Consider the following 72,089-nt stretch of genomic DNA (forward strand, 5'->3'; position numbering starts at 1 on the left):
CAGGAGTGAAATTGTTGAATTTATGGCAAATGCTGCAGTGAAGGATGGACGGGTTACCAGTTTGGTGAAAGGGGTGCAAATCTCTTTCAATGTGAAGGAGTTGGGTGAAATTCTAGGTGTACCTGATGAGGGGTACAATGACTACACAAAGCTTAAGTGGCCAAGCCTAGAAAAACTTCCTACTGCCCTGTCCATTACTCGAAAATTCAGTGACAATGAAGAGAACTTGAGCCCAAGGCTGTGTACAAGAGTGAGATGAAGCCATCCCACAAGGTGCTGTTCGAATTTGTCAACAAGTGTGTTCTTCCTAAGCAGGAAAGTAGGCACATTGCCAACTTCATGAACTTGGTTCCGATGGAGTGTTTGGATAGTGGGAGGCAGATCAATTGGCATGGATTTATAATCCAGCTTCTTGATAGGGTTATAAATGGCTCCAAGACTCATGCCATTCCCTATGGCTTCATTCTCACAGCTGTGCTTGCACATTTTAAGGTGCCTCTAAAGAAGTGGGAGGTGGCTACAATCAAAGATCACTTTGGGGCAAATACTCTGATTGCTTGTGACTATGAGGTCCATGCCACTCCTAATGAACCTGGTTCATCCAAGAAGGTACCAGTCAATAGCAAGGTCAGAGCCTTTGTGCAGGAGAGTGGGGCAAAGGATGATGAGATTGATAGGCTGAAGAAAAGGTTGGGTGAGGTGGAGATTGAGAGAGATGGTCTCAGAACTGATCTGTCAAGAGAAAAGGAGAAGAATGATGGCATTCTTCAAGATATGCTGAAACTTCTCCAAGCCAAAAACCAAGCACCTAATTCTTCCCAGCCTTAAGCTCTTAGCCTAGTGTAGATCCTTCAGTGACCTAGTTTGGGATGTTTTTTTTGCTCATGTTTTAAGTATTTTTATTTCTTTTTATGCTTTGTTGAAGAATCATATCAAGCATCAATGAAATTTGCTGGTTTTTGCTCTAACTGTTTGTTTATATTTCTTTGATGGTTAAAATTCTTAGCTTGATCGATGATGATTAATCTATGATTGCATTTGAAATAGCCCCAGTGGCCATAAGTAAGTGTTAAAATCTGGGTATCGAACATTTTTTATGCAAACTTTTCGATGATGCCAAAAGGGGAAAAAAGTTTGTGCTTTACACTTTGAACAGTGATGTTTATAATCTAAAGAACCTGGTCCTTGATGATAAGTGATAAAAAGAAAAAATATTTCTAACATTGTGTTGATGTTGAGCTAAGTTGAAACAGAGCCTAAGCTTATGAAAAGCACATAATTTGTCATTATCAAAAAGGGGGAATTTGTTGGCCTAAGTGAATGTTAGTTTTGAAGATTGACAAAGGAAGCTCAGACATGAACCAAGTCCATCCCTTGTGTGTATAGACACAGGCAGATTCGAGCATGTGGGATGCACGTGAAGGAGATAAGCTTATCTTGGTAAAATTGATATCTCCTGATTGAAAAGGTTGCATAATTGATAAGGAGAAGGACTCCTTAATCAAAGAGAACACTATCCAAGATAAGGGATGAGTTAGAAGTTGAGATCAACTAGAGCTCTTCCACCAAGAAAGAGTAGCATTAGAACTCTAGTTATTTCTTCATCTAATAACTCTATATATTGCAGGATGTTCTTATTCTACAGGGATGCACAAAAGCAGAAGTTAAACGTGAATTGAGAGCAAAATAGCAAAGCATTTTGCAAGCAATTCGCGTGTGATTCAAGTGTGCAAACCTGAAGCTACATGAACCAGATAGAAGAACCAGCTCCAAGTGTCTGTCTTTTATTCTAGTTCAATTGTAGTAGGTATTTTCATATTGTACCTTTCAGCTTTATCTAGAGGCAATTGTACTAGGTTCTCAGAGTATTCAAGTTAGAGTTAACTTGAAGTTGTCGCAAAAGTTAGAGGTTGTTTGCCACAACGGGATTAGAGTTAATCCTAGGTTTACAAAACTGTTTTGTAAATGCAGTTTTTGGCTTAGTGATTTAGTGGAAGAGTTTGGGAAAATACTAATGGGAAGTAGGTCGTGGTTTTTTCACCTTTTGATCCAGGTGTTTTTCACGTAAAATACTTGTGTTCTTTACTTTACGCATTTACTATTTCAGCAATAGTAGGTTAAGGAACACATAGAAGAACCCGGTCCTTCTATAATCAGTTTAGGCAAACTTTAGGGTACCATACAAATCACCCCCCCTCTTGTGTGGTATTGAAGTTAAAAACATCAATTGGTATCAGAGCGGGTTATCCTTGAAGAGGCTAACACCTTAGGAGAAGATCAAGATGAGTGTACTACTTGGAAACTAGGAAGGGAAATCCACTGCTAGGCCCCCACTTTTCAACGACCAGTATTACTCTTGGTGGAAAAACATGATGAGAGATCACATCATAGGAGAAGACTATGAGCTATGGTACATTGTCACAGATGGCCCACTGGCTACGAAGAAGATAAATGCCGAAGGAGAAGAGGTGGCAAAGACAAGAGCTGACTGCACTACTGACGACTTGAGAAAATGGGAGAAGAATGCTAAAGCCAAGAAATGGCTTGTTTGTGGACTCGGTCCAGATGAGTACAGTAGAATCCAAAGATATACCAATGCTAAGGAAATCTGGGACACTTTGCAGGTGGCCCATGAAGGAACACCTCAAGTGAAGAGGTCCAGAGGAACACTACTATATTCTTAATATGAGAATTTCACCATGAAGGAAGGGGAAACCATCCAAGAGATGTATACAAGGTTCACCACACTGATAAATGAACTTAAGTATCTTGGAAGGATTATTTCTGAAGAAGACAGAGTTGAGAAGATTTTGACAAGGGTTCTACCAGTTACTTAGGAGAGCAAAATCACTGCCATTCAGGAATCAAAGAACATTGCCACTCTTAAGTTGGATGAGCTAATTGGAAATATCACTGCTTATGAACTTAGAATGCAAACCATAAAGATGGATGTACTCAATAAGGAAAGGAGCCTGGCACTTAGAATCACTGAAGGTTCTGATCTAAAAGATGACGAAATGGCTATGATCACAAAGGACTTCAAGAAGTACCTAAAGAAAGGAAAGAGTCCTTCAAGAAGTGGAAGCTACAACAAACCAAAGGCTCCTGAAAGGCAAACCAATGAGTGATGCTACAAGTGTCGTAAGACTGATCACCACATCAAGAACTGCCCTCAATGGGAAATTGAATGGAAGAAGGAAAGAGCTGAACAAAGAAACATGAATAAGGAATAGGTTGAACCCAAGAAGAACAAAGTATCAATAAAGGCTATGGTTGCTGCTTGAGGAGAAAGCTCAGATGAAAGCTCAGATGATGAAGATTGAGATGAACAAGCACTTATGGCCATTGGAGAATCTGAGGATGTAAACAATGAAAAGAACAGCTGGCTAAGGAATGTGTGATTTTAAAAGAAAAGTGTAAGAATCTGGGACTTAGGGTTAGTGAGACTATAAGTGAAAATATTGCATTAAAGAACCAGGTTCATGCATTTGAATCAAATGTCCTAAAACTTAGATATGAAAACCTAAAACTGAAATTAGGAACAAGTAAGAAGACAACTGATTGCACACAACTCACTCTAGAAGAAAATGTAGGTAAACTAAAAGATGAGTTGTATAAGAAGGATGAGCAGGTTAGAATTTTGAGAGAGGACCTAGGTAAAGTCAAGCATGAACTAGACAGAACTTGTAAATGGAACAGGTCCTCCGATGCACTTTCATGGCTACAGGAACATCATATTAGCAATAGAAGAGGACTTGGCTTTGGGAATATGCCACCTAAATGGGATCCCAAAAGTAAGTACCTTACACTTCCTGAGAACAAGATTTGTATTCACTGTGGTAAAACAGGTCACTATAAAAGTGAATGCAATGCAAAAGAAAAGGCAAGCCAAAAGAACAAAGAATTGGTTCAAGGGAAGAATAGGCTACCAAGTTGGGCTAAAAAGAATCTGATTCATCCTTTTGCCTATAGAAAGGGACTCAAACTAGTTTGGGTTCCTAAGACTAACCCCTGATTTCCTTTTGTAGGTCCATGTGAAAGGGAGTAGCCAAATATGGTACATGGATAGTGGCTGCTCAAAGCACATGACAGGAAGCAAGAACCAGTTCCTTTCAATTGAGGACCTCAAAGGCGGTAATGTCTCCTTTGGAAATGGGAAGAAAGGTGAGATCATTGGGGTGGAAAGGTAGGTAAGACTGATTCTCACTCTATTGAGAATGTCTACTTGATAGATGGCTTAAAATACAGTCTAATCAGTGTATCACAACTGTGTGATAGAGGTAACTTGGTAGCATTCACCTCTACCAAATGTTTTGTGATTAATCTTACCACTGACAAGATTGTTTTGCAGGGAAAAAGAGTGAACAATATATATATTGTAGATCTGTCCACACTTTCAGAAAATGAACTCACTTGCTTAAGTGTGTTGGACAATGATCCCCTCCTTTGGCATAAGAGACTTAGACATGTAAGTCTGAGTCAACTTAACAAATTAGTTTCCAAGGACCTAGTGATAGGGTTGCCTAACATCAAGTTCAAGGAAGACAAAGTTTGTGAGGCTTGTGCAAGGGGGAAGTAGGTAAGATCCTTTTTTAAATGCAAGAAAGTGGTAAGCACCACCAAGATAATGGAACTGTTCCATATGGTTCTCTCTGGTCCAATGAGAACATTAAGAAGAGGTGGTAAAAAATATGTGATGGTGCTTGTTGATGATTACTCTAGGTATACTTGGACATTATTTTTAACATCTAAAGATGAAGCATTTGACATGTTCACTTCTTTTGTTAGAAAAACTCAGAAACAACTAGGTAATCAACTTGCATTAATTAGGTCTGATCATGGCACTGAATTTGAAAATGCTAAATTTGCTGAATTTTTTGATGAGCATGGCATAGATCATAATTTTTCTGCTCCTAGGACTCTAAAACAAAATGGAGTAGTTGAAGGAAAGAATAGGACACTTGAAGATATGGCCAGGACTATGCTTCTTTCTAGTAAACTGCCCCATAGCTTCTGGGCAGAAGCTATAAATACTGCATGCTACGTCATAAATAGGTGCATGACTAGACCTCTTGTACAGAAGACTCCTTATGAGTTACTTAAAGGGAGAAAACAAAATATATCCCATCTTAGGGCATTTGGATGCAAGTGCTTTGTGCACAATAATGGTAAAGACTCCCTAGGTAAGTTTGATCCCAAAAGTGATGAGGGAGTATTCTTGGGATATTCGTCACATAGCAAACCTTATAAGGTCTATAACAAAAGAACTATGTGTGTAGAAGAAAATGTTCATGTGATTTTTGATGGACTAATTGGGCTGGTAAGAAACTCAAATAAAACGACAACCCAGACTGAAGCTGCACTAAAGGAAGGAATAGGTGATGGAACAAGTTCTTCCACCCAAGGCAACATGACAGGGGGAATAGAACAAAGAGGAAAGGATTCTCAAACCTCAAGGGAACCTGTCCATGAACCTGTTCCACAACAACAAAGCATTGAAGGAACATCAAGGGGAAACCAGTTGGTTGTAAAATCTTACAAGTATCGAAGTTCTCATCCCATTTAGGACCTAATCACTGATCTAACCTCTGGAATCAAAACCAGATCTTCATTAAAAAATCTTTGTGCTTTTGATGCCTTCTTATCCCTTATTGAACCTAAAAATGTTACTGAGGCTTTGCAGGATGCAGACTGGGTAAATACAATGCAAGATGAACTCAACCAATTTGAAATGAGTCAAGTTTGGCATCTAGTACCAAGACCCAAGGACAGATCAGTAATTGACACAAAATGGGTCTTCAGAAACAAACTTGATGAAGATGGAATAGTTACAAGGAACAAGGAAATATTGGTGGTTCAAGGATACAGCCAAGAGGAGGGCATAGACTATGATGAAACCTTTGCTCCAGTTGCAAGGTTGGAAGCAATAAGACTCCTCATAGCCTTTGCTGCTTACATGGAATTCACCCTTCACCAGATGGATGTCAAGAGTGCCTTCCACAATGGATATCTAAAGGAAGAAGTTTTTGTCAAGCAACCTCCGGGGTTTAAAAGTAAGGAAAGTCCTGATCATGTGTACAAACTTAATAAAGCACTTTATGGGCTCAAGCAGGCTCCAAGAGCATTTTATGAAAGATTATCAAAGTTTTTGCTTTAGCATGACTACAAGAGAAGTAAAATTGACAATACTTTGTTCTTGAAAGAAAAAGGTAAAGATCTCTTGGTAGTTCAGATATATATTGATGATATAATCTTTGGAGCAACTACTGATAAGTTAAGTAAAGAATTTGCTAAACTAATGGGGAGTGAATTTGAAATGAGTATGATGGGTGAGCTTAATTTCTTTTTAGGCTTACAAATTAAACAAAATTCAAATGGAACTATGATCCATCAGCAGAAGTATGTAAAAGAGTTACTTAAAAGGTTTAAATTGGAAGATTCCAAAGAAAGTGACACTCCTATTGCAACAGCTACAAAGTTGGATATAGATGAACCTGGTTCATCTGTTGATCAGAAGTTGTATAGGGGAATGATTGGCTCATTGTTGTATCTCACTGCTTGTAGACCTGACATTATTTTCGGTGTAGGCCTTTGTGCAAGATTTCAGGCAAATCCAAATGAGTCTCACTTGACTGCTGTCAAGAGAATTTTGAGATATCTAAAAGGCACGACTAATCTCTGTCTATGGTATCCAAAAGGTAGTAATTTCAATCTAGTGGGATATGCTAATGCTGATTTTGCAAGTTTTCTAATGGATAGAAAGAGCACCTCAGGTATGGCACACTTTCTTGGCTCATGTCTCGTGTCTTGGGCTACCAAAAAGCAAAATTTAGTGGCCTTATCTACTGCTGAAGCTGAGTATGTTGTTGCTGCTTCATGTTGTGCTCAATTGTTATGGATCAAACAGTAATTAATGGACTTTGGAATTGATATTGGTTGTATCCCCATTTTTTGTGATAAAACTAGTGCTATTAGTATGACCAAGAACCCGATTCATCATAAGAGAACTAAGCACACAGATGTTAGACATCACTTTTTGAGGGATAACTATGAAAAATGGTTGATCACTGGTATTTTGTGCTACTGACAAGCAAATATCTGACATCTTCACAAAAGCCCTAAGTAGAAATCACTTTGAAAGGAACAAGTTAGAATTAGGGATGATTAAGATCACCTAAAAGGACCAGTTTAGAATTCACAACGAAAACAAAACATCAATTTGTTTTTGGTTAGAAAATCTGAAGATGTGTATATAATTAGATTAATTTTTGCTCAGACTCCTACTTTCAATAGTATACTCTTGTGCCATGTGTTAAAATGACTCATTAATCTCTAATGATATTTTCTCTATTTGGGCAAATTTAGACTTATACAAGAGAATTATCAGTGAAGAAGCTGGTTCATCAAGATAACACGGTATATTTTCTACACTCTGCATAATTTGAAATAAAAATATTTGGATCATGAGCAGAGTCATACCTAAGTCCAAATTCATTTTAAACTTCTCCAATATAAGTGAACCAGTTCCGTTCAAAAGAATCATAACCAAATTAAACCACCTAGTTCCTAGGGAAAGTCTTCACCATCTCTTCAAAACTGACAATTCAGTTTGATTAGACTTCTAAAAGTCTGAAAAGCCTTTCGTTACCCATTAATCCCCCCCACCCCTTTAAATTGATCATCATCATCTCTGTCTTCATTCCAAAATTTTCAAGTCGTCGAAATACTCTCCATCTTCTCTCATCCTCCAAATTTCAATCTACATCTCTTTTTCTTCCAGAACCAAGCATAGCAATGACTAACCCTTCTGAAAACCCTGGCACACCCCTACCATGCTACTCATCTTCAACCATTTCTCAGCCTAAGAAAAGAAGAGTTAAGATGCTTGCTCGCAAGACAGTGGCTGGGAGTGAATTATCAAAGAAATTAGACGCTCAATTGAAAGCTATCCAAGCCTAAGAACCCCAAAACTCTGAAGAATCCTTTATGTCTGCTACTGAGGGGGAAGAAACCGGGTCTTCTGATACAGAACAGGTAACCTCTGGTCCAAATACTACTAGTAAAGTCATTTATGAGTTAGTTGAGAATTTGGAGAACATGTTTATTCTGGTTGGATCTGTGGTTGATGTAGAATCTTCTGAGTCCAGAAGTATTGTTGATAAAAATAAAAAGGAAAATGAAAAGGAGAGTGAGGGTGCTCGGAGTGAAGAAAGGGGAATGGGTAAATGAGCGGTTGATTCTTCACCCACTCCTGATACAGGTATAATGGCTGTGTGTGGAGCAGAATCAGGTAAAATAGAGGAAAGTGTGAAGAAAACAGGGGGACGTGGGTCTGGCGAAGCCGCTGAAGGGCTGGTTAAAATTGGGCAAAATGTAGATGAACCTGGTTCAACAGTAGAAGAACCCCTCGCAGACCTATTGAAGAAAGTGAGTGAGAGTTACAACCCAAAGAATAAGAGAACTTCCAAGGCTAAGATCCCTGGCACTGCTAGGGCTAACAAGAAAAGGAAGGCTTCTTCTTCTGATTCTGCCGAAAATCCTCCCACAAGAGGAAGAGCCATAAGAAGCCAGCTAAAGCAAAATGAGGCAGATTTGCAAAAAGCCTTAGAAGAAAGCAAAAGAAAAGCAGGTTGCAAAAAGGAAGAAAAAGATGGCTGAGCCTGTTTGAGGCTGTTGATGTTGATGAAATAGATCTGGTCCATCAAGATAAAGACGTGATTGAAGAAGTGGAGGTCCAGACTCCCAAACCCAAGAAAGCCAAGACTTCCACTAAGAAGTCTATCTCTGTGTCAAAGTCTGGTGAACCATCCACCCTAGCAAAAAGGACCAGGTCTGTTGTTAAGACAAAACAATTGAAAATTATTGAGGAAGAAGAATAGAGTGGAGAGGAAGAGGAAGAAGAAGATGATTCAGATACTGAGAAGGACAAGATGGCCAAGTTTGGCAAGAGGACAATTTTGAAGGGTAGACTCCTCAGGGATTTGGAAGAGGAAGGGATGGTGCTACTATTAGAGAAATTGGGATTGCAAGGCTGGAAAGACATGGTCCTTCAGATGGATGGAATATTGGCCAGGAGTGAAATTGTTGAATTTATGGCAAATGCTGCAGTGAAGGATGGACGGGTTACCAGTTTGGTGAAAGGGGTGCAAATCTCTTTCAATGTGAAGGAGTTGGGTGAAATTCTAGGTGTACCTGATGAGGGGTACAATGACTACACAAAGCTTAAGTGGCCAAGCCTAGAAAAACTTCCTACTGCCCTGTCCATTACTCGAAAATTCAGTGACAATGAAGAGAACTTGAGCCCAAGGCTGTGTACAAGAGTGAGATGAAGCCATCCCACAAGGTGCTGTTCGAATTTGTCAACAAGTGTGTTCTTCCTAAGCAGGAAAGTAGGCACATTGCCAACTTCATGAACTTGGTTCCGATGGAGTGTTTGGATAGTGGGAGGCAGATCAATTGGCATGGATTTATAATCCAGCTTCTTGATAGCGTTATAAATGGCTCCAAGACTCATGCCATTCCCTATGGCTTCATTCTCACAGCTGTGCTTTCACATTTTAAGGTGCCTCTAAAGAAGTGGGAGGTTGCTACAATCAAAGATCACTTTGGGGCAAATACTCTGATTGCTTGTGACTATGAGGTCCATGCCACTCCTAATGAACCTGGTTCATCCAAGAAGGTACCAGTCAATAGCAAGGTCAGAGCCTTTGTGCAGGAGAGTGGGGCAAAGGATGATGAGATTGAGAGGCTGAAGAAAAGGTTGGGTGAGGTGGAGATTGAGAGAGATGGTCTCAGAACTGATCTGTCAAGAGAAAAGGAGAAGAATGATGGCATTCTTCAAGATATGCTGAAACTTCTCCAAGCCAAAAACCAAGCACCTAATTCTTCCCAGCCTTAAGCTCTTAGCCTAGTGTAGATCCTTCAGTGACCTAGTTTGGGATGTTTTTTTTGCTCATGTTTTAAGTATTTTTATTTCTTTTTATGCTTTGTTGAAGAATCATATCAAGCATCAATGAAATTTGCTGGTTTTTGCTCTAACTGTTTGTTTATATTTCTTTGATGGTTAAAATTCTTAGCTTGATCGATGATGATTAATCTATGATTGCATTTGAAATAGTCCCAGTGGCCATAAGTAAGTGTTAAAATCTGGGTATCGAACATTTTTTATGCAAACTTTTCGATGATGCCAAAAGGGGAAAAAAGTTTGTGCTTTACACTTTGAACAGTGATGTTTATAATCTAAAGAACCTGGTCCTTGATGATAAGTGATAAAAAGAAAAAATATTTCTAACATTGTGTTGATGTTGAGCTAAGTTGAAACAGAGCCTAAGCTTATGAAAAGCACATAATTTGTCATTATCAAAAAGGGGGAATTTGTTGGCCTAAGTGAATGTTAGTTTTGAAGATTGACAAAGGAAGCTCAGACATGAACCAAGTCCATCCCTTGTGTGTATAGACACAGGCAGATTCGAGCATGTGGGATGCACGTGAAGGAGATAAGCTTATCTTGGTAAAATTGATATCTCCTGATTGAAAAGGTTGCATAATTGATAAGGAGAAGGACTCCTTAATCAAAGAGAACACTATCCAAGATAAGGGATGAGTTAGAAGTTGAGATCAACTAGAGCTCTTCCACCAAGAAAGAGCAGCATTAGAACTCTAGTTATTTCTTCATCTAATAACTCTATATATTGCAGGATGTTCTTATTCTACAGGGATGCACAAAAGCAGAAGTTAAACGTGAATTGAGAGCAAAATAGCAAAGCATTTTGCAAGCAATTCGCGTGTGATTCAAGTGTGCAAACCTGAAGCTACATGAACCAGATAGAAGAACCAGCTCCAAGTGTCTGTCTTTTATTCTAGTTCAATTGTAGTAGGTATTTTCATATTGTACCTTTCAGCTTTATCTAGAGGCAATTGTACTAGGTTCTCAGAGTATTCAAGTTAGAGTTAACTTGAAGTTGTCGCAAAAGTTAGAGGTTGTTTGCCACAACGGGATTAGAGTTAATCCTAGGTTTACAAAACTGTTTTGTAAATGCAGTTTTTGGCTTAGTGATTTAGTGGAAGAGTTTGGGAAAATACTAATGGGAAGTAGGTCGTGGTTTTTTCACCTTTTGATCCAGGTGTTTTTCACGTAAAATACTTGTGTTCTTTACTTTACGCATTTACTATTTCAGCAATAGTAGGTTAAGGAACACATAGAAGAACCCGGTCCTTCTATAATCAGTTTAGGCAAACTTTAGGGTACCATACAAATCACCCCCCCTCTTGTGTGGTATTGAAGTTAAAAACATCAATTGGTATCAGAGCGGGTTATCCTTGAAGAGGCTAACACCTTAGGAGAAGATCAAGATGAGTGTACTACTTGGAAACTAGGAAGGGAAATCCACTGCTAGGCCCCCACTTTTCAACGACCAGTATTACTCTTGGTGGAAAAACATGATGAGAGATCACATCATAGGAGAAGACTATGAGCTATGGGACATTGTCACAGATGGCCCACTGGCTACGAAGAAGATAAATGCCGAAGGAGAAGAGGTGGCAAAGACAAGAGCTGACTGCACTGCTGACGACTTGAGAAAATGGGAGAAGAATGCTAAAGCCAAGAAATGGCTTGTTTGTGGACTCGGTCCAGATGAGTACAGTAGAATCCAAAGATATACCAATGCTAAGGAAATCTGGGACACTTTGCAGGTGGCCCATGAAGGAACACCTCAAGTGAAGAGGTCCAGAGGAACACTACTATATTCTTAATATGAGAATTTCACCATGAAGGAAGGGGAAACCATCCAAGAGATGTATACAAGGTTCACCACACTGATAAATGAACTTAAGTATCTTGGAAGGATTATTTCTGAAGAAGACAGAGTTGAGAAGATTTTGACAAGGGTTCTACCAGTTACTTAGGAGAGCAAAATCACTGCCATTCAGGAATCAAAGAACATTGCCACTCTTAAGTTGGATGAGCTAATTGGAAATATCACTGCTTATGAACTTAGAATGCAAACCATAAAGATGGATGTACTCAATAAGGAAAGGAGCCTGGCACTTAGAATCACTGAAGGTTCTGATCTAAAAGATGACGAAATGGCTATGATCACAAAGGACTTCAAGAAGTACCTAAAGAAAGGAAAGAGTCCTTCAAGAAGTGGAAGCTACAACAAACCAAAGGCTCCTGAAAGGCAAACCAATGAGTGATGCTACAAGTGTCGTAAGACTGATCACCACATCAAGAACTGCCCTCAATGGGAAATTGAATGGAAGAAGGAAAGAGCTGAACAAAGAAACATGAATAAGGAATAGGTTGAACCCAAGAAGAACAAAGTATCAACAAAGGCTATGGTTGCTGCTTGAGGAGAAAGCTCAGATGAAAGCTCAGATGATGAAGATTGAGATGAACAAGCACTTATGGCCATTGGAGAATCTGAGGATGTAAACAATGAAAAGAACAGCTGTCTAAGGAATGTGTGATTTTAAAAGAAAAGTGTAAGAATCTGGGACTTAGGGTTAGTGAGACTATAAGTGAAAATATTGCATTAAAGAACCAGGTTCATGCATTTGAATCAAATGTCCTAAAACTTAGATATGAAAACCTAAAACTGAAATTAGGAACAAGTAAGAAGACAACTGATTGAACACAACTCACTCTAGAAGAAAATGTAGGTAAACTAAAAGATGAGTTGTATAAGAAGGATGAGCAGGTTAGAATTTTGAGAGAGGACCTAGGTAAAGTCAAGCATGAACTAGACAGAACTTGTAAATGGAACAGGTCCTCCGATGCACTTTCATGGCTACAGGAACATCATATTAGCAATAGAAGAGGACTTGGCTTTGGGAATATGCCACCTAAATGGGATCCCAAAAGTAAGTACCTTACACTTCCTGAGAACAAGATTTGTATTCACTGTGGTAAAACAGGTCACTATAAAAGTGAATGCAATGCAAAAGAAAAGGCAAGCCAAAAGAACAAAGAATTGGTTCAAGGGAAGAATAGGCTACCAAGTTGGGCTAAAAAGAATCTGATTCATCCTTTTGCCTATAGAAAGGGACTCAAACTAGTTTGGGTTCCTAAGACTAACCCCTGATTTCCTTTTGTAGGTCCATGTGAAAGGGAGTAGCCAAATATGGTACATGGATAGTGGCTGCTCAAAGCACATGACAGGAAGCAAGAACCAGTTCCTTTCAATTGAGGACCTCAAAGGCGGTAATGTCTCCTTTGGAAATGGGAAGAAAGGTGAGATCATTGGGGTGGAAAGGTAGGTAAGACTGATTCTCACTCTATTGAGAATGTCTACTTGATAGATGGCTTAAAATACAGTCTAATCAGTGTATCACAACTGTGTGATAGAGGTAACTTGGTAGCATTCACCTCTACCAAATGTTTTGTGATTAATCTTACCACTGACAAGATTGTTTTGCAGGGAAAAAGAGTGAACAATATATATATTGTAGATCTGTCCACACTTTCAGAAAATGAACTCACTTGCTTAAGTGTGTTGGACAATGATCCCCTCCTTTGGCATAAGAGACTTAGACATGTAAGTCTGAGTCAACTTAACAAATTAGTTTCCAAGGACCTAGTGATAGGGTTGCCTAACATCAAGTTCAAGGAAGACAAAGTTTGTGAGGCTTGTGCAAGGGGGAAGTAGGTAAGATCCTTTTTTAAATGCAAGAAAGTGGTAAGCACCACCAAGATAATGGAACTGTTCCATATGGTTCTCTCTGGTCCAATGAGAACATTAAGAAGAGGTGGTAAAAAATATGTGATGGTGCTTGTTGATGATTACTCTAGGTATACTTGGACATTATTTTTAACATCTAAAGATGAAGCATTTGACATGTTCACTTCTTTTGTTAGAAAAACTCAGAAACAACTAGGTAATCAACTTGCATTAATTAGGTCTGATCATGGCACTGAATTTGAAAATGCTAAATTTGCTGAATTTTTTGATGAGCATGGCATAGATCATAATTTTTCTGCTCCTAGGACTCTAAAACAAAATGGAGTAGTTGAAGGAAAGAATAGGACACTTGAAGATATGGCCAGGACTATGCTTCTTTCTAGTAAACTGCCCCATAGCTTCTGGGCAGAAGCTATAAATACTGCATGCTACATCATAAATAGGTGCATGACTAGACCTCTTGTACAGAAGACTCCTTATGAGTTACTTAAAGGGAGAAAACAAAATATATCCCATCTTAGGGCATTTGGATGCAAGTGCTTTGTGCACAATAATGGTAAAGACTCCCTAGGTAAGTTTGATCCCAAAAGTGATGAGGGAGTATTCTTGGGATATTCGTCACATAGCAAACCTTATAAGGTCTATAACAAAAGAACTATGTGTGTAGAAGAAAATGTTCATGTGATTTTTGATGGACCAATTGGGCTGGTAAGAAACTCAAATAAAACGACAACCCAGACTGAAGCTGCACTAAAGGAAGGAATAGGTGATGGAACAAGTTCTTCCACCCAAGGCAACATGACAGGGGGAATAGAACAAAGAGGAAAGGATTCTCAAACCTCAAGGGAACCTATCCATGAACCTGTTCCACAACAACAAAGCATTGAAGGAACATCAAGGGGAAACCAGTTGGTTGTAAAATCTTACAAGTATCGAAGTTCTCATCCCATTTAGGACCTAATCACTGACCTAACCTCTGGAATCAAAACTAGATCTTCATTAAAAAATCTTTGTGCTTTTGATGCCTTCTTATCTCTTATTGAACCTAAAAATGTTGCTGAGGCTTTGCAGGATGCAGACTGGGTAAATACAATGCAAGATGAACTCAACCAATTTGAAATGAGTCAAGTTTGGCATCTAGTACCAAGACCCAAGGACAGATTAGTAATTAACACAAAATGGGTTTTCAGAAACAAACTTGATGAAGATGGAATAGTTACAAGGAACAAGGAAATATTGGTGGTTCAAGGATACAGCCAAGAGGAGGGCATAGACTATGATGAAACCTTTGCTCCAGTTGCAAGGTTGGAAGCAATAAGACTCCTCATAGCCTTTGCTGCTTACATGGAATTCACCCTTCACCAGATGGATGTCAAGAGTGCCTTCCTCAATGGATATCTAAAGGAAGAAGTTTTTGTCAAGCAACCTCCGGGGTTTAAAAGTAAGGAAAGTCCTGATCATGTGTACAAACTTAATAAAGCACTTTATGGGCTCAAGCAGGCTCCAAGAGCATTTTATGAAAGATTATCAAAGTTTTTGCTTTAGCATGACTACAAGAGAAGTAAAATTGACAATACTTTGTTCTTGAAAGAAAAAGGTAAAGATCTCTTGGTAGTTCAGATATATATTGATGATATAATCTTTGGAGCAACTACTGATAAGTTAAGTAAAGAATTTGCTAAACTAATAGGGAGTGAATTTGAAATGAGTATGATGGGTGAGCTTAATTTCTTTTTAGGCTTACAAATTAAACAAAATTCAAATGGAACTATGATCCATCAGCAGAAGTATGTAAAAGAGTTACTTAAAAGGTTTAAATTGGAAGATTCCAAAGAAATTGACACTCCTATTGCAACAGCTACAAAGTTGGATATAGATGAACCTGGTTCATCTGTTGATCAGAAGTTGTATAGGGGAATGATTGACTCATTGTTGTATCTCACTGCTTGTAGACCTGACATTATTTTCGGTGTAGGCCTTTGTGCAAGATTTCAGGCAAATCCAAATGAGTCTCACTTGACTGCTATCAAGAGAATTTTGAGATATCTAAAAGGCACGACTAATCTCTGTCTATGGTATCCAAAAGGTAGTAATTTCAATCTAGTGGGATATGCTAATGCTGATTTTGCAAGTTTTCTAGTGGATAGAAAGAGCACCTCAGGTATGGCACACTTTCTTGGCTCATGTCTCGTGTCTTGGGCTACCAAAAAGCAAAATTTAGTGGCCTTATCTACTGCTGAAGCTGAGTATGTTGTTGCTGCTTCATGTTGTGCTCAATTGTTATGGATCAAACAGTAATTAATGGACTTTGGAATTGATATTGGTTGTATCCCCATTTTTTGTGATAAAACTAGTGCTATTAGTATGACCAAGAACCCGATTCATCATAAGAGAACTAAGCACATAGATGTTAGACATCACTTTTTGAGGGATAACTATGAAAAATGGTTGATCACTGGTATTTTGTGCTACTGACAAGCAAATATCTGACATCTTCACAAAAGCCCTAAGTAGAAATCACTTTGAAAGGAACAAGTTAGAATTAGGGATGATTAAGATCACCTAAAAGGACCAGTTTAGAATTCACAACGAAAAAAAAACATCAATTTGTTTTTGGTTAGAAAATCTGAAGATGTGTATATAATTAGATTAATTTTTGCTCAGACTCCTACTTTCAATAGTATACTCTTGTGCCATGTGTTAAAATGACTCATTAATCTCTAATGATATTTTCTCTATTTTGGCAAATTTAGACTTATACAAGAGAATTATCAGTGAAGAAGCTGGTTCATCAAGATAACACGGTATATTTTCTACACTCTGCATAATTTGAAATAATAATATTTGGATCATGAGCAGAGTCATACCTAAGTCCAAATTCATTTTAAACTTCTCCAATATAAGTGAACCAGTTCCGTTCAAAAGAATCATAACCAAATTAAACCACCTAGTTCCTAGGGAAAGTCTTCACCATCTCTTCAAAACTGACAATTCAGTTTGATTAGACTTCTAAAAGTCCGAAAAGCCTTCCGTTACCCATTAATCCCCCCCCCCCTCAAATTGATCATCATCATCATCTCTGTCTTCATTCCAAAATTTTCAAGTCGTCGAAATACTCTCCATCTTCTCTCATCCTCCAAATTTCAATCTACATCTCTTTTTCTTCCAGAACCAAGCATAGCAATGACTAACCCTTCTGAAAACCCTGGCACACCCCTACCATGCTACTCATCTTCAACCATTTCTCAGCCTAAGAAAAGAAGAGTTAAGATGCTTGCTCGCAAGACAGTGTCTGGGAGTGAATTATCAATGAAATTAGACGCTCAATTGAAAGCTATCCAAGCCCAAGAACCCCAAAACTCTGAAGAATCCTTTATGTCTGCTACTGGGGGGAAGAAACCGGGTCTTCTGATACAGAACAAGTAACCTCTGGTCCAAATACTACTAGTAAAGTCATTTATGAGTTAGTTGAGAATTTGGAGAACATGTTTATTCTGGTTGGATCTGTGGTTGATGTAGAATCTTCTGAGTCCAGAAGTATTGGTGATAAAAATAAAAAGGAAAATGAAAAGGAGAGTGAGGGTGCTCGGAGTGAAGAAAGGGGAATGGGTAAATGAGCGGTTGATTCTTCACCCACTCCTGATACATGTATAATGGCTGTGTGTGGAGCAGAATCAGGTAAAATGGAGGAAAGTGTGAAGAAAACAGGGGGACGTGGGTCTGGCGAAGCCACTGAAGGGCTGGTTAAAATTGGGCAAAATGTAGATGAACCTGGTTCAGCAGTAGAAGAACCCCTCGCAGACCTATTGAAGAAAGTGAGTGAGAGTTACAACCCAAAGAATAAGAGAATTTCCAAGGCTAAGATCCCTGGCACTGCTAGAGCTAACAAGAAAAGGAAGGCTTCTTCTTCTGATTCTGCCGAAAATCCTCCCACAAGAGGAAGAGCCATAAGAAGCCAGCTAAAGAAAAATGAGGCAGATTTGCAAAAAGCCTTAGAAGAAAGCAAAAGAAAAGCAGGTTGCAAAAAGGAAGAAAAAGATGGCTGAGCCTGTTTGAGGCTGTTGATGTTGATGAAATAGATCTGGTCCATCAAGATAAAGACGTGATTGAAGAAGTGGAGGTCCAGACTCCCAAACCCAAGAAAGCCAAGACTTCCACTAAGAAGTCTATCTCTGTGTCAAAGTCTGGTGAACCATCCACCCTAGCAAAAAGGACCAGGTCTGTTGTTAAGACAAAACAATTGAAAATTGTTGAGGAAGAAGAATGGAGTGGAGAGGAAGAGGAAGAATAAGATGATTCCGATACTGAGAAGGACAAGATGGCCAAGTTTGGCAAGAGGACAATTTTGAAGGGTAGACTCCTCAGGGATTTGGAAGAGGAAGGGATGGTGCTACTATTAGAGAAATTGGGATTGCAAGGCTGGAAAGACATGGTCCTTCAGATGGATGGAATATTGGCCAGGAGTGAAATTGTTGAATTTATGGCAAATGCTGCAGTGAAGGATGGACGGGTTACCAGTTTGGTGAAAGGGGTGCAAATCTCTTTCAATGTGAAGGAGTTGGGTGAAATTCTAGGTGTACCTGATGAGGGGTACAATGACTACACAAAGCTTAAGTGGCCAAGCCTAGAAAAACTTCCTACTGCCCTGTCCATTACCCGTAAATTCAGTGACAATGAAGAGAACTTGAGCCCAAGGCTGTGTACAAGAGTGAGATGAAGCCATCCCACAAGGTGCTGTTCGAATTTTTCAACAAGTGTGTTCTTCCTAAGCAGGAAAGTAGGCACATTGCCAACTTCATGAACTTGGTTCCGATGGAGTGTTTGGATAGTGGGAGGCAGATCAATTGGCATGGATTTATAATCCAGCTTCTTGATAGGGTTATAAATGGCTCCAAGACTCATGCCATTCCCTATGGCTTCATTCTCACAGTTGTGCTTGCACATTTTAAGGTGCCTCTAAAGAAGTGGGAGGTGGCTACAATCAAAGATCACTTTGGGGCAAATACTCTGATTGCTTGTGACTATGAGGTCCATGCCACTCCTAATGAACCTGGTTCATCCAAGAAGGTACCAGTCAATAGCAAGGTCAGAGCCTTTGTGCAGGAGAGTGGGGCAAAGGATGATGAGATTGAGAGGCTGAAGAAAAGGTTGGGTGAGGTGGAGATTGAGAGAGATGGTCTCAGAACTGATCTGTCAAGAGAAAAGGAGAAGAATGATGGCATTCTTCAAGATATGCTGAAACTTCTCCAAGCCAAAAACCAAGCACCTAATTCTTCCCAGCCTTAAGCTCTTAGCCTAGTGTAGATCCTTCAGTGACCTAGTTTGGGATGTTTTTTTTGCTCATGTTTTAAGTATTTTTATTTCTTTTTATGCTTTGTTGAAGAATCATATCAAGCATCAATGAAATTTGCTGGTTTTTGCTCTAACTGTTTGTTTATATTTCTTTGATGGTTAAAATTCTTAGCTTGATCGATGATGATTAATCTATGATTGCATTTGAAATAGCCCCAGTGGCCATAAGTAAGTGTTAAAATCTGGGTATCGAACATTTTTTATGCAAACTTTTCGATGATGCCAAAAGGGGAAAAAAGGTTGTGCTTTACACTTTGAACAGTGATGTTTATAACCTAAAGAACCTGGTCCTTGATGATAAGTGATAAAAAGAAAAAATATTTCTAACATTGTGTTGATGTTGAGCTAAGTTGAAACAGAGCCTAAGCTTATGAAAAGCACAGAATTTGTCATTATCAAAAAGGGGGAATTTGTTGGCCTAAGTGAATGTTAGTTTTGAAGATTGACAAAGGAAGCTCAGACATGAACCAGGTCCATCCCTTGTGTGTATAGACACAGGCAGATTCGAGCATGTGGGATGCACGTGAAGGAGATAAGCTTATCTTGGTAAAATTGATATCTCCTGATTGAAAAGGTTGCATAATTGATAAGGAGAAGGACTCCTTAATCAAAGAGAACACTATCCAAGATAAGGGATGAGTTAGAAGTTGAGATCAACTAGAGCTCTTCCACCAAGAAAGAGTAGCATTAGAACTCTAGTTATTTCTTCATCTAATAACTCTATATATTGCAGGATCTTCTCATTCTACAGGGATGAACAAAGGCAGAAGTTAAACGTAAATTGAGAGCAAAATAGCAAGGCCTTTTTCAAGCAATTCGTGTGTGATTCAAGTGTGCAAACCTGAAGCTACATGAACCAGATAGAAGAACCAGCTCTAAGTGTGTGTCTTTTATTCTAGTTCAATTGTAGTAAGTGTTTTCGTATTGTACCTTTCAGCTTTATCTAGAGGCAATTGTAATAGGTACTCAGAGTATTCAAGTTAGAGTTAACTTGAAGTTATCGCAATAGTTAGAGACCGTTTGCCCCAACGGGATTAGAGTTAATCCTTGGTTTACAAAAGTATTTTATTAATGCAGTTTTTGGCTCAGTGATTTAGTGGAAGAGTTTGGGAAAATCCTACAGGGAAGTAGGTCGTGATTTTTTCACCTTTTGAGCGAGGTGTTTTCCACGTAAAATACTTGTGTTCTTTACTTTCCGCATTTACTATTTCAGTAATAGTAGGTTAAAGAACACATAGAAGAACCCGATCCTTCTATAATCAGTTTAGGCGAAAAATTGGGTACCACACAAACCACCCCCTCTTGTGTGGTATTGAAGTTAAAAAATCCTCCGGTCATCGCCGACGACTCCTCTGAGTTTGTGCCACCAAAAGGGTCTCCGGCAGCGAGCTTTAAGCTCCGTTACCAGACCCTTCGACCCCCGTTCCGACCATCACTGTTTGACTATGTTTTCCTTCTTCGTTGGAATATTTTTGCGCCTTACCTTTTGTCACAGTTATCTGGTTCACCACCAGTGATTTGGTTCTTGTTGCAGATCTGTTACGTTATTAACTTGGGACCTTGGTCATTGTTTCATCTAGCAACATTTTCGTTGCTGTGACGCCTTTGGCACTGTTTGGCCGTTGCTCCGTCGTTGGGATATTCACTGCTGTTACTATCTTGGTTGGAGAAATTCCCTTTTAAGTCTCAAAATGCTAAAGCTTGCAAACTATTAGCTAGAAATGAATAATCTAAAGCCATCTTTGACGTCTTATTTCAAAAAGAATAAAAGAAGAACTGGAGCTTGCTTGTTTCTCATTATCATTGCTGTTATTTATTTTGTTTGAATAGAACCTTGTCTCATTAGTCATTGTTGCTGTTATTAATCACTAAGTATCCCTTTAATTCGTAAGGATACACTTATGGAATTTTGTTGCTATGGAGAAAGACATTTGGGGCCCACGATGGTAACTATTACAGGGTCGATTTTTTTTATATTGACAACAGTCACACAACAATGACTCAGCTCTCTTTCTTTTTCCCTCATGATTTGGCCGAACACATAGATTATGAAAGTATATAGAAATGAGATTTACAGGAATTTCTTCCCAACATTGTATTTAAACTCGTGCTACCAAAAAGCACATAAAAACAGCCTTACAGAAAGGAGTCAAAAGCAACCAACACTCTACCTTGACAATCTGCTTAGCCAAAGAATATATAGGCAACCTTTTTGGCTCCAGCCTTATCTAAAACCTAGCAGTTGACATCCCCAACTGCAAGAGATTTTAAATTTCGAATTTCAAATAAGACAACTTCCCACAGCCCCACATAGCCACTGTGCTGAAAAATAGGAAACTGCTCCAACTGGCCAACTGCCCTGCATGTGCGTGGCACATGGGCGCAGCCTTCGAATTTTGGTGCCAACAGGCCAACTTTGTCATGTCTTTTTGCCAAGACTTCATGCAGCATGTCTTTTAGCGCATGTGTGCCGCTGCCACTAGTCCAGCTCGCCTATGACACTGCCTTGCCCGCGTCTATCTGCCTTGTCACGCCCTGCCTTAGCTTGCCTTAATTTTTCCAGCCTTTGCTACGCTTCTGCTGCCCGTTGTCTTTGCCTTGCCATGGCCACGCCAATTCCATGGTCTTGTTATGCCTTGGTACCTTAGCCACATGTCGTCATGCCACGGTCCATGCCCATCAACACCTGCCCATATCGGACAGCCTTGTCAACATGATGCCATAGTTATCATACCATAGTTATCATACCGTGCCGAGGTCCATCATGGAAATCCCTCATCATGCCTATGCCATGTTCGATCAATTAATCGGAGGGGCTAACAAACTTCCCCCACCAGATGAGTTCATCGCCCTCAACGAGGCAGAATCCATGTACGCGTTGATTTGATCCTGAAATTTCCATAGAGACGGTCCTTTCTCCCAAGTTGCATCACACTCTTGCTTTCCCGTCCATTAAACTAGGAACTCTGTCCGCCTGTTCTTCTTGCTTTGACCCAACGTACGATGATCCAAACTCTTCTCAATAGTCTCCTATTGGTTCCCCAAGTACACATAAGTATACGTGACCGTCGAGTAATAAAGTGACTCGAAAGTCGGATGTCAAACCCACAGAGACTTAGATCAATCGTTAACTAAGCAAACCCAGTTAATTGTCCAAGATAATCAAGAGTGATGTTTTTTTATTAATCTACTATTGCAAAAATTAAACAAGTAACAACTAATTTATCAAGAGTGCAAATGTGTATGATGAGATTTTAATTCAGAGGAGATGAAAATTCCAATGTTGTGGTCGGTTTATCAATCCTATTAAGTTCAATAATCACACTTGTTAATCCAGATTATCTATGATTGCTAATTAACCGGATCGTTTATATGAATAGCATGTTCCCACAATACTACTCGCCTGTATGCATAAGAAGTAAGTTAATAAGATCTCTCGAAATGTCATAAGATTAATATGCCTTCGGTTAATATCACAAAATAAACTTTATAAACTTACGTATTTTTTGAGACCCATGAACAGATGATACAATAATAGGACATATAGGGAATCAAGAACATAGGAAACCCTAGTACTTCTAGTAATAGAATCATTTGTGAAAGTTGCGTGTTTGCTCATTTTGTTGTATCATATGGATCATTCCAAAAGGAAAGAAAGGGATAGCCTTAACATACCTTATAGAAATCTGTCCATTAATAATGCTAAACTCAACTTACTGCACCTTAATCTACAACAACGATGTTAAAGCTATTGTCAAGCTACGAATGACTCTCGCATATATATAACGAAAGTAACTTAATCTGTAACAAAACGGGAAGCATTTCCCCTGATTTTACTGCTTCCTCAAGCCTGCTATAGGTGAAACAACAACACAATACAATCAGAAACTCAAAAACAACCTAACTACAATTTGGGACCTTTAGTACAACAAAAACCCAAATATATCATAACACACCCAATCAACAAGTTATCAATTAGCCCGAAATTGCAACGACGAGCGACCATCCCACTACCCTACCGCATGTGGCGTTTCTCCATGCCCTTTATCCTTCCAAACTCCATAAATCAGCAGCACAAGAGGCCAACACGAGTGGACTACAAAATAGTCCACTACAAGTGGAATAAATCGAACTCACGACTTCTGATCACCGTCCTGTGAGTTCTAACTTTTAGGAAACAAATTTATCAACCATCCTTGATATTTAAAAAGCTTAAATACAGCAAGTAGGTGTTATATTAACCATGAAGTACCTTCCAAAATTCAAACTACAAATAAAAAGAGCGGTAGTATAATGATTCTTACGTCGTAAGGAGTGTTCTAATGTTATCGCTTCTTGATTTCATACCCGTGATGTTAATCCTTTTTGAAACCCTTGTGGAAAGCTTAAGGGTAAGTTTATGGGGCTTCTATATTCGTGTTCTTTCAAAAAGTGAAGAAAAAGAAGACTTATATATATATATATATATATATATATATATATATATATATATATATATATATCCATTTTTGAAAAGTCAAAGAGGTGCTAGCTTGACACCCTAGCATTGGCCCATTTTCAGATGCTTATATCTTTTTATCCGGACATCGTATGAATGAACGATTAAGAGTGTTGGAAACTAAATTCCAAGAACTTAGTTTTGGTATATAATATGTCCCAAAAGACCTCATATAACACACGAAATGTATTTCTCAAAAAGCTTTGTTATAAGGCAAATCCTTAGTCGGTTTTTCTGCAACTTAAATCCGATTTTTTCCAAACTTTATATTTTATATCCAAACTTCATATATAGTCATATTATGACTTTACACTCATTTAAATCATGATTAAAAAGTCTCATATTCATTATACATCACCTTGGGATGCACAAGGTGTAACAATCTTCCCCCTTAGAAACATTTGTCCTCAAATGTTAAACTCTCATAGATCTATAGAAATTTTGGCAGAGTCTCCTCTGTAACGGTACTACTACCTACCTGTCACGCAGCAAACCCAATAATACAAAGCCACACGGGGCCACAATAATCAATAACACCAATGGCATCACATGACCAATGGCAGTAACTAACATAAGAATCCAGTATTATATACACACCTAAAGGCTGTGATGTCTCAGTCCGATCCTCCTCCGGAAGAAGAAACAAGTGAGGATACCCAGACTTCATGTCTTCTTCAGCTTCTCAAGTCATCTCCTCCACATTCGTGTTTCTCCAAAGTACTTTAACTGAAGTTACATCCTTAGTTCTCAATATCCGAACTTCTCTATCTTGTATAGCAATGGGAGCTTCATCTATGATAAATGCTCTTTGACCTGAACATTGTCAACTAGAATGACTCTAGAAGGATCTACGATACACTTACGGAGTATAGACATATGAAAGACTGGATGTATTGACTCCAAGTTGGAAGGCAAGTCTAACTCATATGCTACCTGGCCTACTCTGCGTATGATCTTATAAGGTCCAATGTACCGAGGTCTAAGCTTTCCTTTCTTACCGAATCTCATAACGCCTTTCATCGGTGATACCTTTAGGAATACGCAGTCATCTACCTGAAACTCCAAATCTCGTTGTCGATTATCAGCATTGGACTTTTGACGACTCTGAGCTGCTAATAGCCTTTCCTGTATAAGCTTAATCTTCTCAACTATCTATTGTACCAGCTCTGGTCCTACTAACTTAGTTTCCCCAACATCGAACCATGTGATAGGTGACCTACACTTTCGTCCGTAAAGAGTTTCGTATGGAGCCATCTGAATGCTAGAATGATAACTATTATTATATGTGAACTATATAAGCAGAAGATGATCATCCCAACTACCCCTGAAGTCTATCACACAAGCCCGTAGCATATCCTCAATTGTCTGAATAGTACGCTCAGCCTGACCATCTGTCTGGGGATAAAATGGTGTACTAAGAATTACCTAAGTCCCCAATCCATTTTGAAAGGAACTCCAAAAATTAGTTGTTAACTGAGCACCTCTATCTGATATAATAGATATAGGGACACCATGAAGTCGTACTATCTCCTTGATGTAAAGCCTTGCGTAATCCTCTAATGAATACGTAGTCTTGACAAGCAGAAAATGGGCTGATTTTGGAAGTCTATCAACAATCACCCATATAGAATCAGATTTACGCCGGGTACGAGGTAAGCTATGATGAAATCCATATTAATTACTTCCCATTTCCAAGTCAGAATGTCTATAGCCTACAATAATCCACCGGGTTTCTGATGCTCAATCTTAACCTGCTGACAATTAGGGCACTGAGCAACAAACTCTGCTATATCCTTCTTCATTTCATCTCACCAGTATATTTTCCTAATATCATGATACATCTTTGTCGCTCCTGGATGAACAGAATAACGAAAATAGTGAGTCCCATAAACTTCCAGCGCAGCCCTACCACATTAATAACACATAATCGACCTCGATATCTGAGGACTCCATCTCCTATAATCTCAAATGGTGTGTTCTCCTTTTGAGGGGCTGTATCTCTGTAATGAGCTAGCATATGATCCTCATACTAGCGTTCCTTCACTTCAGTTACTAAAGAGGGCATTGCCGTGTCATAAATAGTAACTCCGATATCACCTGAATCCAATAATCAAACTCTAAGACTAGCTAGCTGATGAATCTTATGGGCTATCTCACTCTTTTCTTGCTATAAATATGATAGGCTACCCATAGATCTACGACTAAGGGCGTCGGCTACTATATTCGCCTTCCCTAGATGGTAAAAATATCAATATCATAGTCTTTCAGTAGCTCCAACCATCGCATCTGACGTAAATTCAATTCCTTTTGCTTGAAGATATAATGAAGGCTCTTATGATCCATATAAATATCAACATGAATGCCATTCAAATAACGCCTCCACATCTTTAGTGCATGAATAACTGCGGCTAACTCTAAATCGTGGGTCGGGTAATTCTTCTCGTGCTTTCTTAGTTCTCTAGAGGCATAAGTGACAACCTTACCATGCTGCATCAATACACAACCCAATCCAACGCCCGAAGCATCATAATAGATAGAATAACCATCGGTTCCTTCTGGGAGTGTCAGAACCGGTGCTGAAATCAATCTGTCCTTCAATGCCTAGAAACTCCGCTCACAAGCATAAGTCCACTAAAACTTAGTTTCCTTTTGAGTCAACTTTGTCAATAGTGCTGAAAGAGAAGAAAAGCCCTCTACAAATCTCATGTAATAACCTGCCAAACCCAGGAAGCTACGAACCTCCGTCGGTGTCGTAGGTCTAGGCCAAGTCTTCAATGCCTCAATCTTCTGTGTATCAACCGTGATTCCCTCACCTGAAATAATATGCCCAAGGAAAGCTACAAAATTCAACTAGAATTCACATTTCGAGAATTTTGCGTATAACTTCCTTTCTTGTAGAACTCTGAGCACAATACGTAAATGATCTGCATGCTCAGCCTCTGAACGGGAGTAAACCAAAATATCATCTATAAATACAATCATGAATAGATCTAGAAAGGGTCTGAACACATGGCTCATCAAGTCCATGAATACTGCTGGGGCATTGGTCAAACCGAATGACATAACATGAAACTCAAAATGTCCGTATCTGGTCCTGAATGCTATCTTCAGAATATCTTTCTCTTTAACCCTTACATGATGGTACCCAGACCTCAAGTCTATCTTCGATAAACACCTAGCACCTTGCAATTGATCAAATAAATCATCAATCCTCAGGAGCGGGTACTTATTCTTGATCGTCACCTTATTCAACTGCCTGTAATCAATAAACATCCACAAGGAACCATCTTTATTTCTAACAAATAACATAGGTGCTCCCCACAGTGATGTATTGGGTCTGATAAAGCCCTTTTCAAGAAAATCCCTCATTTGTTCTTTCAACTTTCTCAGCTCTGCAGGTGCCATTCTATAAGGAAGAATAGATATCGACTGAGTATCTGGTAATATGTCAATAGCAAACTCAATCTCCCGCTCTGGAGGAAGGCCTGGAAGCTCATCGGGAAGAACATCGGGAAACTCATTAACCACCGGGATAGGCTGAAGGGTTAGGGACTCTGCTTTCACATCCCGTACCCGAACTAAGTGATAAATATAGCCCTTTCTGATCATCTTCCTTGCCTTGAGATAGGAAATAAGCCTACCTCTCGGCGATGCAGTATTACCTTTCCACTCCAGAATTGGCTCCCATGGAAACTGGAACCGAACCATCTTTGATCTACAATCAACGTTAGCATAACAAGAAGCCAACCAATCCGTACCCATTATAACGTCAAATTCTACCATATCTAACTCAATCAGGTCTGCTACTATAGAATGACTATAAACTAATACTATACAATCTTTATATACCCATCTAGCTATCACTAGATCCCCAACAAGTGTAGACACTTCAAAAGGTTCAATCAACTCAGGTTCGATCCCAAACTTACTAGCAACCAACAGAGTGATATACGATAAGGTGGAACCTAAATCAATTAATGCATGTACATCATACGAGGAGATTGATAATATACATGTAACAACATCAAGTGACGAATCCTGATCATGTCGACCCGCTAATGCATAAATGCGGTTCTAAGGACCGCTCGAGCTAGATGCTCCATTTCTGCCTCTACCACAACCGGCTGGTGCCTATGAACCTTGCCTAGGGGCGTAGTGATGATGATGAACCAGCTACAGATCCTGCTGGTTGAACTATACCTACACCACCTCTCGACGGACAATCTCTCATAACGTGGCCTGGATAACCACAAGTATAACAAACACCCAACCCCATAAGGCATTTCCCGGCATACAGCTTACCACACTAAGCACATCATGGCAAGGGAGACCTCATCTGACTTGACTCACCCCTATACTGAGAACAAGAGGCCCTGAAACTCTTACTGGGCCCTGAATATGTGGAACAATCAAATCTCCTACAAGCAAACTGAAGGGGTGCACTAGCCGATGGCTGGGCTGGATACCTCAGGTACTGCTATCTCTGACCACCTCGAAACTCACAAGAAGGACATGAAGATCTCGCTCTCTTACTCTAGCCCCTATCATGCTCACAATCGGCCATCTGTTTCTGCTTACGCTCCTCTACACCCTGAGCGTATGCCTGAATATGAGAAATATCCATGCCTGGCTGAAATGAGACCGCCAACCATTAACCAGGTGCGACTCCAACCCCATCATGAACCGGTGAACCCGATCCTCCATATTAGCTACAATAGTGGGAGCATACCTAGCCAAAGAATCAAATTGAAGGCTGTACTCCCGAACACTCATATTACCCTGCCGAAGGGTCAAGAACCTATCAAATCTGACCCGTCTAAGCTCTGGTGGCAAATAATGACGATGAAAAGCCTCTGTAAACTCCTGCCATATTGTTGGAAGGGCATCCTCACCTCTGGAAAACTCCCAAGACTTGTACCAATTAACTGCAACATCCCGAAATTTATAGGAAGCTAGCTCAACTGACTCAGTCGCAGTAGCCTTCATTACCCTCAAAGTCCTCTGCATCCTATCGATAAATACTCCAGGGTCCTCATTTAGATCTGCTCCAGTGAATACCGAAGGGTACAAATTAATGAAATCATGAACCCTCATACCGATGGCCCTATCTACATGACCAATACCTACTTTATGGCGACAAGCCTTTGCAGCCACGACATCGAGTCAATAGCTAAATCGCATCTCTCATCTCCTAACCCAGTACATCTGGATGAGGAGCTGGGGGTACTGGGGCGAGCGCTGGAGCTTGTGCCCCTATCTCCTCTGGAGAGGGCAGGGTATGTGACATCTGAGATGGAGCCTCATTCTAAGACTCTCCCCGAGCCCTGGTAACTCGTGGTGCTCGACTCGTAGTCTCATCAACCATGGACATGCCCTTTTGGGTGGCTATAGCCTTCTTACGCATTGCTGAAAACATAACATATCATTAGGAAAATGAATCCTTATATCGCACGATCTAAGATAAAAAGGGAAGATATCATCCTATATGTCCTGCAACCTCCTATTTATAAGTATGGTGCACAACACACTCATAAACAGGACTCTACTAGACATGGTCTTGTAGACATCTCTAGGACATAACTACTCTAATACCACTTTTGAAACAACCTAAACTGATGGGCCATGACGAGTGCCCGAGTCCTACCTGTCGAACACCCCTAAGCATACGTCTAAGATATAAATATGAAATAGGGAGTAGGTCATGCATCACATCTGTCATTAAAATGTTAAATCATGTGAATAACATACTTGAGGAAACATACCGAAAAGACATATATACACATATATATGCAGAATACGGTAGGGCGAGCCGATAAGGCTTCTATGGACAATTATATAGCAAAATAGAAGCCGACAAGGCCACATACTATCCAACTATACATGACTATCTATAGACCTCTAATAGAGTGTACAACTATATAAAGGATGGGACAGGGCACCGTCATACCCATATATGTATACAAAGATATCATACCCAAACCCAATAGTAGCTCTGGATCAAACGGAGCACACCAACTCTCGCTGAGCAAGGATCCTAAAAAGGGAACCGTCAGCCTGTCTACCTGCACCTGCAGGCATGAAACACAGACCCCCATGAAATAAAGGTGTCAATACGAATAATGTACCGAGTATGTAAGGCATAAAAATAAGTATATAAAAGACATGAAAGAAACATAGAGTAAAGGACTCAACTTGTAAGTCTGAATAGCTTTGTGAATCATGAAACATTCATTATGTCATGCATATGCGTATAGATGTCATATCATGCATATGTATGTGCGTACATAACATCATCAAGCCTCTGAGGGCATCCCATCATATTATCTTGGCCTCAGTGGGCGAAATCATCAACGTATACCAACTGATTAGGTGGTGGTGCGTATATAACGCTGTAACCTTTTCCCATACCCCATATACATATAATATACGCGTATATAACGTCATCTAGTCATGGGACAATGTACATGTATAAATTAATGCAACGCATAAGAAGTAAGTCAATAAGATTTCTCGGAATATCATAAGATCAATATGCCTTCGGTTACAATCACGAAATAAACTTTATCAACTTACGTATTTTCTGAGACCCATGAATAGACGATATAATAATAGGACATATGGGGAATCAAGAACATAGGCGACCCTAGTACTTCTAATAATAGAGTCATTTGTGAAAGTTGCATGTTTGCTCATTTCGTTATATCTTATGGATCAAGCCAAAAGGAAAGAAGGGATAGCCTTAACATACCTTATTGAAATCTGTCCAATAACAATGCTAAACTCAACTCACTGCACCTTAATCTACAACAACAACAGTGAAGCTATTGTTAAGCTACGAATGACTCTCTCATTTATATAACGAAAGTAACTTAATCTGTTACAAAACAGGCAGCATTTCCCCTGATATTACTACTTCCGCAAGCCTGCTATAGGTGAGACAACAACACAATACAATCAGCAACTCAAAAACAATCTAATTACAATTCGGGACCTTTAATACAACAAAAAACCCAAATATACCATAACACACCCAATCAACAAATTACCAATTAGCCTGAAATTGCAACAATGAGTGACAAACCCACTACCTTACCACATGTGGAGTTTCCCCATGCCTTTTATCCTTCCAAACTCGATAAATCAACAGCACAAGAGGCAAACACGAGTGGACTACAAAACAGTCCACTACAAGTGGAATAAATCAAACTCACGGCTTCCGATCACCGTCCTATGAGTTCTAACTATTAGGAAACAAATTTATCAACCTTCCTTGATATTTAAAAAGCTTAAATATAGAAAGTATGTATTTTCTTAACCATGAAGTGTCACGCCCCGAACTCGGGGTGCGCTACCGATGCTCAACCAAGTGAATTCGGTCAAGAAAACCTGTTAGATACTTTCCACCCAAACTCACTCATGAATAAAGAGAATACATATTTTCGTTAATTAGACAATAAGGAGATCATGTATACAATACCAATTCATTAACATCAGTTACTTCATTTTAAAGTCTCAAATTACACACATTTTCATGGTTTGAAGTGGAACAAGTAATTCAAACACAACATAACTTGTTTGACTTCCCCAGTACTAATATATAACCCACACTATGTCTACGGAGCCTCAAATTGATTCAAAAGAGTGCTACGATAGTGCTGGCAACAAGGCCCCAGCTATACCTCAAACACAAAACACAAGGAACAAAAGATACATGACCCCAAAATGAAGTGGGGCTCACCAAGTTAGCTGGGAAGAGGGTGTACCGCTATCGCTGATCAACGTCTCATGTTGTGGAACCACATGCATCCATTGAAGATGCAGCGCCCCCAGCAAAAGGGACGTTAGTACATATGGAATGGTACTATTATGAATGACAAAACACCCTCTCAATAGAATGATTAATAGTACAAGCTAGAACAATCATAATATTAGTGGAAGCCTCAAATAACATCAAGCCTCAAGTTAGGACCAAGACAGTGTTCAAATAAATTTCCATATTTGAAGTTGGGAGACCTTTAGTACCAATATGCCACCATTCACAATATCACCGTACTTTTAGCATGGAGTCCGATCACGACCCGATCGGTTAGGCCGTCTCATCTGAGACATCAACCACAATCACAATTTCAATTACAATTTCCAACACAATCAACACCATGTGTGCGGCATGGCATCCGATCACGACCCGATCGGCTAGGCCGTCTCACCACAATGATGTATGGATCGACATCATCCTTTTCTACCAATCATGTCGTTTCATACTTCTTTCACATATTTTAATTTCATTGGCAGTTGTAGCCACAATTATAAAATCATTCTTCGCACGTCGGCCATATTTAGTATTTCAAACTCACCTTTTTCACTTTCAAACATCATCATCATCATCAACAACAAGGCGTTTCAAATCAAGGTTTTTAGTACACATATAAGCAATTAAGTATCTTAGGCACATAGAGATTTTTCACAAAATTTGGCATAATAGCCTCCATTTGAACTTGACTTTCAGTCGAAACTTTTTTAATGCATACCCTATACTTTGAACACATTCTCAAATGATAACATAACATGATAAAAGCATTTGGGATACATATTGAACATATATCTTTCAACACAATCTTATTTGAAATAACCAATTTTATAATGAACAACTCGGGACTTACATAAATTACATGAATACCGTGGGATTCAATTCTAAGAGAGGAATTTAGCCCACATACCTTGCTTGAGCTTCCCTTAAATTACCATAACGTCCCAACACTTTTAGAAATTCCAATCAATTAGAGATATAATAAAATCGAACCATAATTAGGCAGAGATTCATAGTGTTAGCACATTTGAGCATTTTATCAAACACTAGATGTGCAAATTGGTTACAAGGTTCTTCCACAAGATTTCTTTTACTTCACAACCCAATCTTTACCCATTGGGGCTCAACAATCTTTCCACACACCTTATTGGTACATGCATGTATACATAATACTCTCACACCCAAGAATCATACTCCCAATCACCCATCATTTACCCCAAACTCAAAATTGAAGACTAGGGTTAGAACCTTCTCTCTTGAGTGAAGATCTTGTGAGATTTCCTTGTTGGATTTCAAAGCTTGGAAAAGATCTTGATGAACAAAGCACTTGAGCTTCTTCCTCTCTCTAGAACACTCTCACTTCTCTATAAAAATATCAGGTTTTTGCATTCAAAATGAGCCCCAAAAGCTATTTAGCAAAATGGGGTCGGGTTATAAAATCAGAAAATAGAGCCCCGTCATAGATCTTCGGTCGCACATGTGACCGCATAATGATTCTGTGGTCCGCAAAATGGGCCGTATATTGGCCCTCTGGAACTAGGCAATTCTGCCACTGTGCGATCGGTCTGCGGTCCGTAGACCTGTTATGCAGTCGCATAATATGCTGCAAAACATCCCTCTGGAAAATTTTATGCTGGGTCTACGATGGGTTATGTGGTCCACAAAACGATTATGCGGCCGCATAATGGACAGCATAATGGTTTGAAATTTTTGCCCATCTTACTGCTTCAGTCTGCGGCCGATATACGGTCCGTAGACCACCTCTGCGACTGCAGAATAGACCGCAAAAATGCCCTACACTTCTAAAATTTTCTACAATTATCAACTCATAAGTCTACCTCGACACCACAAAACCTAAAATTCCTTTGCTATATTTTACGGGGCCTTACATTCTCCCCCACTTATCATCATTCATCCTCGAATGAGGAGTAGAGTCCGCCCAGAACACTCAACATAATTCATTTCTCCTTTTACACATCATGAGCCCCCAATTTGACTAAATCCCAAATTTTTAAGAAATTTCAGGAGAGTCTCCCCTGTAATTGGGCCTATCCACCTGCCAGATAATCCCAGAAACCAATCCTAACAACATATACATAATCCGATGATGGAATATAACATAAAAACAACACTAACCGTGGCCTCATAAGCAATATATTACTAGAAAAGGAACACCCTTAGCATAAGCTGTACAAATGATACGTAATTCATAAGGAACAATTTCATAGAATGATTTCTAGCTATTAAAACAAATAAGGGTACTTCTTCTTCATTTTTTCCCCGGCCTCGCAGGTGGCCTCTTCAACCTATTGGTTTCACCATAATACTATCACAGAGGTAATTTCTTTATTTCTCAACTTTCGGACTTCAATAATAGAAACTGAAATCTCTTCATAAGTCAATTCCTCCTTAACCTTAATAGTCTCAACCAGAACAATGAGTGTCGGGTCTCCAACTACTTTCTTCAACATAGACACATGAAATACCGGGTGCACTAATGACATCTCAGGTGGTAGCTCAAGCTTGTACGCTATCTCACCAATCCTCTGAATGATTCTGTATGTTCCGACATACCTCGGACTCAATTTCCCTTTCTTACCAAATCGCATTACACTTTTCACGTGGGAAACCTTCAAGAATAGCCAATCATCTTCTTTGAACTCCAAATCCCTATGACGAACATCTGAATAGGACTCCTGACGACTCTGAGTAGTTTTCAACTGTTCCATAATGATCTTAACCTTCTCCATAGCCTGATGCACGAGGTTTGGTCCTATCAACTCTGCTTCCCCAATCTCGAACCACCCAATGGGAGATCTACATCTCCTACCATATAAAGCCTCAAACGGTGCCATCTGAATGCTAGCATGATAACTATTATTGTAGGGAAATTCTACGAGTGGCAAATGATCATCCCAACTACCTTTGAAGTCAAGAACACAAGTGCACAACATATCCTCAAGCGTCTAAATAGTCCGCTCTACCTGCCCATCGGTCTGTGAATGAAAGGCTGTACTAAGATTCACCTGATTACCCAAACCTTGCTGAAATTTCTTCCAAAAATTAGCCGTGAACTGTGCCCCCCGATCAGAAATGATAGAAATTAGAGTTCCATACAACCTGACTATTTCATTGATATACAACTGAGCATATTGTTCCACCGTGTCGGTAGCCTTAACCGGCAAGAAGCGTACTGATTTCATGAGTCGATCCACAATCACCCAAATCGAGTCAAACTTACGAGGAGTGCGAATTAGTCCTACCATAAAGTCCATATTAATAATTTCTCATTTCCACATTGGAATTTCTATGTTTTGTGCCAACCCATTGGGCCTTTGGTGTTCGGCCTTCACTTGCTGATAATTTGGATATCTCGCCACAAATTCCGCTACATTCCTCTTCATAACATTCCACCAATAGACTTCCTTAAGATCATGATACATTTTTGTAGAGCCCGGGTGCATGGAATACCTAGAAGTGTGAGCCTCAATCATTATTCTCTCCCAGAGATCATATACATCTGGAACACATAGATGCCCTTGGTACCTTAGTGTACCATCACCCATGCCAAGAGAAAAGGCCATGGTCTTATGTTTATGAATCCCCTCTTTCAATTGTGCCAACAATGGATCGTTGTATTGCTTCTCCTTGACTTCCACAACAAGTGATGATTCGGCCCTATTTTGCACAATCACCCCTCCTTCACCAGAGCCCGCAAGACGAACTCCAAAACTAGCCAATCAGTGAACTTCCTTGGCTAATGGCCTTTGATATGCCTCTAAGTGTGCTAAACTACCCATAGATTTCCGGCTAAGAGCATCCGCCACAACATTAGCCTTCCCCGGATGATATAGAATATTGATGTCATAATCATTGAGTAACTCAAGCCATATTCTCTTCCTAAGATTCAATTCCTTTTGTTTGAAAATATATTGAAAACTCTTATGGTCCGTGAATATATCCACATGGACCCCATACAAATAATGACGCCACATCTTCAGCGGAAAGACCACCGCTGCAAGCTCTAAGTCATGTGTTGATAGTTCTTTTCATGATTCTTTAGTTGCCTAGAAGCGTAGGCTATTAACTTTCCATGTTGAATTAATACACACCTAAGTCCGATTCTTGAAGCATCACAATATACCACAAACCCATCTGTACCCTCTGGTAGGGTCAATACCGGTGTCGTAGTCAATCTTGATTTCAACTCCTGGAAGCTTTTTTCACAAGCATCTGACCATTGGAACTTAACCGCCTTCTGCGTCAGTTTAGTCAACGGAGAGGCAACAGTAGAGAACCCTTCCACAAACTTCTTGTAATACACAACTAAGCCTAAGAAACTGCGAATCTCTATTGGAGTTATAAGCCTCGGCCAATTCTTCTGTCACGACCCAAACCGATGGGCTGCGACGGGCACCCGGTACCATACTCAATCGAGTACCAACATAACATATCTTTTTGCATCATACTATCATAGATAACTGAGCCGGTGAGGCTGCCATGAGATAAGTAGAATACAAAATGAAATACCAATTTATACTTAATACATACGGGCATATAAGGCCAAAATGAGCACTCTTACACTGAACATAGGCCAACAAGGCCATACAATCTTTCATATACATGACACCTGTCTACCAGCCTCAAATAGTACATAACATCATAAAGGTAGGGGCAGAGCCCCGCCATACCAATCAACACATGTTCTAATCATACTAACCAAATAGCAACTCCAGAGCAAATGGAGTGCACCAACACCTTCTGCTGAGCTGATCGCCTACTTGGAGGACTCTCATCCTGTCTAACGGGACCTGCGGGCATGAAACGCAGTGTCCCCAGGCAAAAGTGACTTCAGTACAAATAATATACCGAGTATGTAAGGAATGAAAATCAGTAAACAATAGACATGAGAGAAACATGGAGTAAAAGACTCGACATGTATGTCTGTATAACTCTGTGAATCATTTCATATTTATAATGTCATGCATATGCATATAAATGTCATACCATGCATAGGTATATGCGTTCATAACATCATCGAGCCTCTGAGGGCATCCCATCATATAATCTCGACCACTGTGGGCAATTCATCAACGTATACCAGCTGATCAGGTGGTGGTGCGTATATAATGCCGTAACCTTTTCGATATCCCATATACATATATATACATACATATACGTGTATATAATGCCATATGGTCATGGGTCAATGTACATGTATAAATGAATGCAATGCATGAGAAGTACGTCAATAAAATCTGCATGAGAATACGTCAATAAAATCTTTCGGAATGTCATAAGACCATTATGTCTTTGATTAATATCATGAAATAAATTTTATCAACTTATGTATTTTCTGAGACCCATGAACAGATTATAGAATAATAAGACACATGGAGAATCAAGAATATAGACACCCCTAATATTTCTATGAATAGATTCATTTATGAAAGTTGCGTATTTTGCTCGTTTTGTTTGTATCATTTGGATCACGCCAAAAATAAAGAAGGGATAGCCTTAACATATCTGAACTGATTCTTTTGACAATACCTTTAACACCATTGATTGCGACAATGCGTAACGGCGGATCGAAGTAGGAAAAAATCCATATTATATTCTTGAGAAAGATTGCACTGTACTCCTTTAAAACAACAACAACAACATACCCAGTTTGATCCCAATAGTTAGAATTGCAAAAATCCCGTTGCAAATTTTCTAAGAAGTCTCGTAATATATCCTCGGATAATTTCTTTTGCTGAAGGCTCGTTACTTGGAGGTTGGATGCAAGCATCTCCATTCTATATATTAAAGAAGCCTTTTGTTGAATTTTGATCATAATCTTATGTGACTTTTTATGAATTGGAGAAGTCTTGTATGGCTTTTGCTAAAGCACTCACGTTCGATTCCATATATTTGTGATTTTGAGGGCCTTTTATGGCTTATAACCAAGAGTCCATTTCAAGATGCCACATAGCTCATAACATCCTTAGTCACTTTAAGCTTGATGAAAGCTTTACACATGCTGCCACGTGGAGCACTCAAACTTATCTAAATTATGCTTAATTAACCACTAATCTCTTGATTAACTTGATAATCTCCACTAACCAATAATTAACCAATTACCCACATAATTAAGAATTATCTCAAATTACTTAAAATACTACTCACTTTTAACACACTTCATACACCTTACTATCATGGCCATGTTGTACCTTGTATTGTACTTGTCCATAAATACCGGGTATTTTAGCTCGTGTCATATTTTATCCAAAATGTCAAACTTTGACGAAATTAATTTTCTTCGATTTGCTTACCCTCTCACCTTCACGAATTTACTCATCACTTGTTTGAAATAGCATAATGCTTATAATCTCAAAATTATCCCATTCCCGAACTTACGACGAAATTTTAACGTACAAAAATGCGCGATGTAACATCTTATTTCCGAGCTTTCATCAATTTATTTATGGCATACTTTCACGTACAAAAATATGGGGTGTTACATCATTCCCCTCTTTGGAACATTCGTCCTCGAAAGTTGACTTATGCACTTATCATTTTCATAACCCATAGTTCTTGCGAATACTTTTAATATTCTCCTTGCCATTTAGGCTACTGTTCTTTGAATAAATACAAAGGCCAGGGCATTCCCCCCTTTAAGCCTCATTCTCACACCACGACTTGTAGTCGGAATCCTTATATTCTCGTAACTGTTGCTACCTTTTATCATGCAACCTGTACAACCCTAACTTTGTATGTGCGCTTATGCGATGCTTCTCTCCTTTTTCCTCCAATTCTTAGCTAATCTCTAGGCCTCACTTTGTGAATATATACAAAATTATGTCAAGATGTCATCTGGGCGTCATTAGCTTTACTACATCTATGTAGGTCATACTATACCATAACTCTTATTTCGATTTATTGTTACTGACGTCTGCGACCAACTTCAGGTTACTCTCGTTGCTTATCCTATATTCATAAAGCTAAGTATTTTAATGCTTATTCATTACTATTCATCTTAAGCCTGATGGCCTAATCTCATCTCGTACTTTGTATCTTTTATCCATCCATTGTTGATTCACCTCAGTGTTGATCTTACAATCTTCCATTAATAACTTGAAACTTCTTACGTAATACATTGCCGCTAGGGCTTATATTGCATCAAGGAATATTTGAAGTGATTTTCCTGATCCACCTGGGGGCGATACGATACTATACTTCCATAATCATATTTCATAGCATCCCAATGTGATTTACCTTACGTGGTATTTTAATCCTGTACAATTTATGAAATCATTACTCAATCGAAGGCCCAAACATCATCCTTCATCTATCACAATTACACCTTCATTCTACTACAAGGGCAACATTCTATCTCTTTTAAATGCTACTAGTCTTAGACTCCTTTGAGTTCATTCAGGCTATACTGAGCTTTCTTATAACTTAAAGAAACCATCAGTTCTCTTGTTTTCATGGGCTTAATCCATGTCCATTCTCATCACTTTCGCACTTGCCTTTTTCTTATCCTTACTCCTGTCTTCCTAAAACCTTGTCGCTTTACAATACTTTAGCTTGCGACCTACATATATCTATTTATACTACTCACAACCTTCCTTCAACTTGCCTGCACTATAAATTTCCTTATGTTATTCTGGAACATCAAGCGAGATATCACATTGTCTCAAACTCTTCTTTACTCTCTTAACTAGGCCTCTCGGTACCTAGAAACCATAGACTAGAAGATATGCCACTGACGATGCCGCTATCATTCCTGGATACTGAATCCCCGTGCTTCTAGCCTTCTATCCGAAGTATGAACTGTTCACAACCTTTTGTATTTGAGTATCTCATATGTTGTTTACCTTTGCCTTAAATCTCGTATCATATCTTCTATGTCTTTCATGACCTCTCTTCCACATAGGTACAATTCATATCCACAACTTGAAGCTTTTATTATAACACTTGCACCTTTGGTGCATGTACAATCTGGTGGGAGCTTCATACTCACTTCTTATAAGGCTGGTACTCTTCTAACTGGCTTTATCATAGAGCCGTCATAGAATATGGCTACTGTGCTATCTCTTTTGTACCTCTGATATTAAGAGTGATTCTACACTGTTCTTAATCATGATGTCTATAAATTTCTGGGTCCAATAATTAGACTCCTAATTTACTTCGTTGATGTAACTCTTTAGTTTCTTCTTCGTTTTGATCAACCTTCATGTACGCTTAAGCTATCTTCCGATCTGTGACTCCTGGTATTAGTTATTACTTTAGCCTTTCATGGACGCTATGTAAAATACCCATGATACAATCTTCTAACAATTCAATCCTTTGTCTATGACCTGGACTCAATTCTTTCTTTTAACTTATACCAGAATCTTCTACGGGTGTATGATTGTCAACATATATGTTGCATGGATAATACTCCGAAATCATAAGTGCGTTCATAACGTAACTAGCTCTGGATCATTGATTGAATAATTCCTTTTGTTCCATCTCAACTTTCTTTAAACGTAGGCAATTTCTTTTCCTGGTCTTTCTGCCCCCTTGTTGCGTGCATAATTAACCTATCTTAGTGCCTATACATATTGGAGTTCCATACAACTCATATGATCGATCTGCTCATTCGTCTGTAACCTTCTGTCTAGCCATAACTAGGCTCTTCCTGAATCAACTGCTAACTACTCGTTGGCCCATTCTCATATCAATATTTCGCATAATCTATCTTGGGTTATATCATTTGTCTTGACTTACCTCTCGTACTGGCTCCTTATCTATCAATAACATTTCGGGCAGGAACCCTTATTTCCTCTCCTTGACATCGTGTTTGCCTAATGTTCTGGAATCGTAGCATATCTGTAGGCTTTGAATAAGTGCGATCTCATCCCTTTTTCATTTTTTATCACATTCTTCCCTTACCATTCCATAATTACTAGAACCACTTAATTCTGACTTAATACCACATCACTCCATATTTCCCCCTTTAGGGGAGTACTAAGAGTTGGAGCTACGACAACCTACCTATATATGTTTTACCTCTTCATCTTTGGCATCCTTTCACATCACCGATGACCCTTACTCACCTTATGGTAATCCTTCTGTACCAAGGATAACAAAATTCCTTACTCGCGATGGTGACACTTAGTGCAACTAGCACATATAATCCCTTAAGCTTAACTTTGCTCACATTGCTTTCTTTAGGGAGGCGTCTTCCTGAATGACCATTCTCATGAATCTTCTTCTGTTGTCCATTCTATTATCGCAAGAATGCAATCTAAAATTCTCATGATGTTGACCATTATCAAATCATTCAGTCCCTAATTCATGTTTAGTTTATCTTGTTCATCAGTCCATACTGATTTCTATTATTCTAGGGTCTAACTTTTCCTTTTGGTAATCGCGTTAGAGTCACGAACTTATTTCTCGAAATGAGGATATGACTGTATGGCCTATGCTCTTTTGTTGTCTTAAGGCCTTTCACCTCTTTTCTCTTCCTTCACTTCACTATAGATTCTGTAATACTGTCATCTTTTTGATCTACCGTTGTCATCCTTGTATCATATCTTACTCATAATGCTTCATTAACTCTTTTCTTATTTCCCGCTAACATTTATGTCTATCACTTTATTCTAAAAACTTGACAAGATATTCTTTTGCTTTTATCTCCCCTTTGCTCCATCTAATGGCTCTTCGGGTTGCTTAACGGTGTCGCTCTACTAGGGACGCAAGTCACACTAAGATAATATTTATCCCTTTCAGGCTTCCAGTGCCTATATTTGTAGTACTCATATCTAGTAGTACTATTTTAGAGTGCACCATCGGGGCGTCTCACAAGGAGATCTATTAGCACATTTGCAATATCCTTCGGAAGTGTCAACTAATGTTAACAATCCATCAACAATTTTGGGTTACGCTAACCCCAGCCGGATCCTGATATCCCGTCCTTCTCTTAAACCATATATGTTAGCTCCCATAGGATATAACTGAGATAGATGTGGCCGATTGTACATACCTCTGTTACTGTTGAAGGTAACTCATAATGCTTATATTTCTCGACCTGAATTGTAAATACTGATAATTTTCATTAACTGGGCGCCTCGTACCCTTCCTCACCTTGCTTCTTTTACTTGCCATATGGTGGATAGATATTCTTGCCTTAAGCATCCTTATCAAGAAGCTTACACGTCTTAGTACACATATTCTGCTGAATACCTCATATTTATCCATCATAAGCACGATGCAAAAATCGAGTTCCTATAACTCAACTCTTTCACAACTATATCTCTTACCATCTTTCTGGATGTAGGCATCGTCATATTATGAATAAGATAGAGTTTATAAAATTGAGTTCTTACAACTGAGCTCTACCACACGATCTAGAGTAAGAAGAAAGAGTGACAGTCTTAAATTCCCTGTAGCCTCCTTCTTATAAGTGTGGTGCACAACACACCCATAAATAAGACTCTATTAGACACGACTTGTAGACTCCCTAGGAAAAAACTGCTCTGATACCACTTTTGTCACGACCCAAACTAATGGGCCGTGACGGGCACCCGGTACCTTACTCAACTGAGTACCAACATAATGTATCTTTTCGTATCATACTATCATAGATAACTGAGCCGGAGAGGCTACCATGGATAAGTAGAATAGAACATGAAATACCAACTTATACTTAAGACATACGGGCATATAAGGCCAAAATGAGCACTCTTACACTGAACATAGGCCGACAAGGCCATACAATCTTTCATATACATGACACCTATCTACAAGCCTCTAAGAGTACATAACATCATAAAGGTTTGGACAGAGCCCCGCCATACCAATCAACGCATGTTCTAATCATACTGACCAAATAGCAACTCCGGAGCAAATGGAGCGCACCAACACCTTCCGCTGAGCTGATAGCCTATTTGGAGGACTCTCATCCTGTCTAACGGGACCAGCGGGCATGAAACACAGAGTCCCGAGGTAAAAGGGATGTCAGTGCAAATAATGTACTGAGTATGTAAGGAATGAAAATCAGTAAATAATAGACATGAAAGAAACATGGAGTAAAAGACTCGACATGTATGTCTGAATAACATTGTGAATCATGTCATATTTATAATGTCATGCATATGCGTATAAATGTCATACCATGCATAGGTATATGCGTTCATAACATCATCAAGCCTCTGAGGGCATCCCATCATATCATCTCGGCCACTGTTGGTAATTCATCAACGTATACCAGCTGATCAGGTGGTGGGGCGTATATAATGCCGTAACCTTTTCCCATATCCCATATACATATATATACATACATATACGCGTATATAACGCCATCTGGTCATAGGTCAATGTACATGTATAAATGAATGCAATGCATGAGAAGTACGTCAATAAAATCTTTCGGAATGCCATAAGACCATTGTGTCTTTGATTAATATCATGAAATAAACTTTATCAACTTACGTATTTTCTGAGACTCATGAACAGATGATAGAATTATAATACACATGGGGAATCAAGAATATAGACACCCCTAATATTTCTTTGAATAGAGTCATTTATGAAAGTTGCATATTTTGCTCGTTTTGTTTATATCATTTGGATCATGCCAAAAAGAAAGAAGGGATAGCCTTAACATACCTGAACCGATTCTCTTGACAATACCTTTAACACCATTGATTGCGACAACGCGTAACGGCGGATCGAAGTAGGAAAAAATCCATATGATATTCTTGAGAAAGATTGCACTGTACTCCTTTAAAACAACAACAACAACATACCCAGTTTGATCCCAACAGTTAGAATTGCAAAAATCCCGTTGCTAATTTTCTAAGAAGTCTCGTAATATATCCTCGGATAATTTCTTTTGCTGAAGGCTCGTTACTTGGAGGTTGGATGCAAGCATCTCCATTCTATATATTAAAGAAGCCTTTTGTTGAATTTTGATCATAATCTTATGTGACTTTTTATGAATTGGAGAAGTCTTGTATGGCTTTTGTAAAAGAACTCACGTTCGATTCCATATATTTGTGATTTTGAGAGCCTTTTATGGCTTATAACCAAGAGTCCATTTCAAGATTACACATAGCTCATAACATCCTTAGTCACTTTAAGCTTTACACATGCTGCCATGTTGAGAGCACTCAACCGTTTCTAAATTATACTTAATTAACCACTAATCTCTTGATTAACTTGATAATCTCCACTAACCAATAATTAACCAATTACCCACATAATTAAAAATTATCTCAAATTACTTAAAATACTACTCACTTTTAACACACTTCATACACCTTACTATCATGTCCATGTGGTACCTTGAATGGTACTAGTGCATAAATACCGGGTTTTTTAGCTCGGGTCGTATTTTATCCAAAATGTCAAACTTCGATGAAATTCATTTTCTTTGATTTTCTTTCCCTCTCACCTTCACGAATTTACTCGTCACTTATTTGAAATAGCATAATGCTTATAATCTCAAAATAATCCTATTCCCGAACTTACGTCGATTAACTTACGACGAAATTTTAACGTATGAAAATGCGGAATGTAACATCTCATTTCCGAGTTTCCATCAATTTATTTATGGCGTACTTTCACCTACAAAAACATGGGGTGTTACATCTTCACATCTTCAAGAATGTGACAGATTCAAGCCAAGAATGTTACAGATTCAAGCCAAAATTCATATTTTGAAAACTTTGCATATAACTTGTGTTGATATAGGGTTTGCAGAACTACCCTGAGATGATCAACATGGTCCTCTCGACTTTGTGAATATACAAGAATATCGTCAATGAACACTATCACAAAGGAGTCAAGAAAAGGCTTGAAGACTCGATTCATAAGATCCATGAAAGCTGCCGGAGCATTTGTTAGCCCAAAAGACATTACCAAAAATTCAAAGTGCCCATACCGGGTCTTGAAAGCTGTTTTCGGACTATCCTGCTCCCTGATCTTCAATTGGTGATACCCAGATCTTACATCGATCTTGGAGAAGTACTTGGCACCCTACAATTGGTCAAATTTATCATTTATCTCTGGCAGTGGGTACTTATTCTTGATTGTGACCTTGTTGAGTTGTCGATAGTTGATACACATTCTTAGTGACCTATCCTTATTCCTTAAAAAGAGAACCGGTGCGCCCCTAGGCGACACACTCGGCCGGATGAAACCCTTCTCTAATAAATCCTTCAATTGTTCCTTTAGTTCTTTCAATTCTGCTGGTGCCATCCTGGAGGGTGGAATAGATATAGGTTGTTTGCCTGGTATCACATCAATCCCAAAATCAATCTCCCTATCTTGTGGGATCCCAGGGAGCTCATCGGGAAAGACCTCCAGAAATTCATTCACAACCGGCACAGACTTAAGAGTAGGTGCCTCAACATCGGTGTCCGTAACCCGGACCAAATGATAAATACACCCCTTGTTGATCATCTTCGTGACCTTAAACTAAGAAATAAACCTACCATTAGGCACCACATCATCCCCCTTCCACTCATTAACTGGCTCATTTGGAAATTCGAACCTAACGGTCCTGGTTTAGCAATCAAGCTTGGCAAAACATGAGTAAAGACAGTCGATCCACATTATTACATCAAAATCGACCATCCCCAATTCAATGAGATCGGTCATGGTGTCCCGACCACGCAACGTGACAACACAATCCATATAAACCTGCGCGGCCAAAATAGACTCACCAATCGGAGTAGATACATAGAACGGCTCATGAAGCTGTTCCGATTCTATCCAAAATTCTATAGCAACATAAGGAGTGACATATGATAAAGTGGAACCGGGATCAATAAGAGCATACACATCATGAGATTCGACAGTCAATATACCTATGACAACATCTTGAGAAGCCTTTGAATTCTGGATACCACTCATAGTGTGGAAACAGCAGGATCCCCCCAAACTATGTGCTCCACCCCTAGCTAAATTATGCCCTGCGGGTGTTGGAGTGCCTCGAGGTGGAGGAGGTGTTGCGGATGTAGTAGCTGCACAACTGGCTGGCAGTGCCATGCCCCTGCCAGCACACTCAGGCTACCTTGCCTCAGGCTCTCAAACTCAGCTGTACGGACTTCCTTATTCTCAGTAGAAAATAAATGATCAATGAAGCCATCAACAAACTCACCCCATCTCGTCGGAGGGATCCCCTCCTCACGGGACTCCTCCCATAGCTCAAACCAAGAATATGCCACATCTTTTAGGTGGTAGGAGGCCAACTCCACTGCCTCTATCTCAGTAGCACGCATAATTCGGAGAGTCTTGTGCATCTCATCAATGAAGTCTTGAGGGTCCTCCTCTGCGTTAGTACCCGTGAACACTGGAGGATAACTGAAGAAACCTGTTCACCATGGAACTAGCAGAATCCCCTAGTTGGCTGGATAAAGTAGGTGCAATATTCGATCTCTGAGCCTGGGAAGCCACAATCTGAGCCAACATCTTTATGGCTCCTCTAAGGTCCCCATCAGAAATACTGGGATCAGAAGCTGAGGCTGGAGGTGGAACTGGAATATCAGTTGGAGGAATCGATGCACCCTTAGTAGGAGTAGGAACTGGTGTAGTCTGAGCAGGAGTAGTAGAATCAGGCATTGTAGTAGTTGGGGAATTATCCTCACCCATAGTGTGCTCACCCGCATCACCAAGTATAGGATCAACCGCCACTCATGGGGTGACATTGGCTCTCTGGCCAGTTCTTGCCTTCTTCTTAGGTGCCATGTACTAAAAATTAGAGCAACATAGAAGTTAAAGGAGGAACAATCTTACAATCAGCTTTATCGCATGATCTAGAATATCAAAGAAGGGTGTTATCCTAAAATGCCTAAGTAGCCTCCTAATTATAGATGTGGTCAACAACACACTAATAAGAAGGACTCTACTAGACACGGATCTAAGACATCCTAGGACACTTTAAGGCCTTAGGCTCTGATACCAAGTTTGTCACACCCTGAACTCAGGGAGCGCGAGCGGCGCTCAACCGAGTGAACCCGGTCATGCAAGCCTGTTTGATACTTTCTACCCAAACTCACTTATGAATAAAGAGAATACAAATTTTCGTTAATTAAACAATAAGGAGATCATGTATACAATACCAATTCATTACCATCAGTTACTTCATTTTAAAGTCTCAAATTACACACATTTTCATGGTGTGAAGTAGAACAAGTTATTCAAACACAACAAAACTTGATTGACTTCCCCAGCACTAATATACAACCCACACTATGTCTACAGAGCCTCAAATAGATACAAAAGAGTGCTATGATAGTGCTGGCAACAAGGCCCCGGCTATACCTCAAACACAATACACAAGGAACAAAAGATACATGACCCCAAAATGAAGTGGGGCTCACCAAGTTAGCTGGGAAGAGGGTGTACCGCTATCACTGACCAATGTCTCCTGTTGTGGAACCACCTGCATCCATTGAAGATACAGCGCCCCCGAAAAAAGGGACGTTAGTACATATAGAATAGTACTATTATGAATGACAAAACACCCTCTCAATAAAACGATTAATAATACAAGCTAGAACAATCATAATATCAGTGGAAGCCTCAAATAACATCAAGCCTCAAGTTAGGACCAAGACAATATTCAAATAAAGTTTCATATTTTAAGTTAGGAGATCTTTAGTATCAATATGCCACAGTTCACAATACCACCATACTTTTAGCACGGAGTCCTTTTCATACTTCTTTCACATCGTTTTATTTTATTGGCACTAGTGGCTACAATTATAAAATCATTCTTAGTATGTCGACCGTATTTAGTATTTCATGCTCACCTTTTTCACTCTAAAACATCATCATCAACAACAAGGCATTTCAAATCAAGGTTTTTAGTACACATGTGAGCAATTAAGAGTCTTAGGCACATAGAGATCTTTCACAAAATTTGGCATAATAGCCTTCATTTGAACTTGACTTGAAGTCGAAACATTTTTAATGCATAGCCCATACTTTGAACACATTCTCAAATGATAACATAACATTATAAAAGTATTTAGGATACATATTGAACATATATCTTTCAACACAAGCTTATTCGGAATAGCCAATTTTATAATGAACAGCTCGGGACTAACATAAATTACATGAATATCGTGGGATTCAATTCTAAGAGAGGAATTTAGCCAACATACCTTGCTTGAGCTTCCCTTAAATTACCACAATGTCCCAACACTTCTAGCAATTCCAATCAACTAGAGATATAATAAAATTGAACCATAATCAGGGAGATTCATGGTTTCAGCTCATTTGAGCATTTTATCAAACACTAGATGTGCAAATTGGTCACAAGGTTCTTCCACAAGATTTCTTTCACTTCACAACCTAATCTTTACCAATTTGGGCTCAACAATCTTCCCACAAACCTTATTGGTACATGCATGTATAAATAATACTCTCACACACAAGAATCATACTCTCAATTACCCATATTTTACCCCAAACTCAAAATTGAAGACTAGGGTTAGAAACTTACCTCTTGAGTGAAGATCTTGTGAGATTTCCTTGTGGGATTTCAAAGCTTAGACAAGATCTTGATGAACAAAGCACTTGAGCTTCTTCCTCTCTCTAGAACACTCTCACTTCTCTCTAACAATATCAGATTTTTGCCTTCAAAACAAGCCCCAAAGGCTATTGATCAAAATGGGGTCGAGTTATAAAAATAAGAAAATGGAGCCCCATCACAGATCTACGGTTGCATAAGCGACCGCATAATGCTTCTGCGGTCTGCAAAATGGGCCGCATATTGACCCTCCGGAACTAGGTAGTACTGCCCCACTCTGCGATCGGTCTACCGTCCGTAGACCTATTCTGTGGTCGCCTAATGCGCCGTAGAACTTCCCTCCGGTAAATTTCATGCTGGGCCTGCGATGGGTTATGCAGCCCGTAAAATGATTATGCGGCCGCATAATGGTCCAAAATTTTTGCCCATCTTACTGCTTGAGTCTGCGACCGTAGAATAGACCGCAAAAATGCCCTACACTTCTAAAAATTTTCTTTAACTCCCCAACGCACTGTCAACCTAAATATTCTACAATCATCAACGCATAAGTCTACCTCGGTAGCACAAAACCTAAAATTCCTTTGTGAAGTTTTATGGGGCCTTACATGAAGTACCTTCCAAATCTCAAACTACAAAGAAAAAGAGAGGCGGTATAATGATACTTACATGGTAGGGATATATATATATATATCAAAGAGTGCTAGCTTGGCACCCTAGTTTATTCGGACGTCGTATGAATAAACGGTTAAAAGTTTTGGAAACTACATTCTAAGACCTACAATTTGGTATATAATATATCCCAAAAAGATCTCATAGAATACACGAAATATATTGCTCAAAAAGCTTCATTACAAGGCAAATCCTTTGTCGGATTTTTCGCAACTTAAATCTAATTTTTTCCAAACTTTATATTTTATACCAAATATCATATATAGTCATATTATGACTTTACACTTATTTAAATCATGATTAACAAGTCTCATATTCATTATACGTTACCTTGGGACGCACAGGATGTAACACTTGATCTGAGAGGATAACTCTCGAGAAGGTTCTAAAGAGCTCAAGATTCATATGTGGCATTTAGAGGATTTTCCCAGATTTGTATATGGATAAGATCTGAGATTTGCATTGTATGGTGCCGGGACTTACGATATTACTGTATCACTATGTATTAGAAAGGTAAAAGGAATAAATTTAGATTCACAATAGGTCTCTTCAGAGTGGATGTCTCGGTAGTGGTAGTTTTGGGGTGCTTAAGAGGGAATACAATGGCTTATGGGCCTTAGGGCGGTGTGGTTTTGTGCTAGGATATCTTATGGTGAGCTTTGGGTAAGGATCGTGGTGTTCTGGCAAGGAGAAGTGTCAACTTGAGGGTAATTCGGAAGGGACTCGGAGAAATAGGACATCTTAGTAGTAGGTTGGATCAGCACGGTAAAGGATATGATCGATTCTTTGGGTACTTATGTTGTGGTAAATCTCTACAGGTGTTTTGTGGAAATACTCTTGGGTTTGGCGACCTGCGTGACTTGGTTGTGTTAGAGGGATTCAATTCTAATTGCTTGGTTATGTGCAAATGGGTTTCAAATTGTTCTCGATTATTTCTACCACAATTTGAGATGGATATTATCTATTTGTATGAGGGGTATGTTTCGGGTTGTAATTTTCTCTTGGATGGGATCAAGTGAAAGGTTTCTGATTGAATCGGGTATGTATTCGCGACTCAGAGTTGATAATGAGATTCTCGTGCTTTTCGCATGATGGCATGATAGATGTGGTGCGTCCTGTGGGATTGAGATTTGCATATACAAGGTGGTGGTTCAGATTTTGAGAGAAGGTCATGAATTTTAGATAGCATGTACGGTTTCAGATGATTAGATAAATGCTATTACTACTCGGTATTGCTTGAGAAGGGTGGACATTTTAGAAGGCACACTGTGTTTTGACTTATGGATGCTTCATTGGTATTGCGGTACTCGCCTGGTTGATAGACTACTAGTGTTCTGATTTTGCTTTGTGGCATGAAAGAATTATAGAAGTATTTCTCGTAGGATGATTATGTATGAAGGATGTGTCAGTAACTTGAGTGGTCGAGTTGGGATTGGATACGGTGATTCTGGTATTCTAGGGATTTGGAGACAGGGATGTCTCATAGGTAAATTGTTCCTTGGTTGTGGACTGTGAAGGTATGAGAAAAGTTATACAACTAATAGTATGTTTTATGATTAGGTCATTGTAGACTCTTGGAGGATTATTTATCTATTTGTGGATAACCAGAGTTGATTTGGGGACCCAGTGGTAGGCCTAAGGACTACACGTAATCTACACTGGGTCAGATTTGTTGACTCTGCATTGTTATTGTTGAGGGGTGTGTCACTCAGTTGGAGCTAAGGGTTTTGTGTTCCGATATGTTATATGTGTTACGCTTTTATGCTATAATGGGTTGTGATCTATTGGTTACTTGAACACATGGTGCGTTCTGTCTGGGTCTTGTGGCAAAATTTGAGCTAGATGGTTCTTGGAGTGTTGAATAGTTGATTACGCCTTGGTTATGGTCTTTTCAGGTTGTGGTATATTGTGTTATTCATTTCTCCACAGTTAGGGTCATGCACTTCATGTACTTGATGTCGAATTACGTGTGGTTGTTGATTTTGAGCATTGCAGCTTGAGGTATTTCATATGGACCAATGTTTGGATGGGGTCACGCATTGTAGTTGGGTTATATTGGGATATGATCCTTTGTGATAGATTCGTGTGTTTTGGTTCTAATATGTGTGATATGTTTGTAGCATTGCGTTTGTGGTGGTACTTGTTGAGATCACAGTACCGTTCTCTCATTTGAGTCATTTTCCATGTTTGAGTACATTTAAATTGTTGCTTATTAGTGTACGGATTACACAATTTGTGGCTTTAGGTTTTATTGGTGTGGCATGTCAATAGAATGGTTGAGATGAGATCATTGAACCTAGAATGGGTACTATCGACTTTGATTACGGTATGTATGGAAGAATAATTTTAGAAGTTGGATTAGAATTTGGCTCCGGTTCTTGTCGGACAAGAGAGAGCTCCATGACTTGTTGATATGATGAGTGACTATGAGATTTTGCATGTTTCTCTCACCATTGGCAGTGCACAAAGGGTTGGAACAAGGTTTTAGTTGATATGAGTTTGTTACCGGTGTCGGGCTTGTTTTTGGGAAGCTATTGTGGTCAGAAGTTACTGTTGTGGGTATGGGAGTTATATGGTATATCATTTGACTACATCTTGGGTTATGGTTATTACTTGATACAGGTTGTTCAGACTTATACAGTGTGTAGATGCGAGATTCGTGTCTTGTGAGGAATTTCGGATGTTGGAAATTGGGTTCCAAGGATTATGGGCTAAGGTTGAAGGAAGAATCTTCGGTTATGTAGAGTTGACAGACTTATATGGATTGGGGTGATGTGGGATCACCCCCGGGTAAGTTCATGGTAAGGTTACACATTGATTGGATGACTTTGGAATAACTCTTGGCACGTTTGAGGACGAACGTATGTTTACGTGGGGGAGAATGTAATGACCCGACCGGTCGTTTTGAGCATTTGCATTCCATTCGATGGTTCAAGGGCATGAGTAGCTCCGTATGAGGTATTATGACTTTTTTGTATCGTCGATTTTTGTTTAATTTTTGGGTGATTCGGGATTGATTTGGACGAATGAATCTCATCTTAGAAGCTTTAAGTTGGAAGAGTTGACCAAGTTTGACTATTGTGTATTTGACCCAGGACCGGAGTTTTCATGGTTTCGTTAGGTTCGAATGGTGATTTTGGACTTGGTGTATTCCCGAATTTGCATTTGGATGTTTCTAGAAGGTTTCGACACTAATTGGCGAATGTTGGAAATTTGAAAGTTTTTAATGTTCATAAGTTTGACTGGGAGTTGACTTCGATGTTATCGAGTTCAGATTGTTGTCTCGAGAGTTAGAATAGGTTCATTATGTCATTTGGAACTTGTGTGCAAAGTTTGATTGTGATCCGAGTTGGTTAGGCATGAATCAGACACTTGGTTGGAAGTTTAGAAGTTTATGAACTTAAGCGAATTTAACATGTGATTTGGTCTTTGAACCTTTGATGTGATGTTTTTGTATGTGTTTTGAGACGTTCGATCGGTTCGGATAATGATTATGGACTTGTTGGGATGATAAGGGGTCCCGAGAGGTTTGGGTGAGTTTTGAACAAGTTTGATCATTTCGGCACCTTGGTGATTTTCTAGAGATGTAGGAGTGCGGAGGGCACTTTTTAGAGTGTTGAGGGCACGTTTGGAATGCTGAGGCAAAGCCTCAAGTGCGGCCACAAACCCTAGAGTGCAGAGGCATTGGTCAAAGTACGGACCGCACTGAGGACCACAACATGAAATCTGCAAGTTTGTTGGTCCAACTTCGGGTGCTTAAGCCTTGCAATCTATAAGGAATTTGGAAATGATCCAAAACTGAAAGTTGTATCTCGTTGAGTCTAGTTTCCAGAATATCAAACCGTTCATTATTTCAACATTTGTACAGAAAGTTATGGTCAATTTACTGAAGACTGGTAGTGCAGTTGGTACTGAAGTGCCGACGCGCAATATGGATTGCGGCCACATAACTTGGAACTGCGGACCATACAAAAAAGTGTGGTTAGCACTGTGGGAGATCAGATCTTGTACTATATAAATGGGATTTTTAGACTTTTATTTCATTCTTCACAACTTTAGAGACTTGGGAGCTCGGGTTTGAAGGGTTTCAACCTTGACCTTTATCTACAAGCTTGAGGTAAGTGATTCTAACATATATCTATGAGATTTACATGAATCCATCACTAGATTTAACATCAAAATATGGGATTTAATAAGAGTAATCAGGGTTTTGTCAAAACTTTTCTAAAGTGAATAATTGGGTTTTGAACATCGGTTCAGAGTCGGATTAGGATGAAATTAGTATGGTTGGACTTGTATTCGAATAGGTTGTCAGAATTGTAGTTTTGTCGGGTTCCGAGGTGTGGGCCCAAGTTTAACTTATTGGTTGACTTTGAGTAATTGATTAAAAATTCGACCTTTATCATTTGGGTTTGTTTCCTATGGTATTACTTGATGTATTTGAGTTGCTTTTTGCTAGTTTTGAGCCATTCAGAGGTTGTTACACGTGGGATGGTATTTCTAGAGTATTGTTTGGCTTGCTTAGTATTGGATTTGGCTTGTTCGAGGTAAGTAACACTTCTAAACTTGGATTTGAGACTATTTAACCCTGGGAACTATGTTATAATCGATGTATTGCGGTGATACACATGCTAGGTGACGAGTGTGTGGGCATGCACGTGAGAAATCATGATTCTAGTTGACTATTAGACTATGACCGAACTTGTTTTGTTGTTATATCCTGTTACATCCATGTTCTCCCTACTTGTTTAATTATATGAGCTGTGAATCATATTAGAAATCATGTTTAGGCTATGCGCTTCAGTTGAGACCTAATAAAGCTAATTCTATTACTCGGAGTTATCTGTTCTTACTGTAATTATATACTCAGTCATAATTCTTCATTTGCATATCATATCTCAGTCTCTATTCATCACTCATTGTTACATCATATGTTATCATTGTTTGGGCTGAGTGGTACGAGATTATGAGCCTTTTAGACTTGATAGATTGATGACTGAGGTGGGCCTGAGAGCCGTTATATGAGTGATATTTATGGGATCGGGCTGCATATCGCAGCAGTGATATTTATGGGATCGGGCTGCATGCCACAACAGTCATTATGGGATTGGGCTTCACGCCGCAACATGCCATATTGGCTTTATATTAGCGCTTGGGCAGAATCCGCCCCTCGGGAGTCTGTGTCACGCCCCAAAACTGAGGAGCGCGCCGGTGCTCAACCGAGTGAACCCGACTGAGCAAGCCTGTTAGATTTCATTCTACCCAATTTCACCCGTGAATAAAGAGGAGATGTACTCCGTTAATCAAATATTGAAGAGATTTCATTAACCGCTTCCATTTCATTCCCATTAACAGCATCATTCAATATTTCCAAAAACATATTGCCAAATACCAATAGTTCTAATCCAATTCCCAACATCAAATACCACCCACAACCTGTCTACGGAGCCTCTAAGTACAACTGAAGAGTAATATGGAAATTTCGGCAACAAGGCCCCGGCTATACCTCAACCACAAAGTACATGAGAAACAAAAGATACATGACACCGAAATGAAGTGGGGCTCATCAAATCAACTGAACAGAGTGTACTGCTATCACTGATCAACGCCACCTGCTGTAGAACCACCTGCATCCATTAAAGATGCAGCGCCCCGGCAAAAGGGATGCTAGTACAGTCGAATAGCACTAGTATGTATAGCTAGAAATCCTCTTTCAAAATAGAATGCCCATAAGATCTATACGTGGAACACATAATATAATTTAATTGAAACAACCTGTACAAACAATGACAACAGAAGGGGCACCTATAATGTTCCCTATAATGTGTCTCATTAGACTTTCCTTAGTGTTCACATATCATATTATACACTTATACGTTTCAAAGACCGTTCATAGTGTTTATTCATACCGTACACCTATACCTCTTATACACAATGGACATATGCGTTTCATAGACCGTCCACAAGATTTCATATCACAATGGATTTCATAACACAATGTACCTATGCGTTCATAGATCGTCCACATGATTTCATATCACAATGCACCTATGTGTTTCATAGACCGTCCACAGGATTTCATATCACAATGGATTTCATAACAAAATATACCTATGCGTTTCATAGTCCATCCACAGGATTTCATATCAGAATGTACCTATGCGTTCATAGACCGTCCACAGGATTTCATAACATAATGTACCTATGCGTTTCATAGACCGTCCACAGGATTTCATATCACAATGCACCTATGCATTCATAGACAGGATTTCATATCACAATGCACCTATGAATTTCATAGACCATCCATAGGATTTCATAACTGTTGCCAAGTAAGGGGTGTTGCGCCAACATGCCTATGCCTCTCGTAAGTCTCCCACCATCTTAGTGCAGCCCCAGAAAACTGAAAGGTAGTGAATAAGACCCCACAATTCTCCAAAATACCTACAATACGAAGTATCCTCTAACACCTGTCCAAAACATCCTAAGCATCCTCTCTCAGTGTGCCACTGAAAGGTGGTGGCTGGAGTTCTCCCAAACCTCTCCAACCTGCGCTGATCATCCTCAGGCATAGCAGGAACCACATAATCCTGAGCAACAGCAACCGGCTGGGCTGGTGGTGCCCCCGGTGTCTGAAATCCCTAAATAACCTGCTCGGGTGTGCGAACAACAGGAGTATGAGTGCCTCCCCTGGCCTGAGAAGTGGCTGCGCCCGTCGAAATAGAGACCGCCTGAGCAAGGCCAGTACACGCTGTCAGGATCTGAGCTAGGGCCTCCTGAAGGCCTGGAATCACAAAAGGCACAGGTGGTGCCTGAGCTGGTGTATCAACAACTGGAACTTGGTCCTGATCTGGGACAACCGGTGGATTTGCAGGTAGTGCCCCAACTATTGTACGGGCTGCACCTCTGCCCCCACCACGGCCTCTACCGAGGCCTCGGCCTCTCGCGTCCCTGGCTGGTGGTACTAGAATCAACAGATTTGCACGACAAGAATTCAAGAATGTGGAGTTTCATAAAGGTTCTGCAGCCTCTCGAAGATAAGTACAGACATATCTTTACCGATTCGCAAGACTCTACTAAACCCGCTCATGACTCGTGAGACCTATGTAACCTAGGCTCTGATACCAATCTGTCACGACCCAAAAACTTAATCTTTTGTGATGGCGCCTCTCGTGGAACTTGTCAAGCCGACTCATTTCCAAACAAACCGATATTTTCATTTAAAATATAATTTCAATACTATTTAACATAAAACCTTCATTTAAGGAGTTCAAATCAAAGAAAAACAGAAGTGCGAAAAAGAAAATCCCAACATCGGGGTAACCCTAGTCATGAGAATCTACTACAATCTGTCTAACAATATCAAGGCTAACTCAACCTGGAAAATAGCTAAATATAACTAGAGGAAGATAAGAGGGAGAAGAGTAGAGGCTGCGATCGCTAAACAACTACCTTGCCATCTCCAAGAAAATCTGCAACAAGAACACTAAATATCCGCTACCGTGTCCAGCTACACCTGAATCTACACACAAGGTACAAGGAGTAACGTGAGTATGCCAACTCAGTAAGTAACAACAATAAATAAAGACTGAGCAGTAGTGACGAGCAATAAAGCATATAACGTTCATATCATGAAATCTCAGAAAAATACCACATGCTTTTAAAATCAGGATTTGAACCAAAACATCTCGTTTAAACCTAGTTCCAGTAAAAAAAATCATTTAAAGTTATTTTTCCACAATTTTCAAACATAGGAAAAATGCAAAGGTGAGCAAAAATGATACAATCATAAACAGCCCCTCCGGAAAAATATCACTCACATACAGCCCCTCGGGCAAACCTCTCAGTCACCCGTGCTACTCGAGCATATCTCACAATCCCTCTTGCCACTCAGGCATACCTCACAATCACTCATGCCTCCCACTCACTCAGCACTTGGCACTTGGCACTCGTCACTCGCACTCAGTAGGTACCAGCGCTCACTAGGGGTGTGTATAGACTCCGGAGGGGCTCCTTCATCTCAAGTGCTATAATCTGCACGGACAACTTACATGCTGCACGAACAACTCACGTGCTATAATAATAAAGTATGTTGCTGGCGGGAAGCCCCGATCCACACTCATCCTCACAAATCAGGCTCTCGGCCTCACTCAGTCATAAACTTATCAAGCCACTCGGGCATTTCGGTAAAACATGGCATTCGGCCCAAAACATTTATATGCATTAAAATAGAGTCATAAAACTGAGTTATGTGGTAAACAAGTATAACATGACTCAGTATGGGTTTCCAACCGAAAATAATGAGAGGATGGTAAGAAACAACCCCTAAGGGTCCAAACAACATTGGCGCAAGGCCCAACCATGGCATTCCGCCCAATTTACAGAAATCCTTTCTAAAACATATAAGTATCATATGGTTTCAACAAAGTATGCAACTTTACAGTTGCTACGGGACGGACCAAGTCACAAATCCCCAACGGTGCACGCCCACACACCCGTCACCTAGCATGTGCGTCACCTCAAAATAGCAGAATGATACAAAATCCGGGGTTTCGTACCCTCAGGAGTAGATTTACAATCGTTACTTACCTCAAATCGGTCAAATTTCTACCCCGCAATGCTCTTTCCTCTAGACTCGGCCTCAAAATGCTCCAAATCTATTCACAATTAGTACAATACCATCAATATACGTTACTGGAATGAATTCCACAAGAAAAGCTACAAATTAGACCAAAAACCAAAATTGGTTCAAACCCGGCCCCCGGGCCCACGTCTAAAAATATGTCAAAATTCACCAAAACTAGAAAGATCATTCACTCACGAGTCTAACCATACCAAATTCATCAAAATCCTACATCGTTTGGTCCTTCAAATCCTTAAATTACTCTATAAAAATTCCAAGCCCTAACCCCTCATTTTCACTAAGTACAATGATTAAACAATGGGAAAATCCCCATATATACGAGTTTTTGGATGAAGTAACTTACCTCAATAAAGTAACTTATTCTTCACCAAAAACCGAATAAAAATGGTGAAGAATGTAGCAAAATCGCGAAGGGTTCTATTTATGGTTTCTGCCCAGGTTTTTCGCACCTGCGGCCATCATAAATACAATTTTATTCACCTAAACATCTTTCACATTGTATAAATTCTCATTAGTATTTCCAGTCATTCACAACGACAATATTTCCTTGGCTCATTAGGCCATTCACAAGATTCTTTATTCCTGGCATGATGGACGTATTTCATATTCCATACTTTCACCTCTTTCAATTTCAAAGATCACCAATAGATATCAACATATAGAAAATTTCAGAAATCATATACTTCCAATCCATTTGAAATGGGAACTTCAAACACAAATGGTTTCTTCCCAAAGAATGAGGCATACCAACCAACAATAGAAACACACATGAAAAATCATAAACAGTCAATACACCATTTACTCTTGCAACACTCTTCCCCAGAAATGACAATGTACAATTTCAACACATGAGTATATAGAACTCAAATAGCACTAGATATTTTTATAAAGCAAAGCATTAGTTAAAGCAACCACTAATGGGCATGAACTGAGTACAAAAGCTTTTAGGCAGTTCTATCTTCGAAGTCATTTATTTAAACAATTGAGTCGAGGCTCATTTCATATTCTTTATCGCATCTACTAAAATCATTTGCACTACTAGCCACAATTATAACTTAAATTCTTGGCACGTTGGCCACAATCTATATCCCCAATTATCTTATTTCACTTCCAACCACCTTTATAGATTATCAACAATAAGACATTTCCAAATCATTTTGATTCAAATGGATAACATCTGCTCACTTGTGCTTATGCATGCACTGTCATAAAATTTACCTATCTGGCATCAAATCCAATGTAAGACAACCTAGTGTTAAGATCATTCTCGAGGAATTCTTTCTCTTCTGTGTATGTGGCTCCTATGGTTGGAACAATCACTTTACTTCTTTATGAATAGTATCATAAATCCTTTTCACTATCTAGTAATATGAGAGCATATCTCAGCACCTATTATATGTGTAGCTTTCAATTGAAGGGGTCACTTGTACGCAAAAAAGTTTCTCAGAGATTTGAGATTTTCAAAAAAAAAAAAAAATACTTCGTCACAACAAGATCTTTTTGTTCACCCATCTCAGTATGACTTTCATGTCCACCTAGATCATGTCCCAGTGTGTAACTCACTTTGCTCCTAGAATTGTAGTTACCCATGAAGTGGCCTAGTATTGCAACTTGAGAGTTGTTATGGCAAAAACATGTCTAGCTCACAACAAAATGTTCATTCTCTCTAACCAATACATGGTTTCATCTCAACATTAAGATGTCCTAGCTACATGATTTCACTTGTGTGTGGTTGAAAGTTAAACAACTTATGATGAGCATATTGATTTGAAAGACAATTTTTTCGTATCTCTAGTCCTCTCATATATGATCAACTATCAGGAAAGGTTAAGATGTGAGAATGATAATAACCTCACAAGTGTTCAACTTCTTTTTCAACCTCATGGGTTTGTGGCATAGATTTCTTGTATCAAATACTGTTAAGAGTGTAATGCAACTTCATTTATCTTGAAACCCATATCACATTCAGAGTGTTAGAATATTCTCATTTCAAGTTAAACTGATTTTCCCTACAATCCAGGAGATGACTGGTGTCATGTACTTGGCCATTTCTCTTTGGGGCTTACTATTGCCGAACAAGGCACATATGGAATGAAATAATTGATGCTGTCCTTTTTTTAATGACTAATTTCTTTTAAATCTCAGAATCATGTACATGGTTCCCATATTATCAATGCCTACTAGGCAACTCCATGACTCGTTTGTTGAAACAATGATTTCACCACAACAAATCACCATGTCAGCGCTATTGGTAGTGACCTTCATGTCTCTTAGGATATAACCTCCAAAAATGCCGTGCTCAGCACGTTGATGGATTCTTGAATAGTTCCAGCCCAATCTCGAACCTTGTTGTTCCTATTTATAGTAAACCTATGGGGTTGAAGGTTCAAACATGTCAAAGAAGAAGCATCATCCTGTGATCAAATATATTGGATAGAAAATTTTATGGTAATATTAAAGCTAGCACATCTTAGAGTAACTGTTGGAGGTCGCCAAAGGTTTAGTTTGGATATTCGGCGTAGTTATTTAGAGTTGAAGAAAGTGAACGGGTTATTCTCAAGATTTTCTCTATGAATATATTGGGTGAATTGTTAAGGAAGGTAAGGTATATGTAGTCACATTAGGCCCTATGAAATCTTGAAAGGAAATAGGCCAAACTATGAGTATGATGTTTCCCTATTATTGTTCTCCGTGTGCCCGGTGTTTCATGTGTCTATGTCTAAGAAGGTGAGGTTAATGGATATATTGTTAGGATTGATTTCTGGGAAGATGAGGTTAATGGATATATTGTTAGGATTGATTTCTGGGATTCTCTGACAGGTGGATATGCCCAGTTACAGGGGAAACTCTGTCGAACATTTTAAGAATTTATAAAGATAGCCAAATCTTAAGGTCCATAAGTAAGTTGAAATTTTGGAAAGGATGTATAAGACCGATGTAGTCATAAGTGCCTATGTATAATGGTTGGAGGTAAAATGATGGTAAATCTATTCTTAGAAGGAACTTGTAAAACATTCGAGGACAAATGTTCTTAAGTGGGGGAGAATGTAACACCCCAAAAAATTTCGAAGTACTTAAGCGCTATTAAGAAAGTCGATGTGTGCTAATTATATTATTTTATGTGTAGACAAGGACTATTATATGAATGATATCAATTGATAATGATAATATATGTATGAGGTGCATTAAGAATGGTTTATGGTCTAAGAAGAGCCCCATGGCTAAGTCAAGTTGAAATATTTATGATGGAATAAAGTTTCAAGTGAGTTCGCATAAGACCTAACTTCAAATGATCATACCTCTCTTGAAGTGTTATATGGTGTGTTATATATCAAATTAAATCCCTTTGAGTCTAGTTTCCAATGCTTCAAACCGTTCATCATTTGGACATTCCTACAAGAACATATGACCAAATTACCAAAGGCTGCCAGAATGCTATTTTGTGACCATTATGCGACCATTATGCGATCGCAAAATGGTTATGCGATCGCAAAATGGTTATGCGACCACAAACTGGTCGCAGAATGGACAAGAACAGCCCAGTTCTTGGCACTGAATTGTGCGACCATTGTGAGACCCACACACCAATTGTGCGGTCCATTGTGCGACTGCATAGTTGAATTCAAAGGGTTAATTTTTCTCTTTTCATAACCCAACACCATTTTGATAAATAGGCTTTGGGGCTTATTTTGGGGTATTTTTCTGAGCATTTTAGAGAGAGAAGGAGGGAACCTAACATTATAATTATCCAATCTTGCAGCAATCTTCAAGAATCAAGGAAGCTAATCACAAGATCTTCATCTAAGAGGTAAGGTTCTATACCCTAGTTTCTAATTTTGAATTTGGGTAAAAGATGGTTGATTTGGAGTATGATTCTTGGGTATAAGAGCATTATTTAGCTATGCATACTAGTGCTATTCGACAGTACTAACGTCCCTTTTGCTGGGGGCACTGCATCTTTAATGGATGCAGGTAGTTCTACAACAGGCATCATTGATCAGTGATAGCAGTGCACTCTTTTCAGCTGATTTAGTGAGCCCCACTTCATTTAGGAGTCATATATCTTTTGTTTCTCATGTACTGTGTTTTGAGGTATAGCCGGGGCTTTGTTGCCGGCATTTCCATATTACTCTTCTATTGTATTAGAGGCTCCGTAAACAGGTTGTGGGTTGTGGTTGATGTTGGGAAATTAAACTAGAAATGTTGGTATTTGGAAATCATGTTTTTCATTAATTCTATAAACTTGTAATATTTTGGAAATTATGAATGAAGCTTCTAATGGGAATAAAAAGGAAGTTATTAAAATCTTTTTAGTGTTTTATTAATGGAGTACATCTCCTCTTTATTCATGGATGAGTTTGGGTAGAAGAAAATCTAACAGGCTTGCTCGGCCGGGTTCTCTCGGTTGAGCGCCGGTCGCGCTTCTCGAGTTTGGGGCGTGACAATTTATAAATTTATTTATGTATATTTCGAACAAATGATGTATTTATTTCATACTAGCTTTGTAAACTGTAAGTCTTATAAGTTCATGATTTGTACTACCAATCTTTAGGATTTTTATATAAAAGTTCAGTTATTTCATCATTATTTTCTCAGTAAACCTCATTTGAATTGCTGCACTCCTGGCGACACCAAGTCTAACGCCAACTTCTTCTCGCCTTTCATGAGGCCTTGCGTACCATCCATCTCGCGTCGTACAGTGCCATTCTAGAGTTGTAGTGAGATCATGCACGCTTCAAACCTCGCGGCGCCAGGGAAGGTCCAACTCAAATGAGATATGCACTTGTGAATACATGAAGATTGTCAAGAGCTCATGTGATGGTCTCAAGTCATCCATCAACATATACCATGGGAGAACAAGAAAAGGATATTGTCACTACATACAAATGATACAAATAAGTTCCAAGACTTTGATAACATGAAGCATGGAGAAAAGTTAATATCTATACTTAGATTATTTTTAGTTATCAACTTATGGCATATTGTCTATAAGTTGATAAATGTTTTAGCTAGATCGTACTTTTTTCATATTGTAAGCCATTATTTTTTTTGTTTTATTGATAAAAAAGACCACCAAGCTCCCAACTTAGTGGTATATTTGCTTTTAAAAAAAACCTCATTTGAATTAGATTGTTGTTAATTGGTTTATCTAGCGGGTTGAGTTAAGTGCCATCATGACTAGTTGGATTTTGGGTCGTGACAATAAGATAAATAGAGAAGATCAAAAGGCAAGAACAAGGGAATTACAACTGTTAAAAATACTAACATTTTACCCGATCAAGAGGTATAATCTGATTTCAAGACGAATGAGAAAGAGGAAGGCGAAAATCACAAGAACCAAGATATTAGGGAGAGAACTGTATACGGTCGAAATAGATTTCGGCCTTCGTACAATTAATCGAGTTCGAAACATAATCGATCGATGTAAGACTTCGAGGTGGGTTCCGAAGATCGTACAAACAAGCATCGAGTCCGAGTGACCGATCAATGTCGAGCTCGATATTATTATCAAGCCCGAAACCAAATCCAACTATGATGCAAAGTAAAGTTGTCGAGCTTATGATCCATAGACCGACCAACATTGACCCTGAATTAATTCAAGGGTCCAAGTCAGAATCGAGCTCAAGCCAAGATTGAGGGCTCGAGGCAAGACTAAAAACTCGAGTCAATATCGAGCTTATAGATAGGTGTCGTTGCAATCCCACTAGAGGAGAGAATTTTGGCAGGAATTGTAGAAATGCTGATTTATCATAGATCTCCAACTACGTATTTTTAATTATATCTAAAGTAACATCCGTCTACTATAAAGGATATGTTTATCATTTCTGTAGGGGGCATGTTTTTGCTAACATTGTAATTCAAGCACCATATTCTCCTATAGTGAAGAGTTTTCTTCCATGCTTCTTCATTTGATTCCACTTGTTTAGTCTTAAAATTCATCTTCTTTACAACCTTGTCTATTTTTGCATTCTTTACAATCCATACTTGATATTTTTATTTATCCTTACGATTTGCATTAAGGTACACCGCATATCCTTAGAACTGCATACAAATTCAACTATATCCGTTTTTCGGGTGAACAGTTTGGCGCCCACCGTGGGGCTAAGGATAATAGTGGTTATTCGATACGAATCTGCAAAAACACACCATTATGTTTTGCGCGTGTTTCCGAAAATATCTTGGATTTCGGATTAGCAACGACTAACTACTAGTCAAATGGCCACACCAATCGACAACGAAGCCGGTCTTTAGGATGAGAACAATAATTTGACACTTAGTACCGAAAGACGACTTGTCAACACCATTGGAGCCCGAATCAGAGCGCCGATAGATATCAATTCGCATGTGACCATTGAGGCAAACCTACATTCTGAACCCGAAAATAGCATTCATGGTGGACCTCAGTCTGCAGCTCGTGATACCCATAACGTCGAAAATAGCATTTATGATTTTTGAAATGTTGCAAGCTCAGCAGGCAGCAATAGCTCGGTTGCAGAGCCTAACCCAGCTACAAAGCAGGCCGGAGCCCAATCCACCTCGAGAAATCACCCATAGAACGGAGCCGACCATAGTGAAGTCAAATGAGCAAGAATCGGGGACTACTCCCGAAATTGCTAAATTGCTCGAAGAACTCACAAAGTGAGTCAAAGCCAACGATAAAAAAGTAGAAACATATAACTGCAGGGTCGATCAGATCCCGAGAGCTCGACCAATGATAAAAGGGTTGGATTCAAAACAATTCGTGCAGAAACTTTTCCCCTCGAGCGCAGCCCCAAAACCAATCCCCAAAAAATTCCGTATGCCCGAAATTCCCAAATATAACGGAACGACCGAACCCAACGAGCATGTAACTTCTTACACATGTGCCATCAAGGGCAATGATTTAGAAGACGATGAAATCGAATCTGTGTTATTAAAAAAATTCGGAGAGACCCTCTTGAAGGGAGCAATGATTTGTTATCACAACCTGCCACCATATTCCATTGACTCGTTCGCCATGTTAGTAGATTCTTTTGTGAAAGCACATGCCGGTGCCATAAAAGTTGCAACAAGGAAATTAGACCTCTTCAAGGTAAGACAAAAGGGTAACGAAATGCTAAGGGAGTTCGTATCTTGTTTTCAAATGGAACGAATGGATCTGCCACCAGTCACAGACGATTGGGTTGTTCCGGCTTTCACTCAAGGTTTGAACGAACGAAGTTCGACGGCTTCACGGCGGTTAAAGTGTAACCTGATCGAATACCCAGCCATCACGTGGGCCGACGTGCAAAATCGGTACCAATCAAAAATTACGGTCGAAGATGATCAATTGGGGTCTGAACCTGCTGTTCGAAGCGATATTAATTGAGAACAAGGTCCGATCGGGGATCGATACCGACCATACAATGGAAACCACAGAGTCAGTGAATCGAGACATAACCCCGGGCGAAATAACAAAATAAGTGATCGAGGTCAATGGTCCCAGAGGCTGATGAATAGAAGTAGGTTCGATAGGCTTGCCGGATCTAAGGAAGCATCTCGGTTATCGGAATATAACTTCAGCATTGATGCATCCGCCATCATGTCGGCTATCGGACGCATCAAAGACACTAAATGGCCTCGACCTATGCAGACCGATCCTGCCCAGAGGAATCCAAATCAAATATGCGAATATCAAGGCACCCATGGCCACAGAACGGAAGATTGCAGGCAATTAAGAGAGGAAGTAGCCCGGTTATTCAACAAAGGGCACCTTCAAGAATTTTTAAGCGACAGGGCGAAGAACCATCTTAAAAATAGGGATTTCGGCAAGCAAAACGAACAAGAAGAACCACAGCATGTCATTCACATGATCATCATCGGCGCCGATACCCCTCAGGGACCGATGCTTAAACGCACTAAGACATCGATTGTGAGTAAAAAATGATCTCGAACTCAAGATTACACACCCATAGGAACTTTTTCCTTCAATGATGAAGATGCAGAAGGAGTCATACAACCTCATAACAATGCACTGGTAATATCCATACTCATGAATAAAACTAAAGTTAAGCGTGTGTTGATTGATCCAAGTAGCTCGGCTAACATCATCAAATTGAAGGTCATAGAACAGCTCCGCCTGCAGGACCAGATCGTACCCGCAACCTTGGTTCTAAACGGATTCAATATGGCATGTGAAACCACCAAAGGCGAGATAATTCTACCGATAAACGTGGCCGGAACCATCCAAGAAAAATAGTTCCACGTGATCGAAGTCGACATGAGATATAACGCCCTTTTCGGAAGGGCATGGATCCACAACATGAGAGCTGTACCTTCGACCCTACACCATGTCCTTAAATTCCCAACACCGAGAGGAGTCAAAACAGTGTAAAGTGAACAACCAACCGCAAGAGAAATGTTCGCCGTCGAGGAAGCGACACCAATATCCTCGCCTTCTACAGTAAAGGGATCGAGCTCAAAAGGGGAATGAGATATGAAATAGCAATCACAGATATCGGATTTGACCCAACCGGATAACCAGAAGATCGAAGAAGATGATGATCAGAGGATCCCTCGATCCTTCATGATTCCTGATGATTCCGACGCTACCAAATCAACGATTGAGGAATTGGAGCAAGTCACACTAATCGAGCACTGGCCCGAACGGAAGATATACCTGGGAACGGGGTTGAGCCCCGAACTCAGGAAAAAGCTTATTAAATTTCTTATCGATAACATTGATTGCTTTGCCTGGTCCCATTTAGATATAACAGGAATCCCACCAGACATGACGACACAACGACTAAGCTTGGACCCTAGGTTCAGACTGGTGAAGCAAAAGAGAAGACCCCAGTCCGAGGTAAAATATTCATTCATAAAGGACGAGGTAACCAAACTTCTCAAGATAGGGTCCATTCGGGAGGTAAAATATACCGAATGGTTAGCCAATGTAGTTGTAGTGCCTAAAAAGGGGAACAAACTTAGAATGTGTGTGGATTATAAAGATTTGAACAAAGCATGCCCAACATCGATCGCATGATCGATGCCATGGCCGACCACGAGATCCTTACTTTTCTCGATGCCTATTCCGGGTATAATCAAAATTCAGATGAACCTGGAAGACCAGGAAAAGACTTCATTTGTCACTAAATATGGAACATATTGTTATAATGTGATGCCCTTCGGGCTAAAAAATGTAGGAGCTACTTACCAACGCGTAGTAAATAAAATGTTCGAAGAACAAATGGGTAAATCAATGGAAGTTAATATTGATGACATGCTAGTTAATTACCTGCGTGCAGAGGACCATTTGACCCATTTTCAGGAGACGTTCGAGATTTTGAGGAAATACAACATGAAGCTCAACCCCAAAAAATGTGCTTTCGGGGTCGGTTCGGGCAAGTTCCTTGGCTTCATGGTGTCACATCGGGGAATCGAGATTAACCCCGATAAAATCAAGGCCATCGAAGACATCACCATCGTGGACAGCGTGAAAGTTGTACATAGGCTAACGAGACGGATTGCAGCCTTAGGCCGATTCATTTCGAGATCGTCAAATCGAAGTCACAAATTTTTCTCTCTACTCAAAAAGAAGAACGATTTCGCTTGGATCCCGGAATGCCAACAGGCACTAGAGGAACTAAAACGATATCTATCGAGCCCACCACTACTTCATACTCCAAAAATAGACAAAAAACTCTGCTTGTACTTGTCAGTATCGGAAATCACAGTAAGCGGTGTCCTAGTTCGAAAAAAGCAAGGTACGCAATTTTCCATTTATTACATAAGTCGGACCTTAGGAGAAGCAGAAACTAGATATCCGCACCTAGAAAAATTGGCACTTGCACTGATAAGCGCCTCTAGAAAGCTAAGACCGTACTTTCAATGTCGCCCCATATGCGTATTAACCACTTACCCGATTGTCCAAATGGGCCGTCGAACTTAGTGGGTACGATATCGAATATCAACCCCGTACGGCCATCAAGTCTCAAATTTTAGGAGACTTCGTGGCCGATTTCACGCCACCCTTGTACCCGAAGTCGAAAAAAAACTCTTGTTGAAATTGGGTACGTCATCGGGGGTATAGACCCTTTTTACGGACGAGGCTTCGAATGTGAAGGGGTCTGGGCTAGGCATAGTTTTAAAGCCACACACGGGTAACACTATTAGGCAATCTATCAAAACTACTAGGTTGACTAACAACGAGGGTGAGTATGAGGCAATGATTGCAGGTCTTGAGCTAGCTAAAAGCTTAGGAGCAGAAGTCATTGAAGGCAAGTGTGACTCTTTGTTGGTGGTAAATCAAGTAAACAAAACCTTCGATGTTCGAGAAGATAGAATGCAAAGGTATTTGGACAAATTGCAGGTCACTTTGCACCATTTCAAAGAATGGACTTTACAGCATGTTCCACGAGAGCAAAATAGTGAGGCCGATGCACTTGCAAATTTGGGATCATCGGTCGGGGAATGCGAGATTAGCTAGGGGACTATCGTTCAACTCTCGAGATCCGTGATTGAAGAAGGTCATGCCGAGATAAATTCTACAAGCTTAACCTGGGATTGGAGGAATAAGTATATTGAATACCTAAGGAAAGAAAAGCTCATATCGAACCCTAAAGATTCAAGGGCCCTACAAACCAAAGCTGTTTGATTCACGTTAGCTTCAGATGGAATGCTATACTGAAGGACATTCGATGGACCATTGACAATATGCTTAGGTCCAGGAGATACCGATTACATCCTACGTGAGGTGCATGAGGGCACTTGTAGGAATCACTCCGGTGCCGATTCAATAGTTCAAAAAATAATCAGGGGAGGGTATTATTGGATCGATATGGGAAAAGATGCAAAGGCGTTTGTTCGAAAATGTGACAAATGTCAAAGGTTTGCACCAATAATCCATCAACCTGGAGAGCAACTTCACTTAGTCCTATCCCCATGGCCATTCATGAAATGGGAAATGGATATCGTCGGCCCTCTACCATCGACCCCAGGTAAAGCTAAATTCATTTTATTTATGACTGACTATTTCTCTAAATGGGTTGAAGCACATGCATTTGAGAAATTAAGAGAGAAAGAGGTTATAGACTTTATCTGGGATCATATCGTATGTCGATTCGGGATACCTGCCGAAATAGTGTGTGACAATGGGAAACAATTTGTCGGCAGCAAAGTGACGAAATTCTTCTAAGACCACAAAATAAGAAGGATATTATCAACACCGTATCACCCCAGTGGGAACTGACAGGCTGAATCAATGAACAAAATAATCATTCAAAACCTAAAGAAGAGGTTGAACGACGCTAAAGGAAAATGGAGAGAAATCCTACCCGAAGTCCTTTGGGCATATCGAACAACATCAAAATCTAGTACGGGGGCAACCCCATTCTCCTTAGTATATGGCTCCGAAGCCTTGATACCAGTTGAAGTCGGCGAACCCAGTGCCAAATTTTGATATGCAACAGAGGAGTCAAATAACGAGGCTATGAACACTAGCCTCGAATTATCAGACGAAAAACGAGAAGCTGCTCTCGTCCAATTGGCCGCCCAAAAGAAACGAATCGAAAAATACTATAATCGAAGAACCAAGCTCCGCCATTTTAAGCCCGGGGACTTAGTGCTAAGGAAAGTCACCCTCAATACCTAAAATCCAAATGAAGGAAAACTAGGACTGAATTAGGAAGGACCATATCAGGTTCTCGAAAACATAGGAAATGGATCATACAAGCTCGGCATTATAAACGGAAAACTACTATCAAGAAATTGGAATGTGTCGCATCTAAAATGATACTACTGCTAAGGTATGACCCCCCCCCCCCAATATTCGTTTACATTTCAAAACAAACCCCTGCTGAAGTCTGATCAGGAGCTAAGATGGATCCTTCAATATGAAGCCTTAGGTCTGAAAGCATGCGTTGCACTCTTTTTCCCTTAGACTGGTTTTATCCCAAATGGGTTTTTCGGCAAGGATTTTAATGAGGCAACCAATGATCGTGCAGTACTTGGAAACAATACGACAGTATCCGAGGCCTCTTCACAATCGACCTCGAATACTGGGGGCATTAGCCCCTCGACTATATCAAGTTCTGATGCAAGAAAGTTATTTCGCAACAACGGGGTTCCAATAGGAAACATTGTAAGAGCCAAATGGTCAAAACGAACCATGCTCATGTAGTTGGCCCGAGCCCTGATGCAAAACATGAACGCATGTATAATGACTTGCAAAGAAAGTTCTCCTCTTTACCAATATCTTATATCCAAGAAAAGTTCCTCTATTTTGAGATTTATTATGCAAACAGATTTAAGATAAATCTCTGAATCCGAGTAAGCATTTACTCGACCACTAAGACTACGGGCTACTTTTATTTCGAGTTCGAGCAAGCACTCACTCGACCATTACGCCTACGGGATACATTATTTCGAGTTCGAATCATTCATTTGACTACTAAGCCTACGGGCTATTTTTTTTTTTGAGTTCGAGCAAGCACTCACTCAATCATCAAGCCTACGGGATACAATATCTCGAGTATGAATCATTCACTCGACTACTAAGCCTACGGGCTACTTTTATTTCGAGTTCGAGCAAGCACTCACTCGACCATTACGCCTACGGGCTACATTCTTTCGAGTTCGAATCATTCACTCGACTACTAAGCCTACGGGCTATTTTTATTTTGAGTTCGAGCAAGCACTCACTCAATCATCATGCCTACGGGCTACATTATCTGAAGTTCGAATCATTCACTTGACTTCTAAGCCTACTGGCTATTTTTATTTCTCGTTCGAGCAAGCACTTACTCGACCATCACGCCTACGGGCCACATTACTTCGAGTTCGAAACATTCACTTGACCACTAAGCCTACGGGTTATATTATTTCGAGTTCAAAATATTCGCTCGACCACTAAGCTTGTAGGCTACTTTTATTTCGAGTTCGAGCAAGCACTTACTCGACAATTATGCCTACGGGCTACATTATTTCGAGTTTGAATCATTCACTTGACTACTAAGCCTACGTGCTACATTTATTTTGAGTTCGAGCAAGAATTCACTTAACCATCACCCCTACGGGCTACATTACTTCGAGTTCGAATCATTCACGCGACTACTAAGCCTACAGGCTACTTTTATTTTGAGTTCGAGCTAGCACTCACTCAACCATCACGCCTACGGGATACATTATTTTGAGTTCGAATCATTTACTCGACTACTAAGCCTACGTGCTATTTTTATTTTGAGTTCGAGCAAGCACTCACTCGACCATTACCCTTCAGGCTATATTTCTGCTGCAGCTGTGAGACCGAAAGATTAGCCTTAGTTTCGGTATCAAGCCCATAGGCTTTTAAAAGCATTATTACCTGCTCGGATAGATCGATCTGATCTTGGTGAGTCTTGGCCAACTCAGCTTGGAGGTCTTTTATTTCCTCTCCCCTTTGGCCCAAAAAGATCTTTAAGGAGTTCCTCTCCTCCGTAACCCGTTGAAGTTCGGCCTCGTATCAACGCAGCTCGGTTTGGGACTGAGAACATAATTCTCGATGAACTGTCGCGACCTACAAAGAAAGAAGAAACGAAGTCAGAAAAGAAAAGTAAACTTAAAGGTAACGCCATATGATTTAAGGCCTACCTGATTCAAAGCCTGCTGCACTCCATGAAAAAGATCTGATGCGTCACTTGTACTGGCAGTGTCTTCGACGCCGATGGTCACGAAAAGGATCCTCTCCATTATGAGGCCTATCTAATTTGAGAACCCCCAAAGCTTGGGCTTCCCGAATCGCCCCTGCGGGAAAAGCAGGAAAGGTGGACGAGACATCGATTACTACTGCCCTAAATGAGTTATCTGGGGCATTATCTTCGGTTCGAAAAGATTCGGGAAGATCCCCTTCAGACATATCCCCCATCCATCGGTTTCGATGGGTAACATCTTTGATCTCCAGCAAGTCTGTTAGATACTTTCTACCCAATTAATCTATGATCAAGAAAAGTCATGATTTCATTAATTATACAATAGGAATCTCATTCATACAATCCTAAATTATTTCATTAGTCATTGTGTCTTTAAGTCTCAAAATACACATTTCTTATAGTTCAAGTGAAACATCTGATCAAGCACAACATAACTTGTTTAACATTCCCAACACCCATATACAACCCACATAGTGTTTACGGAGCCTCTAAAGATACAAAAGAGAGTAAAGATGGTGCCGATAACAAGGCCCCGACTATACCTCAAAAAGTGACCCTAATCTAAACAAAAGGTACAATACACGACCCCGGAATGAAATGGGGCTCACCGAGTCTGCTGGGAAGAGGATGCAGCACTATCTGTGATCCACACTGTCTGCTATGTAACCACCTGCATTCATTTAAAGAATAGCACTAGTATGTATAGCTAAACACCAACTCAATAGAATGAATAATAATACAAGAGAAATAGTCAAGAATTCAATAAGGGCTTCAAATAATAGTAAAACAACAAGTTAAGGATCATATACATTTTCAAGATAATTTTCATATTACTAGATTGGGTGACCTTTCGTACCGATGTTCCACAATTCACAATACCTCTGTATTCTTACACGGAGTCCGATCTCATCCCGATCGGCTAAGACGCCTCATCTGAGACATTACCATAATTTCATTATAACTTTCCAGCACAGTACCACCATGTGTGGGCATGGCGTCCGATCACGGCCCGATCGGCTAGGCCATCTCATTGAGACATTAACCCTTTTCATAATTTCATCCACAATACCATCGTGTCCTTACACAGAGTACGATCTCGGCCCGACCGGCTAGGCCATCTCATTTGAGACATTACCCTTTTCAGTCAATCATCTCACATCGTACTTCTTTCATATACTTTTGATTCATTGACACTTGTGATTACGATTACAAAGTCATTCTTGGTACTTGGCCGTAATTCATAGTTCCAGACCCCTTTTCCACATTCAATATCATTAT

The 72,089-nt window shown here is 39.6% G+C and overlaps 2 protein-coding genes across 2 annotated transcripts; one reads left to right on the forward strand and one right to left on the reverse strand.

Annotated features, from left to right (window-relative positions):
* Positions 1–17,335: 17,335 nt before the first annotated feature.
* LOC138902733 (uncharacterized) lies at positions 17,336–17,973 on the forward strand. Its single transcript, XM_070190628.1, has 2 exons — positions 17,336–17,699; positions 17,762–17,973. Exons 1-2 carry the CDS (start codon positions 17,336–17,338, stop codon positions 17,971–17,973), a joined length of 576 nt encoding a protein of 191 aa, XP_070046729.1.
* Positions 17,974–25,764: 7,791 nt separating this feature from the next.
* LOC138902734 (uncharacterized) lies at positions 25,765–45,364 on the reverse strand. The gene is made up of 4 exons (XM_070190629.1): positions 45,040–45,364; positions 28,262–28,574; positions 26,776–27,247; positions 25,765–26,133 (listed from the first exon to the last, which is right to left on the reverse strand). Exons 1-4 carry the CDS (start codon positions 45,362–45,364, stop codon positions 25,765–25,767), a joined length of 1,479 nt encoding a protein of 492 aa, XP_070046730.1.
* Between the last annotated feature and the right edge of the window lie 26,725 nt (positions 45,365–72,089).

The sequence above is a fragment of the Nicotiana tomentosiformis genome, chromosome 12, assembly GCF_000390325.3.
Source record: "Nicotiana tomentosiformis chromosome 12, ASM39032v3, whole genome shotgun sequence".
NCBI classification, from domain to species: Eukaryota; Viridiplantae; Streptophyta; class Magnoliopsida; order Solanales; family Solanaceae; genus Nicotiana; species Nicotiana tomentosiformis.

Coding starts and splice junctions, on each gene's coding strand:
- LOC138902733 (XM_070190628.1), top strand. CDS start 17,336: ATGGCTGTGTGTGGAGCAGAATCAGGTAAAATGGAGGAAAGTGTGAAG. Junction 17,700..17,761: donor AGAAAGCAAAAGAAAAGCAG/GTTGCAAAAAGG, acceptor TTGATGAAATAG/ATCTGGTCCATCAAGATAAA.
- LOC138902734 (XM_070190629.1), bottom strand. CDS start 45,364: ATGGCACTGCCAGCCAGTTGTGCAGCTACTACATCCGCAACACCTCCT. Junction 28,575..45,039: donor CTATGTATCTACTCCGATTG/GTGAGTCTATTT, acceptor TCACTGGAGCAG/ATCTAAATGAGGACCCTGGA. Junction 26,134..26,775: donor ATTACAGGCAGTTGAATAAG/GTGACGATCAAG, acceptor CGGAGTTTCTAG/GCATTGAAGGACAGATTGAT.